Raw genomic sequence first — 72089 nt, 5'->3', positions numbered from 1 at the left:
AATCTTCTATCAGTTAATTAAGTGTGTAGAAGAATTTCCAATTAGATTTCATCAAAAGAATTGCTGTGATGAAATAATGGTATTCTATTTAACACATTTCCTCCAAATTTCTCCCCATACCCCAATCCTACTTCAGATTTCCTAACCCCCCAATCAAAGAGACAAAAAATAAACAAACTAACAAAACAAACTTTATGAGTAGACGGTAGAGCCATAATTTCTTTCTTTTTTTAAATTTAAGTTCAAGTTAGTTAACATATAGTTTATTATTAGTTTCGGGGGTAGAATTTAGTGATCCATAATCTCTTGCCTTACTTCTTTTAGAGCACTAGGGGTCCTTTTTAGAAGGTGGGGTATTGAGCTAGAGAAGCTGTTAAATCCTTTACATATGTGGGTTCACCCCAACTATCAGTGTTAGAATCCTGAAATTCTAAGTGATAAATGACATGAAAGTTGAGCAACTTAACATTTATATTTCTATACATATATACATTATGAGGATGTGTATTTCTATAAATACCATGCTAAGGGGGAAAAGCCATCAGAAAGATCTTATGTAAATCTTATACATATTTTTACCTTCACTGAAATGAAATGAAAGGAGATACCCTTTATAAAGAGACTATTCTGAGATTTTAAACATATTAGATATATAATTACAGTCACTCTGCTATAGTTTATATTTACAATTTCTTCTTTACTAAATACTTCTCAGTATAATAATGGCTAATATCTATTAAGTTATTACTATGCTTTGGGCGCCATATTAAGTGTTTATGTATATTATGGCATTTAATTGTCCCAACAACCCTAGGGATAGCTACTATTATGATCTTTATTTTACCTATTCAGTAATTCAGCATAGAGAGATTAAATGACTTGCCAAGTGGCAAACTCTTATCTCAAACTCCAAAACCCTCATCAACTCCTTTAGTTTTAAGTATGCTTGTAAACTTGTATGGTCTGTTACAGGTAATATGCATAATAAAGACATTTTGTCTCTTTTCAGTGACCACTCATTTTGTGATTTTGTGACTTTTTTTGTGTGTGTGTGTAACTTTGAGTGTCATTCTGGCTAGACCCTGAGTCCCACCTCTCTCAATTTCCCCCATATGTTATTCTTGCCCTGGGTAAAAGTTCTGAAGGTCAATTTTATCTACTCACAACTTTCTGGTGAAAAAAAAGCTCAGTTCCTTCTCCATCATCTATTTTGCTTCTTTTTCCCATCTCCACTAGAAAAAATATCCCCAAAGGAAAGATTCATAACATCTGTACACAAAACAAGAAGAAAGAATGATCTCAATTGTCCAAAAGTATACTGACTCATTCTGAGAGCAGCTGGGATCAGAAAGGATAAAATTTGGGGATCTGAGTTGCACACTGAGTGACTGTACGTGGCCTTCATAAAAAAGAAAGCCTACATACGAACTTGTGCTAGTTCCTATTTTGAGTTAAGCAAACTTTTGAATTCTGTGGACTGGGAAAAATAAATAAATAAATAAAGCCATAAGCAATGAGAGAACCTTTCTTATGAGATGCATCAAAAAGAGTGTAAATCAATAAATCAGTACAATGAGAAGCACCCAGAAATGCAACTACTTCCCAAGGCTTGTTTGAGTGTGATAGATTTCAACTAGATTTGAAAGGTAAAAGCAGGACAGACAACTTTTGCTCTCTGACCATGGTGGACATAAAAATTAGGAGGAATTAACCTCTAACTAATCCTTCCTTAAACACTGTTAAGAGGTAAGCTGAAACATTTTAAAAATTTTAAGAGTTTATTTGAGCAAAAATCTATTGGATTAGGGCAACACCAAAGTGGTTAGGGGCACTCCATAGACAGGAGCTAGGGGGAAAGACTTAAACAGAAAAGGTGCAGAAGAAAAGCAAGGAAATTATTTAATTGCCTACAGCTTAAAGCCTAGTTGACTGTGATTGGTTGTTCTTAAGTTTTGATTTCATAACCTTGAGGCATTTACAGGCTCAGGTTTTGGGTTGCTTACGTCAGCCATCCCAGCACTGGAGCCACCTCAGTGCAATGGCCTCCTTGTTTAATTAACTGAATAGCACAGAGCAGAAATCACATTTTTGGAGAAATATAACACAACTTGCCCACCAAGCAAATAGAGCTAGAAGAATCTGAAGAGAGTGGGAATGGATTTACCTGAGCAACTCCAGCCAAACTGGAAAAAACATTCTGTCGTGTTTCAAAAGATCTCACAAAAAACACTCTTTCATCCATGTTTAAAAACTGTTGCCAACAGTAAATGGTGACTTCTATGCAATTCAAGACCTCCATAGGGTAATTTTCATAGACACTTTATGTTAAAAATTTTTTTTAAGTAAATGAAGACAGAGGACAATACATCTCCATTCTCTTAGTCAAAATTCTTTCTAAAATAGAAGGTTTTAAATTTAATTTTCCTTAATTTTCCTCTCCTTCGAGCTAAAAACCCAAACCCATTTAGTTTTTTGCTCTTGGATCTCTTGCTTTGTGTATTAGAACAAGTACATCTGAAAGCAAAATTTAGATTTAAACGCCTTAGGTTGAAATGCTTTCACTAAAATGTTCTCCATTTCAGAAAACACTTTTGGCTTTTATTTACATTTGAACATCCTTGTAAATTAGGTATTTTTTCCCCCTAAAATGGCTTAAAACTTTTGCATTATAAGATGCAGATCACTTGATTACTCAATCCAATATAACAAAAATGAGCTTCTGACAAAAGCAGCTTTAAAGAAGCTTTCTTAGACTATGACAATAAAAAAGTCCATTTGCCGATTTTGTCTGCCATTGCTGAATTAGGAAAGGATATAAATGTCATTGAAAGACAGATTATTTATTATATTTTCCCATCTGCTTACTACATTGGTTATTTGAGTCTTTTCTAGGTGTAAAATGCTTCATATTAATAAATTCAAATGATGTCTGTTGTCTTGTACAAACACAGATGTCATTTTTGCAGCTTGAACTTGTTTAAGTCCACAAAATAAAATAATAAAAAATAAAAACATGAATTTTGAGTTGACAAAAAAACTGTAGTAAGAACGAAAAGCCCACGTTCAGGTTTTATACATTTGTCTCTTACTCAACAATACAATATTTCACTTTATCCCTAATCCCCACTACATAAATCACTTAAAAATTTTTTGTGTGTGGGATGGTATCAAATGTAATATTGTTTACATTTCCTATCAGTCCTTATAACAATGATTTCCATAGAGGACCAGATTCATAACCACAGTGAAATTTGGTTTTTTTTCCCTCCATTGGTGTTTATGAAACTTGAAACAAACTAGGCCATTGGTATACAGGCCAATTGGTCATCTGTCTAGTCTCAGTCTTCTGTCTCACAATGATCAAAACAACGATTCCATCAGAAAATGAGAAGCTGGGTTGGACCAATCAGCATAAGCCTAAAAGATATTTTGAGGACACGGGTCTCAGCTTTTGTTTTCAAAGCAATATATAGCAATAATACTTCAATATGACTGCAGGGAAGCCTTCATATCAGACACTGGCCTGGCTTAGGAGACTAGCTTGGAGCATTCCTCTACCTGTTTCTGCGAGATTCATATTTGACACATTCTAGCTCATTTTCCAGACCCAAGTCCAGCTGCCAGAAATGGGAAGCATATTGTAAGACTGCACTTCTTTTCTCTGAGTGTGATTTTTGTACATTTAGAACCACAGTGTTATCATTTTTGCCTCCTGGAAGATAAAATTGATGATGATGATGATGATGATGATGCTCATTTATTGAGCACTCACCATATGCCAAGCATTGGACTAAGAACTTTTTATTATTTAATCCATATGACAGTCCTATGAGATAGATATTATTCTTATTATCTCTATTTGGCAGATGAGGAGAAACAGAAGCTAAAAAGCTTCAGCCTTCACTGAGATCCTACCCCTATTAAATGAAAGTCAGAACTACAACCCAGATTTGGCTGAGTCCAGAATGTGCACTCCTAACCACCATGCTGTATTGATTTTAACTATTAAAGGAATACAAACTCATTGGATCTAAAGTTTGAGGACACTTTTGTGTTTGTTTCATTTGAGAGTCCTCTATCACTTCTTGATTCCACTGACAAAAGCACTGGATAAAGTCAAAACCTGTATGGTTGCTGAGCTCTTTGGAGTTATGTGTTTTGAAATTAAAGGAAAGATAAATCCTAGTTGTCTCTTGGGCTTACTATAGAACTTGATAGTCACCAACCTTTCTGCCAGGATATTTATCATCTTGGCAACTCTAGAGGAGGAGATGATTTTGTCTTCGACAAATAAGATTTTCCTCAAAGGTATATATGAGGTAAACACTGAATGCCCCCAGTATCATTGAGATCTATTTCAGCACAGTTGGGCTTATGTAAGGAAGCACAGAAGAGTTCAGACATTATCTTCAACAAGCCCTGAGGCTCTGAACAAAATGGGAGCCCCTTCTCACACCGTCTTCCCAGTTTCCAGGCATCCAAAGCCCATACTCTATACCCAGATGTTCACAACACTCCTCGACTGCAGGCCCTGTAAACACAGAGCACCCTCTACTGTGGCTTTCATCAACTTTGTCACCTTGGCACTATAATTTGTGTTATATCCTCGTAGAGCTCTGCTTAATATTGTTACTGAATTCCAAATTTCAGACACGAATAGAATCATAAGTACATCTCTCCAGTATCTTCTTGTTGCAGATAAAATATCCAAAGTTAAGACACGGGCCCCAAGGCACCCAGTTGGTGAGTGGCAAGAGCGGGGAAAATGTTATCACCTGTCTGTGACTCTCAGTCCCGCGTTCTTTGCCTTACACCACATCACCACCTCCTACATCATGCTTTTAGCCCGTTAACACCCCCCCACCACCACCAATTAATCTGTCACATAGATCCCTGTGAACAGCACTCTCCTTCTTTACAAATACCTTATGCATTTCAGCAGGGGATGGTTTTAGAGACAAGAGTAATGAATAAGTTTAGTGATTGTAGGAGCTCCAGGCCTAGGCAGTTCAGTTAGATAGAGAGCCTTCTGACAAACAACACTTATATTCATTGTTGAGACACATTCATCACACTTTGGCCCAACCAAAACTTTAGAAAGTTCTTGGAAAGCCACAGCTAATCATAGGATGAATTATGAGATAGAAAGCAGGGCCTATGAGAAGAAAGTATACAGAATTTAGGATTATTCAGCCTGAAAAAAGAAGAAAAAAACAACAACAAAGAAAGCTACTTTCAGAATTTCCTTCTGATCAAGGGGATTTATAATACAGAAAAAAAGTGAGTTGTTTTCTATGGTTAGGACACAAAAAAATTGGGCTTAAAGTATAGCAAGATAAATGAGTGGCCCTACTGAGTGTCAATGTGGTCAATTAGGGGGCCTTTAGAGACCTTCTGTAGCCTTTCCTCAAGGGAGGAGCTTGACCTGCACTCTGTAGGAAGCCATCTTATAAGAGGCATTGAAGAGCAGTATATGCCTGTAATGGTCAAGCCAGGCTCTTTGCTGAAGGCAGAGGCATACACAAAGTCTTGAGTTTCCTCACAATCAGATTACCTAGAGGTGATTTTGTTTGCTTTATAACTACTGAGAAATTTTGAGGAATCACCTACCACAGGCAAGCTTCTATCATGTGGGCAATGAACCCTCTATTGTCATTGACAAGGGGATCAAATTTCATCCCGTCTCAAAAAGAGCATTCAATTTTGGACCATACGATGGTTAAAACTGCACTCTGCAAACAGGTTTCCAAATCAGTTTCTTTACTAGCATAATGGGATAAGATCTGCAATTCTCCGTTTTGAATTACTCTGTCTGTACTTTGAGAAGCACAAAGTCAATCTTCATTGCTACCAAAATCTGAAGGTTAAGTTTCCAGGCAAGAAAGGAGGTGGTTCTGGAGCCATGATCCGTCACTGATGTCAACCTGCCAGAAGTAACTTATGACAGCACAGGAATTGGACATTTTAGTTTGAAGCCTTGTTCTTTTCTCACTCCTGAGAATCTTGACATTCAGTCACTTTTTTTTCTTAATTCATTGGAAGAAAGATGCAATAGAAGAGAATTTATGATCTCCAGACTTTAAGATGCTTTCTTTATACCATCATTGTTGATTTCTTGTATACCAGCCCTACCAGTATTTTCTCATGTCCTTTTGAGAACTCATAATTGTTCCAAGGCAAATAGTGAGGGTTGTTGGAAAACATATAAATCACCAATTTATATATTTTTTAAATTGAGAGATAAACTCTATTTTCAAGGTAGGAGAAGGTTCTTTCGTTATTAATTCCAAAAGTGAAATGACCTTTAATTAGTGCTATTTTTATCATCATTTTGATCTTAAAATGAAAGTCATCTTTTCAACACCTGATCCCTTATAGGTGAGTTTCAGGTGGGTGGCAAAGTAAGTTATCCTCTTCGGCAAAGCTTATTGCATATGTGTGGAGGTGAGGGGGTGTAGGCATTTAGATTTAATGGGTCTTGTGTTCAACTATATTCTTTCTTACTAAAAATCTCAAATTAACAAATCTGACCCTTGTTGAGTGAGTTACATTTGCAGTGGAGGAGAGTACAGAGAAAAGGATTGAATAATGAGGGAGATTCCATTTGAAAGATAATCCTAAGTACAAAAGAGGTAAATTCATATTCATCTTTTTGATACAAGTAGTTGTCTTCCACTGAATGTCTCCAATATTTAAGAATAAAACCAGTAGTCTAGTTGATTTTATTCTCCAAAATTTACCTGATTTTTGTGACAGTGTCTTAATCTACTCAGACTGACATTAACAAAATACCATAAACTGGGTGGTTGAAGTAAGAGAAATTTTCTTAGCATTTTGGAAGTTGGAAGTCCCAGATTGGACTGTCGGTAGGTATGGTTGGGTTCTGATGAGAACCTTCTTCCTTGGCTTGCAGACAGCTGCCTTCTGGCGGTGCGCCCACTTGGCCTTTTCTCCATGAGTGCATGAGGGGAAAGAGAGAGAGAGAGAGAGAGCAAACTCTGGTGTTTTTTCTTATAAGGGCACTAATCCTATTATGAGGATCCCACCCTTGTGACCTCATCCATCCCTATTTACCTCCCAAAGCCCCCATCTCAAAATCCCATTACATTGGGGGTTAGGACTACCAACATATGAATTGGGTGGGGAGGGAAACACAAATATTCAGTCCATAACAGACAGTCAAGCTAGAGTTTAACTAAACTGTGCATCATACTCAGTAAAAGCTGTGCCTAGGCACATCTTCCTTTTATACTCCCAGACTCAGGAATCCTCCAGAAATCCACATCCTCCATCCCCAAAGCTGCATCTCCACCAGCCCCTCTCAGCCACGTCTGCATTTGTGGAGAAGGCTCCAGCTTTCTTCCCCTCCTGTCTTCCCCATGGAACTGCCAGTTGTCACCCTAGAGGTCAGAAAAGGGGCCGTGTGCATGATCAAAGGGGTGATAGTACCACATTTTGCAACATTCAGGGGAAATACGCCTCTTTCTTATTCTTGTACATTTCTACCGTTGGTCTTATATATCTCTGATCTACTCTCTCTGGCTCATCAAGGACAAGAATCCACATGGTTCTCTGCCTTAGCAGTTTGAGAACTTTATTATAGTTTACATTGATAAAGTGCCTTATGACTTAAAATGCTTTCATAAACACCAGTTGGCATTATATGCACTTTTATAAGGTGAAGAGACTCACATTACATGGGTTGACCCTTGCCTGAGGACGGAAGTTTAAGTGGTAGATTCAGGACCCAACCCCAGTCTTCTGAGCCACAGGTCCAGGCCCTCCCATGATGCCAGTTATCCATTACAGAACACCGCCACTGTCCCTGCAATTATGGTACAAGAAACATGTCCAATTATTCTGAGATGCTTTTTTAAACATAAAAACTAGTACATTTTAATAAATGAAATTATATAAAGGAATGCATACATACCTACATACATACATATATTTTTTAAAGGATGGAAAACACAAAGTATTCTGTTGACTTCCCACCACCTGCTTCTTTCAATCTTGCTCTTTCTCTCCAGCTGCCCCCCCCCCAAGGAGGGAAGGTTTATTTTTTGAGCTCCGCATAGGTTCCCAGCACCAAGCTGTACCCCACATGGGAATCACAGGCTATTGTTAAAGGAATTCACTTTGAAACTGAACAAACTTTGATCCCAAAACTGATTGTGCCAGTTAGCCATATAAACTTGAGGTTATTAATTTTCTTTTCTGCGGCTCAGCTTCCCCATCTGTTAGGCTGGAATAAAAGCAGTAGCCAGGATGACTGTGGACATTAAATAAGCTAACTCATGTATAGCACTAGGCACGTTATCTGCGATGTAGTAAACATTGCCTATTGTCATTATTATGATTGCTATTTATTGTTCAAAGATAAACAAGACGTAGCTTTCACTTCAGAAGATTCACGATGTAACAGAGAAATGGAACAGGCTTAAATAATGCCAGTATGCGCAGATTCCAGGAAGGGGACGGAGCTCAGAGACACATAGATTTTCCTCCCACAGCTCTCTTCCTACTAATTCCCAAATGTCATGACTCTCTCGCCCTAAGACTTAGCAAAATCCTAACTGATTTAATCTCCAGTACTTTTTTTTTCCCCTGAGAAATAAAAATTCCAATGCATGAAAGTATGTCTGCAGAAATGGTAAGCATATGGAGTAAAAACTCAAAGCAAAAAAAAAAAAAAAGTATAACAGTTTAGAACTCCAGCTTGATGTAGTGTTGCAATTCACAGCCTTGTCAGTCTGTTTTATAACACCATTGCTCAAATTTGTGACAAAGTCCCAGCCCCAGAATCCTAGAATGAAGAAATTTGGCATGGGGTAGACTTGTTTACATTTTCTTCTTCCGAATATTTTCATGTAGAAGTTTCATTTAGAAGTTGGTGTTTCTGGTGTAAGCACCCCTGATTACAGATGGGGAGGTAAAAATATCAAATATCAAGGCCAAGTAGGGCAGAGGTTAACTTGGACCTGAGATGATCTCCCCAAGCCCCTTCCACTTCTCACTCACTTTCAGAGATGTTCACTAACAGAGATGTAAAGTGAGCACAACTGGTCTACCAGGCGGAGGATTTTTCTTTATTTATCAAGTACTTCTTGTGGGCAAGGGAATTGTTTCAGGTGCTTCATAATTAATTAATATAATTTATTAACGCTCATAGAACCCTATGAAGTAGATGCTTTTGTTATTCTCAATTTACTGATACAGAAACAGAGATGCAAAGAACTTAAGCAATTCACCCTAGGGTTGAAAGGCAGGAAAAGATGGAGCTTGGATTATAAACCCAGGTAGGCTCTGGAATCCACCTCTTAACTGCTATGCTAGTATTTATTTGTGGGGTGTGAGAGGTGCTGGCTTTCTACTTTGTGATCATATGCCATCTATGAAAGTGGTGATGGAGGTACCGATATTGACCGTCCATGTGATTTAAGCCTCTTCAGGGCCACCTGCTCATGGAATTTAAAAGCATTAATGTTCCACCTTAAGAGTTAAGCTTAATTCTCGCACACTGGTTTATAAGGATTAGGCCTTTGCTACCAGGATGCTGATAGGTTTATACCTGTAAATTTTGCAAAAACGTAAATTCTAATGAAATAGGTCGTCCTAATTTTTACAATGTTTGTGATTTATGATCTTAAATTATAGTCTTATAGATATGGGAGGGAGCAGGGAGCATCAAATATTGAACATATGGTTCCTTTTTAGAACAATTTAAATTGGACTTTTATGTAATTTTTCATTTCTCAAATCCCTTTTTCACACTCAAAATTGCAGAGCCAAATTCTACTTTAAAACAGATGACAAGTGGACAGAAACTACAGTTTAGTTTTTTTTTTTTTTACATTAGTTAGAGGGGAAAGTGGTCTCTTCATTCAATGCCTTCCTTTTTTTGCTCCCATGAAATACCATGCCTGAATTCAATTCCACAATAAAGAAGCCTGACGTTCTGTTACATACTGGAAAATCTGTCCACTGCCTGGGCAGCGACTACCCCTAGGAGGTACTCAATAAATAGTTGACAATGAAAGGTCCCAGAGATTCAAAGATGAATTTGGTTCTTCCCTGTCTTCCCCTGGTTTATGATCTAATCAGAGTCAGTCCTGCAAGCAACTAACATACAATGTGATAGATTTGGGGGACAATGTACAGACATGAGCACTATATTTGACTACTTGCACTAATAATATTGAAAAGACAAGTCCTTCAGAAAGAACAACTTCAACTGTTATTTTTCTTCCTTAAACTTTATTAGATTTTTTAAATTGTAAAAGTAATATATATGATTTGGTAAAGAAACAATGCACAGATGTATTTATAAAAAGCATGATAATCTCCCCTGTTCCTTATCTTTAATCTCAGCATCCTGAAATATTTTTAAGAATAAAACTTAAATATTCTTTAATAGATAAGATTTATTTTTTCCTAATAATAAAAGTCACAAACATCTTTTTTTTTTGAAGACTTGGAGTTTTATCTTTTATATTTAGATCCATATTTCAAGTTAGTTTTTATGTGTGGTGTGAGGTAAGAGTTGAGTTTTATTTTTTCAATTATATGGTATCCATTTATTACAAAGAAATTTATTGAGACTATCTTTTCTGCACTGAATTGCTAGGGCACTTTTGTCAAAAATCAATTGAATATGTATGTGTGTGTTTATTTCTGGACTCTACTTATGTCCATGCTATACAGTTTTGATTACTGCAGCTTTGTCTTGAATTCAGGTGATATAAGAGGTCCAAATTTGTTCTTCTACAAGATTATCTTTACTATTGTCAGCCCTTTGCACTTCCATCTATTTTGGAACCAATTTCTTCAATTTTATAAAAAAAGTCCACTGGGGGGGCACCCGAGTGGCTCAGTCAGTTAAGGGGCTGCCTTCTGCTCAGGTCATGATCTCAGGGTCCTGGAATGGAGCCCAGCGTCAGGCTCCCTGCTCAGCGGGGAGTCTGCTTCTTCCTTTCCCTTGTGCTCATGCATGCGCTCGCTCTCTCTCTCTCTCAAATAAATAAATAAAATCTTAAAAAAAAAAAAAGTCCACTGGGATTTAATTGGGATCACATTATATCTATAGATCGACTTGAAGAGAATTGACATCCTCGTAGTATTGAGTCTTTCAGTCCATGGGATGCCTCTCTTTTCATTTAGTTCTTTAAATTCTTTTATTTAGCAAGATTTTGTAGTTTTTGGTGTACAAGTCTTGTGCATATTTTGTTAAATGTATCTGAAATTTTATATTGTTTACACTATTATAAATATGTTTAAATTTTAATTTCCAATTACTTGTTGCTTATATAAAAATACACTTGAGTTTTGAATATTAACCTTGTATTATGCAAACATATTAAGCTCATTAGCCCTTTTTTTTGTAGATGCATCAGGATTTTTTATATATAAACCCATATTATATGAAAAAAACAGTGTTACTCTTTCCTTTCTAATCTGTATGCATTTTTTTTCTTGCCTTATTACTGACTAGAACTTCTAATACAATGATGAACAGAAGTAGTGAGTGTGGACATCCTTGCCTTGTAGAGAGAAAGCATTCAGTATTTCATCATTAAGTATGATATTGTCTGTGGGTTTTTTTCATAGATATCTTTTATTAGGTTGAAAAGTTCTTTACAAATCCCTATTTGTTACAATTTTTAGTGAATCGTGAATGGGTGTTGAATTTTGTTAAATGTTTTTCCTACTGTATTAAGATTAAAGCTTTTAAAAACTTTCTTCCTTAAACTGTTAATATAGTGAATTATATTGATTAGCTTCCAAACGTTAAACCAACCTTAAAAATTCTTGGAATAAATCTCAGTTAACCATGATATATGATTTTATATATTTCATATAGTGCTGGATTTGATTATAGTGGTAGTTTTCTTCTCTGGTAATGTCTCTAAGTTTGATAGCAAGATTATATAGCCTCATTAAGTGAATTGAGAACTGTTTCCATCTCTTCTACTTTTTGCAAGAGTGTGCAAAATCGGTATCATTTTTTTCCCTAAATGCTTAACAGAATTCACCAATGAGGCCTTCTAGGCCTGGAGTTTACTTTGTGGGAACATTTTAAATATGAGTATCATTTCTTTAATAGATACTGGGTTATTCTGGTTATCTCTTTTTCTTCTTAGGACAGCTTGGTGGTTTGTCTTTCTCAAGGAATTTGTCTATTTTATGTAAGATCAAATTTATTGGCATGAAGTTCTTCATAATTTTTTGTTTGTTATTCTTTAATATTCATACAATCTGTAGTGATAATCATATTTTAATTTTTGAGGTAATTTGTGTCTTCTCTGTTTTTGTCTGGATTAGTCTAACTAAAGTTTTATCAATTATATTGATTTTTTTCCTAAGAACTAGCTATTGGTTTTACTTATTTTTTCTATTATTTATCTCATTTCCACTTCATTATTTCTGTTATTATTTTCTTTCTTTTGCTTACCTTAGGTTACTTTGTATATGTGTCTGTGTTTTCCAGTTTCTTATGGTAAAACCTGAGATCATTTCTTGAGACCTTAACAATCTTTTCTAATATAAATGTTCCATTTTATAAATTTCACACAAATGTTAATATCTGTGTCCCTGAATTTTGATATTTTGTGTTTTCATTTCCATTTGATTCAAAATATGTTCTACCTTCTCTTGTGATTTTTTTACCAGTTATTTAGAAGTGTGCCATTTAATTTCCAAACATTTAGTGATACTCATGCTATTTTTCTATTGTTGATTTCTAATTTAATTAATTTTTGTCAAAGACTATATTCTATAATTTCAATCCTTTTAAGCTTATTAAAGAGTTGTTTTATGGTCCAGAATGTGATTTTGCTTTTTTTAATAGAATTGATCCTGACATGCAATTGCTATGTCAAAGAGTATGCTTGTTTTTATCTGTAATAGATATTACCTAACCACTTTTTATAAAAACATAACAATTTATACTGTCATTTTCCCATATTGTCCTTATTATAAGATCTTATCAAGCTACTCTATTTTTTCCCATATATTTGGTGAAAAATAGTATTGTTTGTTTTGTATCGCCAGGGCAACAAGTGAGGTTAAGGGATTTCTCATAAGTATGTTGTCCATGTACATTTTTTCTTACATGACTTGCTTGTTAATATTCTTTGTCCAATGCTTAATTTTAAATATATAATTTTCCAAGGATTTTCTTGACTCTTTTGAATTTGGCACTATTGTTTATGGAAATGATACATTTTTACCCTTAATGTTTCTTTTATATAGTGTGGGGGGGTGTGTGTGTACATAATTTACTATTTACAGAATGTCTATAATGGTTCAGGTACTTTACGTATTTTTTTCTTTAATCGTTAAAACAGCCATCAAAAAACAAATACATTTACTTAAATACCATTAGTATGTGCCTGGTACTAGTATTTCAGCTTTCAGATTGCTATTGGGAATATTGAACTAACTGTAGTTACTTGCTGAAGTCTACACAAGAAGTGACTTGGAGAGCTGGATTTGAACCTAGATCCGTCTGTCTCCAAAACCCATGTCCTTATCACTACAACATACAGCTTTCTCTTGAATAAAAAAGAAAGTTCCAAGTGCCAATGCTCTTTTTTGTTGCTACTGAATTGTATGCTGATGGAAAATAATGAGCCATTTATATATAAATTTTGAAGTTATTTCACTAACGGAGTCATGGATTTCTATAGTCAAGAAATAAAGTCATGCAGTCTCAAGTATTCAGAGTCAACTTCTATTCTCCCATCATCAGCCAGAGATCACATCTAGTCTGTCCCATCCATACTGTATGCTTTCTCTTCCTGTAGACTCAATCTTACTAAATCACTATGCCAATTCCTTTCCCTCTCACACTAGCTACAGCTTCAGTGGAAAAATTCCAGAGTTATCTATACAAGGTCAAGGTCCAAGAGCCTGGGCTGATTCATGAAACATTCAATCACAGTTTCCACCACAGGCCATGATCTGTGCCCATTTAGATGAGCCATAGGAGTCAGAGAGTTGAGGAATCCCATTTAGCAGAATGGCAATAAGTAGCCCTTCAAAATGTTTTGCATGCAATCATTTATTATCTTAAAATCTGGAAATAGAGGGAGTGAAAGAGATGCTTTCCCATTATCCTCATTATTTTCATAGAAGCAATTTGTGCTGCTTTGTCATTTCATAACACGATGCATTGCAAATGCATCTAGCCACTGCTATCACTCCTCCATTATATGGTGGTTGCTGACCTCCTCTCATACTGACATCCTTCTACCACATTCTGTCCCTTCATTAACATGGACTTAGGAAGATATACTAACAGCCTGTCTGGATGTTTGGGTCTGTCCAGATAATTCAACCTAGTTAAGAGTTATATCTCTCCCCTCACGTTCTTGTTACCAATAGAAGTATTTAATCGTTTTGACGGAAAAAAACTGGCAACTCCATTATTCTTGGCTCTACAGAGCAAACAAAATAACATGGCTTGGCCCTGTTAAGATCTGTTGAGTGACAGAAACCAGACTCTAAGTGCTTAATTGTAAATCCATGCCAGGCACTGTTCTAGGCTCTAGGACACAGCAGTGATCAAAACAGGAAAAAAAAAAAATCCCTACTCTCATGGAGCTTATATTCTAGAGGGAAATAAATGTGTCCACTAAAAAAATATGGCTCCCAGTTCCATCACCTACAAGCTGTAGTGTTTGTAAATTACTTAAGCTGGACGTTATATCAACTCTCATCTTCCTCAGCAGGGGAGTGATTATAGCTAGGGTAGTTTTGAAGGTAAAAAGATAATATAAGGTGTTTTAGCCACAGGGCCTAGCATATAATAAGCCCTTTGTATAAGTGGGATATTATTATTATTATCATTATTACATTTCTATTCACCCCTCTTTTCAGTGACCTTTTTATATACATTATTTTATTTTTTGTTTTTTATACACATTATTTTAAAAGTGCGTTTTAATACTCTTAACCTAACCAGTCAGATATCCACAGTCTGATTTTCTGCATCATATCTGACAAAATTCTAATCGTATCCCACCATATTATTTCTGTTCAACCACACTGTATTTTCTTTATTTTGTTTAAATCCCTATTAAGTTAAAATGGATCACAGATGTCTTCTCAAGCCCAATTTGTTCAGCCCAAAGTTAACTTCCCTCTGCATATAATTAATGCAGGTCCCACAAGAGAAAGGCGTTAATATCTTGGGTGATTCATGCAGATGGAAGCAGTCATGAGAAACAACAGAGTTGTGGAAGCTCTTGCAGACAAATAGTCATATGCATCACAAGGCAGGATGTTAAGGGACAAATCAGCTCAGAAACATTGACTCTCTGTCACTTCTACTGCTTGGAGGAAATGAATGGCAAAAAAAAAAAGGACGGATAAAAGGTGCTTATTTAAAACACTCTGTGGGTGGAGAGAGGTGGGGGAGATGGCGGGGGGGGGGCGGGGGGGCGTTGGTGAGCGTTCAACTGAAATTAAGAGATCTGGGGTTCTAGTCTTCCCTATGTCCCTAACCTAATGCATAACACTGAAAAAGTCACATTCTCTCTGTGCTTGTTTTCTTATCTGTAAAATCAGGCTAGGCCTATCTTAAGGTACCTGACGGCTTCTCAATTGCTGTGTTGATTTCTGCTGCATAGTTATTTTTGAATGAGAAGCCTATAAGAATAGGACTTTTAAAACATAATTTCCTTTCATCAATCATATGGGGAAAAAAAAGGCCCACCTGACAGGATTGCTATGAAGGTCAAGTCAGAAAATATATGTAGAGCACTTAGCATAATGTCTGGGATGTTCATATTTTACCAATATACAATGTTCTTATATCTTGAAATCTTGAAATCATAGAGTGCGATCCTGACAATGTATAATAGTCAAATAAAAAAATTAAAATGATCTATCTTTTTTTTTTTAAAGATTTTATTTATTTATTTGAAAGAGAGTATATGTGTGCATGTGGTGGGGTGGGGGTGGGGCGAGGAACAGAGGGGGAGGGAGAGGGAGAAGCAGATTCTCTGCAGAGCACAGAACCCTACATGGGCTCAATCCCAGGACCCCAAGATCATGATCTGAGCCGAATCCAAGAGTGCAGCGCTTAACTGACTGAGCTACTCAGGCACCCCAAAATGTTCTATCTTTAAAATAAACTACCAGAGGGGGAGAAAAAAGTAAACAAATGTAGAAGCAAAATTAAAATCTCTGGGTATTGAGAATATGAATATTTTTGGTTCATCCTTTTATTTGAGAGAGAACCTGGCTTTTCCTGATGTCAAATCCTTCTCTGACACCAACTGTGTGACTTTAGACAAGTTTTATAACCTCTCTGTAAATGAAAGTGTTAAAACGCTTCCTCATTAAGAAATGAGTTTATAATTATGAAGCACATATTAAGCACTAAGTATTTGTTAATAAAGGTATTTTCCAAATCTGCAATAATGGACATGTGCAGTCCTACAGTGGGATGGGCTTTCTTTTATAAAGCTAAGATATTACCCCTAATTTAGTAATTTAGTCAGTTTTTACGAAGCACTTTATGCAAACCAACTGACGGTCACAATAACTCTGAGGCATGTACTGTTAGCAGAGGGGACAAGCACTGGAGGGCAACTGTCCCAGTCTCCCCCGATCTCACCAAGGCACAGGGGCGGAAACTTGCCCATCCTTATGGGCCTCTCCTAGTTTTCTGGCCTTGGCAGATGGCACCCCATGAATCCATTTGCCCAGGGGCTGAGGCTGCTCTGGATGAATGGGGATCAAACTAGACTAGTCTCCCCTTCTCTTTTTCTCTTTCTGGCACCTGCTTAAGGATCCAGTCCACGTGCTCCTCTAGCTTGTCCTCTTCTCAAAACTAACTCTCCTTTTAGGTTCTCATGTAGGGCAAAGGGATAGGCTGATGGTCCAAAGACTCCGTTTGAATCCTGGCTTTACTTTAAATTCCATGAAACGTTGCATAAGCTACTTACTTGATTCTTTACAGTTTCAAACTTACATTTAAATCTCAGTCCACTCAGAGTTTCTGAGAATTTTTGTCAAAGTGAGAGAGAAAGACACATTAAGACATTGAATGCATATCATCTGGGAGAAGTTAAAGGAGGAGGATGGTTAAAATTCTGGCATTCACTCTAGACCTTCATGCTGGACATGAAAGAGTCAAGGTCATTTAGAACTTGCCACCTCTCCTCCATCTCCCATCCTGCTCCATGGTGTTCTTATAGACCAATGTAGGGAAATGCACTTCTGAGGGTCAAAAAAAGGTTCTAAAATTCAAGGATAGAGTTTTTGACTCTTCATTTCCCGTAGTTGGATATAATGATTTGCATTAGGCAGAGTCCCCAATGATTTTTCACCCCAATAAAAGCCAGCAGGAGGATTTTTCAGTGTGTTCTGTATATTTTCTACTATCAAGGAATAAGAAGGGAGAAAGAGAAGTCATCTACAGAATAATGTTTGTGTGTTTTCACTTATTCTTATTAGCCAGAATAATCCCAATTTGAAAGTGTTCAGCCAGAGGACTATCAAATGTAATAATAAAATGCTTGCAACGTTTCTTCTTGGCTTTTTCAGAAATTGCCCATTCTGACACTATTTAGAGCAATATTAGTGTTTTCAGGAAAGTGCTACTAGGTGGCATGCATATAATTTGGCCTACCACTTTAAAAATTACTCTTATAGCTTAAGACTGTTAAATTTATGGCATGACTTTTTTTTTGAAAGGAATGAATAAAAAGGCTCACTGGAAAGCTACAAATTTATTTTTACCCTAAGCATTTTAAACTTGAGAAAAAAAAGGAATGCATTTGTTATTTCGACCTTTTACTGACCTATTTGCCTTGCAGGTTGCATTAGTAATTTCTTAACATCTACTGAAATTGCTAGTAGTTATGTGTATGAAGAAACCATTTCTCAGCCATTTATTGTTCCTGATTCTTTATGAAAGAGACATTCTAATTTTCCGGTTCAAAATATTAGCATCAATTGGAGTAACTGTTTTCAGTATCACCAAGTAAATGTCCCGCTCAGTATAAAAAGAAGAATGGCTGCCTTTTATTGAGCAACTCCCCAGTTATTCTAGTGGAAAGAGTTGCATGTATTTTTTGTAAAATCACAACAAATTTGTAATGTAGACATTATTATTATTCCCACTTTACAGATAAGAAAGTGAAGACGCTTGTTTGAGATCACAGAACTAGCAAGTTACAGAGCCTAAATTAAAGAACAAATCGTGTTCTCTCCAACTCACCAGAAGTTACCAATTCATCTTATAATCGAATAGAGATCTCTGCAGACAAATATGATTGATTTGGGAGTTTCTGATTTTTAATTGATTCTGCTTATAAGTTTCTATAGTTAGAGTCAGCAGAGTAGAGAGAAATAGTTTGGGCTTTGAAATCTAGTAGACCTGAGTACAAACCCAGCCCCACCACTTGGCAGGTACAGGGCTTTGAAGAAGTTACTTAATATCTGTAACATCACCTCATTAAGTTGGGAAGATTAAGTGAGGTAAATCTCCTAAATACCGAACGTGTTCCCTGCACCAGGTATGGGCTTAATAAATGGTATATCTCTTCAGTCTATCTTTATTTTTTTATTTTTTTAAAGATTTTATTTATTTATTTGACAGAGAGAGACACAGCGAGAGAAGGAACACAAGCAGGGGGAGCGGGAGAGGGAGAAGCAGGCTTCCCGCCAAGCAGGGAGCCCCATGCAGGGCTCAATCCCAGGACCTTGGGATCATGACCTGAGTTGAAGGCAGACGTTTAACGACTGAGCCACCCAGGTGCCCCACTTCAGTCTATTTTTAAAAAGAATATGCATCTTAAACTGCCTGAAAATATAAATATTCAAAAGTAGTTGTCCCACAACTTGCTAATGCCGCCATTACTGTATTTCTTTTGTTTTGTTCCTTATCGGCAGGGACATAAACCACGTTCTTACAGAGGATTTGCGGGATTTGTAAGAGGAGCTGCTTTCCCTGATGCATGGGCGAGAAGGAGCAATTCTTTTTTACCACCAGAAAAATAAAGGCTACTTTCCTTCCTCAGATGCACAAGGTTTCTATTATGTGAAAGCAAATTGAATGCAGGTCCGACAAGATTTGGCACGGTGTCTAATAGCAAATGGAAAGGAACTGGGATTCAATGTGATTTATCACAGTAATTTTTATACAAATCAAAATGGAAAACTTTTTTGGTGTTGGAATGAAAAGGTGAATTGACTGTCCCACTAAGGATCAGTCAGTACTTTTCATAGGTCTTTTGAACTGAACCAAAGGGATATTAACAGGACTTGAAATGCTGATGTCTGTAGCTGTAAACAAAATCTGACCAACACCCATAAACATAATGGGATTAGGCAGTAGCTGCTTTGAATGGTGGACAAAGTTGCTTTTCTACAAGATCATGGAGAACTGTGTTTAGTGGGTCTGGGAAGAAGTGACAGTTGGTTTAACCCAAGGAGTTCATGAGAGGGAAAACTCCGTAGAGCTGAAGAGCAGGCGGACCAAGACCAAAGTGCTATCTGTAGGGAGGGCTCTCCAAGGAGAAGTCACTGGTCTTACCCTAATGGAAAAGCCCATGGAAAACCTGTCGTGGCAGAATTTTCTTTTTTGTTTTTTTTTCCACTATATTTTCTGGCCCACTTGCAATGCCCCACCGGATGGGGCTTTTAATCTTCTCCATTCCATACCTTTTGTCTTAAATAAGTTTTGTAATAGCATCATTCTCATGTGTATCCCACTGGAATAGTCTTTCACTGGCAGCTGCAGACTTTAAGAAACTTGGTGACATTAGGAAGTGAAATCTATCTGCATTCTATCTAGGCATTTATGTATTTATACAATGTCTCTGAAGTAGTGTAAATACAGTGTTGCTCAGGCCAGCAGCTCTGTCAGAATGATGATGATACATAACTCTTCCAAATGTCTTACAGTTTCTAGAGGATTTTTCATACAAGCGAAGAAGAGGGAGACTGTTTTACAGGGTGCATAAGTTAAGTTGGGTTTATGGTAAGCATTTCATTCGACCCTCACCATTGCCTAGAAGATACTTGCATCCACATTTTTCAGTTGAGAAGACTAAGGTTCAGAGAGGTTCAGCAACTTGTTCAAACCACACAGCTGATAAATGGTAAATTCTGGGCTGGAATCTAGGTCTTTGAACACAGGTTGCTACAGGAAGATAAAGTTAGAAAGGTATGACAAATATACAGGATACTGAAGTCCAGATAAGAAATTTAGACTTCAGTATTTATTTTATAGGTGAAAGAAAATTATTCAAGGCCATGAGGAAGGAAATGTCATGAGTCTTTGTTGTTCTCTCAACCCAACTTTGGGTACCTTTCCTTTTCAGTTATTCTGCTCATCCCTATCTGCACTCCCTGCATTCATTTGTCCTCTTCCATCACATGAGGAAGATTCTCATACTAACTCCATTTAATAGATGAGAACATGGAGGCTCAGAGAGCTAAAGGAGATTGCCCAAGGCCAGAGCCAGGAAGAGATGGGATTAGAACTCAGGTCTCTCTGGACTCACTTTTTTTTTTTTTTTAAGATTTTATTTATTTATTTGAGAGAGAGAGACAGACCGAGATAATGACAGTGAGCACAAGCGAGCAGAGGGAGCAGCAGACTCCCCTGCTGAGCAGGGAGCCCGGTGCAGCGCTCGATCTCAGGACCCTGGGATCATGACCTGAACCAAAGGCAGATTCTTAACTGACTAAGCCACCCAGGCACCCTTTCTGAGCTCACTCCTAATTGCAGTACATAGCTCCATGTATCCACATACATAAATATGTATGGTAATAAATATTTGAATACATAAGGTCATATAAAGTTTCAGCTTCCTGTGATAAAAAAGAGTTCCAAACACTATACATTGAGGGTGGAGAATAAGCAAAACGCCATAATGACCTATATAACATGAGGAAAACAGCAAAAACTAAGGAATACAAATAATCTCTGCAATAACCAAGCTGAAGTCATGGGATGCTAAAGGTTATTGGACTCTCTCACAAATATCTTAAAAGGAGTGCCTCCATGTGGATGCTGACTAGTCATCATTTTTCTAAGCTAATATCATTGCTGCATGGAATGTCATAAAGTTTAGGAACAAAGAAAATAATTCCAGAATCCTCTACAGGAAAAAAAAAGTACATTCAAGGAGAAGTGGATTTTTTTCCTCTTGTTTTTACTTTATCATGGCACATTAACTTGATGAAAATTTCCCTTGTGAATATGAGGAATTGTTTTGACCCTCTGTACTTGTATGTTTATTTTGATGGTTCTAAATTTAGCAAAGCATATTGTCATCATTGATCCTAGAGAATTATTCACCTGTTAGTGAGTCAATAGCTGCATGGGTGTATGGTATCATGAGGGATATTGACTGTCAAGTTTATTTACAGTAATTGATGATTTTTAATTGTTCTCTGTTCCTATTCCTAAAATAACTAAGCAGTGATGATCACTTCAGTGGATAAAGAAAAGGCTCATAAGTCAGAGAGGAAAGAGCTTCAGGTTGTGTGTACTCGAGGAGAAATAGGACATGCCTAGCAAGCCCCTGGAATTATTTAAACCCTGGCAAAAGCCGAGGCAGCCCTCAGGAGCCAAGTAGACTAGCTCTGTCCCATGAGATGTCCCTATCTTTCTTCTGTGAAGTGGTTTCCCCCTCCTCTGTGTCTCCATCCCGACTTACCCTCTACTACATTTCATAACGGATGAACTTCTTCCCCTACCACAGTGTCTGACACACAGTCAGTCACTCAATAAGTATGTCAGATTACCTAATTCATGCATGAGGCTACTTCCGCTGTTATACCATGAGCTCCTTAAGTGTAGGGACGGTGTGTGTTTATGGACTTTGCATTCCCAGAGCCTTGCTTTTGCCTAGACCTTCACATGTGCTCAGAAGAAATTTGCTGAGAGGCAGTATGGGCAATGGTAAGACTTTGAAGATAGTCAGCTTCTGCTCAAATCCTGGCTCCACTATTGACTGGCCCTATAACCTTGGGCAAATTACTAATTTCTCCATGCCTCACTTTCCTCATCTGCAAAATGGGATAGCAGAGAACTTACAAGGTAGTCATGAGAACTAAATGAGTTTCTATATATAAAGTGCTTTGAACAGAGGAATATTAAGGCTATTAGTCATGGTAATTACCAGTAGCTGCAGTAACAAGCAAACCTCAATCTCCGTGGCCCAATAAAACAGAAGATAATGTCTCCAGTGTAGATGGTCCATGCCAGCTGGCTGTTCGCCAGGTAATAATTCTGTGCTCTAAATCTTTCTATCATGTAATGCCATCATCTTTAACTCATGGTATCTAAAATCCCATGGAAGGGGGGGAAAGGGGATAATTATATCTGGAATGGTTTCTTGAGGGCTAGACCTCATAATGACATGCATCACTCTCCCCAGAACCAGCCTTAAGGTCCCACCTAGACCTTGGACTGGCCAACATAGCCTTCGTTATGTGTACTGGCATAGAGTGAACCAGTCTGGTGAATGCATAGCATTCTCTCTGCCACTAGAAAGGGTTAACTAGATGCTAGCCATTATTTAAAAAAATTTAAAGCTCTAAAGTTATACAAATAGATGTATATAGCTAGAGAGTTTAGTTTCATTTGGTTAAGTACCAGTGTTGTAATTTTAAATTCAGTTGTTTTCTGCGTATCTCTCTGCATGATCCTGACACCAGTGTGCATACTTGATGCTATCAGCTCATCTGGGACCTTTAAACCAGGGGTCACAAAGTCCTACTGAGGCAAGACAAGTGACATAAATGGACAGCACAGCAGAGGTGGGGGAGGACCACAGGGCTCTGGCGGGAAGCACCTGCTCTGGTAGACACATGACAGTAGTTAGCAAGAACACCATCCCAGACTTCCCCTGGTCCTCTAATATCTCAAGAAGAGTCAGAAATCAGGACTTTAATGTGAAATCTCTCAAATTTAAAATGTTGGCAACTACTTTCGATGTTTTTAAAATGTTGAATGGACAAAATACAGTTTGCCAATGAAAGGACAGTCTTTTCAAAGAGGTGGGAAGGTAATAGGTTAAACATATTACTTTAAAGTAATCTGTTAAGATGATATGTTGATGACAGTTAAGGGAGATGAAAAGATGCTCAAGAAAGTGGTGTGAGAACAAGGCCAAGAGATGCATGAAGAAAGTAGTCAAAGGATGGAAGCTGTTTTTGTTTTTGTTTTTGCCTGGAAGCTTGTTTTAAGTGACTACTCCCTCACCAGCCCAGAGTATGGGCCTCATTCTGCAAGCCCTGAGTGTGTTCCCCCTAATATTAGGATATAGCCCCTTTGATAGGATGGTGGGTAAGTATATAGACTCTGGAACCAGTCTACCTAGATTTAAAGCCCAATGCTACAACTTAGGCTGTTAACCCAGTTCCCCCATTTGTAAACTGAGGATACTGTTGGTATCCATCTCAAGGCTTATTTGGTGGTTTCCATGAGCTAATAAGTATAAAATACTTAGAACATATCTCATGTGTACTAAGTGTTCAGTAAGTCCTAGCCATTACTTTTCTTATCATTATTACCTCTGGTATGTGGGCTGAATTTGATCTGTGGGCCCCCCAGTTTGCAATTTCTGCTTTAAACCATTGCAACCAAGATTCGAATCAGAAAGCACTTAGCATGTGATAAAAACAAGCATTACAGAATAGCCCCTACTTCGTGGGAAATGCCCAGCACCTCTTGCTTTGCCTTGCCTTACCTTTATTCTTTGCTTCCTACTCCATTTCTGCTTCTACCTGGCTCTTGACCTCTGTGGTTATATCTCCAATTTTCAACCCCATTCTTGCTTTTTGCGTTGACAATGTTATTTTTCTTGGTTTGAACTTAATTTTCCCTAGATAAGGCTTACCACTCACCATGACCTCTCACTCCCTCTGTCTACTACTACTCTTCACTGGCCTTGCCAAGCTAAAACTCCCAGAAGAAACAAAGCTTGGAGAAGTTAAGCAATTCGACCAAACCAGGATCTGAACCAGGTCCTAGGACTATAGCCAGGAATCCCTAAATTTCAGCCATACTGCACTCAATCTTTATTTTGCTGAAGCAGAAATTTGAGTCTCAGGTGATTTTGAAGTTAGCTTATGAGAACAAACCACTTAGCTAGGAAGTCAGCCTAATCCCAGGATTATATCTCAACAGGCCTTTGCTGTTCTCAGCTCATTATTGAGGTATGCAAAATTCCCATGAGGTGATAGAACCTTTGTCTCTTTATGACAAATGGCCATACAGTGAAAGAGCTAATTTTAGTGAAAGCTAAGAATGCAGGTGGTTAGCTATCAACAATAGAAGTTCGTACGTCTCAACAAAATTAAGAGGATATTCATAAAGGTCTGGAGATTTCATTCAACAACACCAAGGGTCTACACACAGATCTCAGGCTCTACACACAGTCACAAAATAATGGTCTGCTAGCTAAATCTGATGATTTGGGGGAGGAGGGAACATATTGTTAAAAGCACTTGGATGCTCTTAAATACAACATGGATTCTCCAGTAGGCCTGAGCTATCAGCACTCTTTTCTGGAGTTAGGGCTCTCTGGCCTATTATATAGAATAAATGAGTATGAAGACTTAAGTTTCTATACATAACATTTTGTATTCCTTCTTAGAGATGCTTATTAATTTTGCTACCCTACAGCTTAAGTAGCACGTAATAGCCATTTGAAATATTCCATCAGAATGCCTCTTTTCCACAAATCTATAAACTCATTTTAAAAAGTCATGACACTGAAAGAATGTTGTCTGAGGATCAATGAAACATCTTATTAGTTCAGATTTAGTCTTACTTCATAGGTTTACCCAGCATATGTCAGACAGTGTTAAGAACTTTCACACACATTTCATTTATTCTTCACAATAATCCAATGTACTTTAATAATACCATTCCCATTTTACAGTCTTGGAAACTTTGGTCCAAAAAGGGTTAGTTATTTGCCCAATATCACACCACTGGGAAATGGTGGATTGGGAATTCAGACTTAAATTCGGTGTTCTTCATCATTTCATGCTGCCTATCACTGGTATGATTCAGCCTTGGAGATAATTTTCAAAAAGAAAAAAGGAGCCTAGAAAAGCATCCATCCATTAAAAATGATTCCATTGTCCCTCTATGTACCTTGCCATGACTGTGATGGAGGAGAGCACCAGTTTTTTGAAATATTCAATAATAATTCCTTGGACGGTAGTTCTAATTTTAGCTTCCTGTGGACCCTGTTTCTTCAGGCAATGAATAATTTGCATGGCAAGTTTACTTCTGGGCAAGACATTAGAGTTGAAACCAAGGACACTTAGAATAGTTTCATAGGAAAGCTGGGTTTCAGCATTAAAACTTGCTAAAAATTCTACATTGATGGCTCACTATTGATTATATACTTAACCTTTTTATAAGTTTTCAAGTGTCTATTAAATCCTACTTCAACATAATAACCATTTATAGTTCCATAATGATAATGGTAAGACAATGACTTTTTAAAACTCATTTGAAACTGTATCTTTATTCCTAGTAATAACCTTTGCCATTCCTTGGCCATTCTCGCCACAAGATTTCTAAGAATATTAAAAAAGTGGGGAAGCAAGGACCCAGGTTTTAATCTTATGTCATCAGACTGTTCAACACACTACTCTCCTTGGTGCAATCAACTAATAACCCTTAGTCCATTTTCCCTAATTTTTTGAGGATTTTCACCCTAATCTCACTATCACTCTCTCCAGTACTAATTTATCACAATTCTTGCACAGTTCTGTAGATCAGGGCCTTGCCAGGTAGTAAATATTTTAGGCTTTGTGGGCCAAGAGACAAAAACAAGAATATTATGTGGGTACTTACATAACAAAGCAGAAAACCCCTGCCCCATTCCACCCACCCCATTTGCCTAAGACTTTCATCATAGTCAGTTTCACCCTCTGCTTCAGTGACCCAGATCTCAGAACACCCCTTCTCCTGGAAAGCCTAGCCATTTTAGTTTGGGCAGCTGGCCAGAGGTGATTCCACCACTTGGTACCCTGAATTTGCCAAGCATAAGTCTTGAGCAGCAATGAAGTATGGCCACCAAGCTGGATGAGTTGGCACTGGGAGTGGAGGTAGGCACAGTGCAGGGATGCACTGGTTCATCTATGTGGTTCACAATGCTAGCCAGATCCAGCTGTGCCAGGGGCCATATGAAACCGTGTGGTGGGCCAGAATGGGCCAGATTGAGCTATGGTTTGCTGACCCCTGATGTAGATTATCATCCCAATATGTTGGTCTCTCAATCTCTGGACCTCTTTTCTTCTGATGACCTTGTCCTCACCCCACCTTTGACATTCATTCCCATGGTAATGCCTTCTAATCACCAAAAGTTACAACCACTCCCCAGAAGTTCAATTATAAGTTTCCCCTCTGTTATGCCACCTCCTATCTTTCCAGCACATTCCCTCTAGTTCTCCACCTGCAACAATCCTTCAACCCATCAACTTGGACAATCCAAAGGTCTGTACCTTCTTTTTCACTGTATTTTAGTATCTTCAGGTTTCTCCAATCTAGCTTAAAATCTCAAGGAATCAGAGCCATTACTCCCTTCCACACAGCTCTAAATCCCTTGCCATGTTCTGACTTCATCATCACACTTGGCACAACCCCAGCCCTGCCTAAGTACCATTTTCTTCTTGCTCCATACTGCACACACACACACAGCTGAACAGAGCTAAAGAAAAACACAATCATACTGGCTGATTTCACTTTAAATTCATAACTTCTCCCCCCAAGTGGCCTTAGGGCTGCCTGGTAGCCCCACATTCTTTCACTTTTCTAGGTTACTATTACATGCCTCTTCCCCTTTCCTGCAAGTTCTAATATCTGCTCATTCTCAGTTGATAAACATGCTTCCTATTTTATTGAAAAAAAAATCAGATGATTCCCAAAAGCTCACACCACTACAACTGTCCACCCACTCACATATGTGCTCAGAAAGTTTCTTTTGTCTCCTGAGTATGCTCTGCCTATGTTTCTCCCTGAGGCCAGACTATCCACTTGTGCATGAAATCTCTTCTACTTTGCCTACTCAAAAACATCACATCCAGAATTAGTTTCTGTCTCTGCTGCATCACCAACTTTTTCTCTCTACTGGGTCATTCTTGCAAATGTACAAGAATGCTGTCATTTTTCTTGGCTTCAAAAAGACCTCTTAACTCCACATGTCCTAAAGCTACTTACCCATTTCTCTGCCCATATTGATTTGTATCGATGCTTATCGGTAGTTTCTGGCTCCAATTTCCTCTCTTTGTATTCTGCCTCCAACCCATTCAAATTAGGCTTCACCTCCTGCACTCCACCAAAACTATTCTAGTCAAGATTATTGGCTTCTGGATTGTTGAAGCCAAAGAGCCCAGTGAATATTACTCACCTTAGTTCCTCATCTTAATTGACCTTTCAGCAGCATTTGGTACAATTGGTCATGCTGTCCTCCTTGAAATTCTTTCTTCACTTATGTTCCAGCAGACCACACCTTCCCAGTTTCCTCCCACCTCACTAATGTGTCTTTCTTAGTCTTTATGGGTTCCTCATCTACCCAATCTTTAAACTCATAAGTGTCCAAGAGTCCTTAGACTATTTCTCCACCTATCCTTACTCTTTTGGGGATCTTATCAGACTTACAACTTTAAATACTATGTTTACACCATCATCCAAAGTTATATCTCTAGTATAGACCTCTTCCTTGACTTTAAACACACAAAGCCAATTTTCTATTCATTGTCTTTTCTTGGGTTTCTAAAAATGTGTCTCAAACTTAGCATGCGCAGTGGACTTTCATTTCTAACAATAGTTATCTGGGGCACCTTGATAAATTCTATTGCTGAAAAATAACTAAAAATCCTGAATTTAAATTTTTTCTTAAAAACAGGGTCAAGGGGCGCCTGGGTAGCCCAGTCAGTTAAGCGTCCCGCTCTTGGTTTTGGCTGAGGTCATGATCTCAGGATCCTGAGATCCAGCCCCACCCCCCAGACTCCACGCTCAGCAGAGTCTGCTTAAGACTCTCCCTCTCCCTCTGCCCCTCCCCCCCACACTCTCTCACACTCTCTCTCTAAAATAAATAAAAAAATAAATAAATTGTTTTTTAAAAGTATCAATAATCAGATAACAAACTAAGTTCAAAGACTGAGAGAAAGCAGGATTTCTGAAAAATTAACAGAGCACTGAAACTTTAATGTTCATGTACTTTGCCCAGAAGAATAACTATGAAGTACAATATCCATAGTTGATACGGTGTATGGAAAAGTTAAAAAACAAAAACAAAAAACGAGGTCTGCCCAAGATGAAAAATCTAATAGGCAATCTTTTCTCCATAAGACTGAAACCCCAAAAGACCACATCATCAGTTTATGGGTGATATATCACCATATATATTAATTTATGGATTATATATAGTATAAATACTCTTTGTTCTTGGCTGTCCTTGAAAATGTCTTTGCATTTCATACAAAGTTTAGGATCCACTTGTCAATTTCTACCCCCCAAAATAACTAACCTGCTGGATTTTAATTGGGATTCCATTGAATCTATAGATCAACTTGAGGACAGTCACATCTTAGAAATACTGTTATCCACAAACATGGTATAATTCTCCGTTTATTTAAGACATCTTTAATGTTTCTCAGCTATATGCTTAATTTTCAAGTTTTCAGTGTAGAAGTTTTAAATCTCTTTTGGTAAATGTATTTTTAAGTATGTGATACTTTTAAAATCTAATGTAAATGATAATTTTAGATTATTTTAATGTTTTTATTGCTCTAATATAAAAATGTAATTGATTTTTGTATATTAATCTTTTATCCAGTAATCTTGCTAAATTCACTAGTTTTTGGAATTTGTTTGAACATTCCTTTGGATATTCTGATCACATTTGCTTTTAACTTTAGTAGTGCTACTAATTTGACATTAGTCCTATGAAGAGTTCATCTCTACTCCAGTTTTTACTTTTGGTTTGCTGGGGAGAAATTCTCATTTAGAATCCACTTTAAGGTTTGAAATCTTCTGGCATATTTAAAAAGAAAGTAGAATGTCCCAATAGCATCTCTGGAAATTATTCTAAAAATCTCTTTCATCTATCTTTTCCCTCTACTGTCTATTATGCTTGCATTCTGAGGACTAGCAGATTAAACCATATCTTCTATCAAACTTTTCTTTCTTTCACAAAATCAGGAATTACCTAGATGGCAATGTGGATATAATAAAAGACAAAAGTTATAAGATGATTTTCAGGTCTCACTGAAGAATAACATAGAGATGTGAAAAGAGTCCAAGCTTTGGCATTCCAAGACTTAGGTTCAAATCCTCTCTCTTCCACTCGCTAGTTGAGTGACCAGGACTAGAATGCCTTTGTAAATCTCATTTTCTGCACCTCATAATGGAGATATTAGTTGCCTCCTCTCAGGGATGCTGTGAAAGTTCAATAAGACAACACATATAAAGCACCTAGCCCAGGGTCTTATGTGCCAGAGACATTCAAAAAGTACTAGTTCTATTGCCAGCCCTACTGTTTCGAGATACATCACACTTAACCTTTCCCAAGAAAACTTGAAATGTGAGTCACTGGAAATTAATTTGAGATCTTATTAAGTATATTTCATTTTTTGCTATTTTTAAACTGTAACCACACCTCAAAATGTTATTAATTTCAGGAGAATTTAAAATTTGAGTAATTTGCTATCACCTCAAAGAAAAGTGGTGATAGCAGCCGCTATAAACTCACATCATTCCCCTTCTGTTAGATCCTGATACTTTACTGCATCCCTAAATAGCTCCTTTCCATTCCTTATAGCAGCTCTTTCATATTGTCTCCATTCTTCTCAAGGCCTTAAGGACATCTCGGTCACATAACTCTCAGCAGATCTGAAAAAATAAAAGCTATCAGCCATGAAACTCCCTTAGAACCCCTCACTCCCCACTTCAATTTATCGCTGGCTCTTTACTTCTTCCAGCTTATTTTCCTTCTCACTGCAAGGATATTTCCCTCCTTCTTTCTAAGAAAATCCCTTCAATTGTATCCTTTACCTCATACTCTTTACCTCTCCACAAACTTATTCAGTCATTTATTTCTTCCATATTTCACACTCTAGATTTCTCCATCGGAACAGGCTCTTCCCCCTGTCTTGCAAAAAGACGGAGAATTTGGTCTTTGCCTCATTTCCCATACTACATTAGCTCCTTGGGATTCTTTCATACTCTAGCCACTCTCCTTTTTTCATAACTCTCAGATTCTCACAGCTCTGGCTATGACTTCATTCATGAGCTCAAGATCAGTATTTCCTACTGCTGCCCACTTGACATTTTTATCCAGCTATTCCACCCTAGTTCAAATTCAAATAGGCCAAAATGGAATGTTATATTCTTCCATCCATCCACCCTCATTTGGGCTTGAGTCTAAGGAACACTAGGCCCTTTGTGCTGGGCTAGTGGAAAAGGGAGGAATTGGAACTGGGAGTCCTAGAGCTATTGGAGTAAACTCAACTATCAGGCCTATCTAAAACTAATATAGTGGGAACAGGGTTTTTTTGTTTTTTGGGGGGTTTTTTGTCTTTGTTTCTTTTTTTTAATTATGTTATGTTAATCACCATACATTGCACCATTAGTTTTTTGATGTAGTGTTCTATGATTCATTGTTTGCATATAACACCCAGTGCTCCATTCAATACATGCCCTCTTTAATACCCATCACCAGGCTAACCCATCGCCCCACCCCCTCCCCTCTAGAACCCTCAGTTTGTTTCTCAGAGTCCATAGTCTCTCATGGGTCATCTCCCCCTCTGATTTCCTCCCCCTTCATTTTTCCCTTCTTGCTATCTTCTTCTTTTTTTTATAACATATAATGTATTATTTGTTTTAGAGGTACAGGTCTGTGATTCAACAGTCTTACACAATCAGCAGGCTAGAACAATGTAAAAGCTAGGCAGGTGGGACTATGTTGCTCCTGAGTCATCCTCCTGGTTGGGAATGCAGTTCCAATCAATGGTTGAGGGTACAAGAGAAGAGCTTGAAATAATAAAAAGCTGGCAAAAACTTATAAATTTCCAGTGCCCAGTTCAACAAACAGGTTGGAGGTCATGGTCATCTTCCTTGATCCAACGATAGAACTGGGTGTAAGCTAAAAAGTAAGGCTGGTCTAGGAATTCCACTTCTGGGTATATCTGAAGGAAATAAAAACACTATCTCAAAGAAATAGCTTTATCTCCATTGCAGCATTATTCACAATAGCCAAGACATGGAAATAACCTTAGTGTCTGATGATAGATGAATGGATATGTGGTATATATTGATATACAATGGAATAATACCCAGCCATTAAAAAGAAGGAAGTACTGACATTTGCAGCAAATGGATGACTCTTGAGGGTATTAGGCCAAGTGAAATAAGTCAGAAAAACAGAAAGGAAATTACTGCATGGTCTCACTTATATGTAGAGTCTAAAAAATTTAATAGAAACAGAGAGTAGAATGGTGGTTGCTAGGGGCTGGGGGTCAGGGAAAATGAGGAGATGTTGGTCAAAGAGTACAAACTTCTAGTTATAGAAGTTCTGGAGTTCTAATGTACAGAATGGTGACTATAGTTAACAATACTGTTTTGTGTATTTGAAATTTACTAAGAGAGTAGATCTTAATTGTTCTCACCACTAAAAAAAAAAAAGTAACTATGGGGTGCCTGGGTGGCTCAGTCATTAAGCGTCTGCCTTCAGCTCAGGTCATGATCCCGGGGTCCTGGGATCAAGCCCCACATCAGGCTCCCTGCTCAGCGGGAAGCCTGTTTCTCCCTCTCCTGCTCCCCCTGCTTGTGTTCCCTCTCTCACTATGTCTCTATCTGTCAAATAAATAAAATCTTTAAAAAAAAAAAAAGTATATGAGATGATGAACGTGTTAACTAACCTCACTGTGGTTATCATTTCACAATACATAAATGTATCAAATCATCATGCCATACACTTTAACCTTCCACAACATTGTCAGTTATATCTCAGTAAAGCTGGGGGGATAAAAAAAGGAAGATTGGGCTTGAATCATAAAGGGAAAAAATACAGCAGCTATATATGAAAATTCCTTGGATGCCAGCCTTATGAAGTCCAGACTAATTGAGCCAAATGTATTCTCTCAACAGATCTTTATTGAGCACTTACTGTGTGCAGAGCAATATAAGCTAGGGACTGGGAACATAATTGTGAATAAAAAGAAATTGACAACACACAGTCCTTTCTCTCATAGGCAGTCTGGAGAAAGTTATAAAATAATAAAGAGCTGATTACAATATGGAGGTGGGGGTAAGATGCCAAGAAGGGGAATGTAGTGCATTGAGGAGCACCAAACCCAGAGTTACAAAATCAGTAAATAAGTGACATATGTGTCATGTGTAATATGTGTCATGTTAGCTGCTAGCCCAGCATCTTTTTTTTTTAAAGATTTTATTTATTTATTTATTTATTTATTTATTTATTTATTTATTTATTTATTATTTGAGAGAGAGAGGGTGAGAGACAGAGAGCACGAGACGGGAGAGGATCAGAGGGAGAAGCAGACCCCCCGTCAAGCAGGGAGCCCGATGCGGGACTCGATCCAGGGACTCCAGGATCATGACCTGAGCTGAAGGCAGTCGCTTAACCAACTGAGCCACCCAGGCGCCCTAGCCCAGCATCTTTGAACGCTTTTTGAATCCTCGGGAAACTTTCAGCCTTATGGACCCTCTCCCCTGAGTTGGGACCCAGAAAACTTGCCACCGCAGCCTCATTTATAACTGGGGCACAGGTGTGTTCCCTGAGCTACACTGATTAGACTCATCTCTGAGAGGTTTTGATTTAGATTTGAGAAAGATGACTACAAAGTCCCCCCCATGGAACCATTTGGCCTTCAAGGATCCCCAGCCTTAGCAGGTATGCTGGTTGGAAAATCAGGTTCCTGAATCAGGTTTTTAGGTTTTTTTAGCATCATTGCTGGCAGTCGCTGCAGCTCTAGTCAGGTCAGGTTCCAAAGTCAAGCCAAAGCTACAAAATTTTATTAGCCATGTAACAACCTTTTCTGCTTAAAGACAGATTTGGTTTCTACCACTTGCAAATAAAAACAAAACAAAACAAACAAAAAACCAACCTTAACAAATATATAAGGCCTCCCAGGGGAAGTGATATCTAAACTGAAATGTGAAAGAACATGAAGTTGCTGTATGATATATATGAAAGTTGTTAAAATAGTAAATCCTAAGAGTTCTCATTTATAAGAAGAAAGCTTTTTTTCCTTTTTTTTAAATTTTATCTTACAAGATGGTCGTGGAGGTTAACTAACCTTATTGTGGTAATCATTTCAGGATATAGGCAAGTCAGACCGTTGTGCTGTACATTTGAAACTCATTCAGTGCTGTCTATCAATTATATCTCAATAAAACTGGAAAACAAGGGGAGTGAGGAGGGAAGGTGCTTGCAGCTGAAGGAAAAAGGCCCCGGGAAGAGAGAAAGAGAACACAGGATATTTAAGGGATTGAAGAAGTTCGGTGTCATGGGAGATGGTGAGTTGTGAGAAATAAGACTGAACAGTTTAGCAGGGACCTGCCCATGGAGGATCTCACACACCAGGTAAAGAAGCCCTTTAGCAAAACTGACCCTGCAAATGAGCAGGATTGAGGTTATGGTTGAAGACCTCACTGGCAAGCACCAAGAGGCTGGGACCGACTTCACCATCCTCCTAGTCCTGTTTGCTGCCTCCAGGAAAGATGTTTTCCCCAAAGTTCCTTAGCCAAGGCTGAGTCTTTTTACCTTCATCTCCAAAGTAGACATTGCAAAAAAGAGAAAATCCAGAACAAGGTATCTATCACAAAATATTTTCCAACATAGAGCAGCAAACCACCTATGAGAATTTCATCCAGCAGAGGTGTCCAGCAGATGGACATTCAACACAGCATGAAAGTGTTGAGAAAAACTTTTAATCATATCATTTCCTCAATATCTGTCTCAGTGCTTTTGCCTAAGGAACCGGATTCATATTTCGTTTACCACACCTGAAGACCCACTGTCTATTCTAAACACAGTGAGCCAGAACAGCACCAATCACAAGTGTCAGTTTGTGAGTTGAATACTAAAGACTGTCACAAATTCAGCCCCAATAACCTCAATGGTACTTGAAGACTTTAGATCAGTGTGTTCTCAGGATATTAATAGATATTCTTATAAAATGGTTCTAACATCAAATAATATTGAGAAACACTTATTGAAGCAGAGTTTACATGCTGAGAGAATGTTTAATGTACACCAAACCCCCCAAGATGGGGAGAGGGTATGCAACATGTTCCAAATTCATTTGATTACTACCTTGCCTGGATCAGGATAAGTGACCCACAGAACCCATCCTTATGTCATTCTTTCTCTTTAATATGACCTGTAAGTCATGTAATGCTGAGTCTCAGAGCAGTCTTTACCCAAAGAGAAAAAAACTAACCAAAAAACATAACTCAGGTCATGTCACTTAACCGGTAGCTTCCTATCTCACTCCAATGTTGTTTTCCTTTTTATGAGAAAGACCTAATTCCACCTATCTAATATTTTCCTTTTCCCTGTGGTTTTTTGATCTCCTTTGTTTTTATTAGTTACTTCTTCCCTGTGGTGTTGGTCTCCCTCTGTCTTGGGGAAAAAGTTCCTTCGTTAAGTTCACCTAGAAAATCTACACTTTCCAGGATCCAATCAGATTTTCCACATTCTAATTTGGGTCTCCCACATTTTCCGATTAAGATACACACACTCAAATATAAACAAAGCCAGGATCTTGAGGAGGCAGGGGAAGTTTCTTAATGAGGTCATCTGTTTTAAAAGGCAGATACTATGAATCAAAAATAAAGCTTGAGGACCAAAGATCCATTATAAATCAATGTGGGGTAGGCAGTAAAGAGAAAAATCTCAGACCCTGTCTATGCTTCAGATCCACAGCTTGAATAAAAAATCTACTTCCTGATTCTGGCTGTCCCAGCATAAGGAAAGGAATCAGATTGACCTTGTTGCCTGAGATTGTCAGACCCTAAACAAACATAAGGACGTTGCAGGGCCTTCCACAATTGCCTAGCCCAGCAGTTCTCGGACTTCAGCATCACAATCCCCCTGGGACCCAAATTGCTGGGTCCTACCCCAAGAGTTTCAGATTCAGTAGCTCAAGCATTTCTATCATATCTCTAGGTGATCCTGACAATGAGGACCATGCTTTGAAAACCAGTTCTAGACAGTGGGAGCAAATCCCCTGCTGACAAGGCATTTGTTCTTTTTCTCTTCCCTTTACTTTAAATAGGTGAAAGGCTTGATAGCAAATGCTAGAGAGTGGACATTTGGGTCAGAGAGACACTGGCTTCATTCCCAGATGTGCCATTCATCATCTGAGCTCCTGAAACCATTTATTTATCCTAGGTACCCCAATTGTTCCATGTGCACAATAAGGTAAGAGTAGCCCCCACCACATAAACTGTTGTGAAGACTGAGGAGGACAAAGCTCTCAACAGAGACTCTGGCTCACAGTAAAGCACTCGATAAATGGCGACCACACGAGTATTGTTTTGTTGATCTTCAAAAAACCCTGGTGATATCCCTCACCTAAACTCTAAGTACTAAGCAAAGAGAGTCTGGGTGTTTTAGCATTTATCAAAAATCCAATGGACATATGAAATCACCAGTCCTGCAGGCTGCAAACCAAGAATTATTACAGAAATCATCCCCAAATAACTGAGGTGGTGGTGGTGGTTGTTGTTGTTGTTGTTTTCATATTCTTTTTTGACAGAGGAATATTTTCTCCAATCGCTTTTGCCTTCAGATGGTTCCCACCAACAGAAAGAGTTGGAATTTGAGGTCTCCAGTCAAAAAATTCCAGAAGGGTTTCCTTACCCTTTACTAATTGTAAAACAAGTAATGAGTCCTATATTTCTTAGGCATCTTCAGGTCCCAGTATAAATATAGATCTTCAGATTCCTTCTCCCTGGTCTACTCCATTCCCTCAGCAGGCTTTGTTAGAACTCCCTGCTGTGTGCATACACGGAGCCTAGCATGCTTACCTCTTGATATTTTACACATTCGTAATCATTTCATGCATTATTTGTAATAAGTTGCTTAAAGTTTGTTTGCTCTCATCTAACACACTTTTCAAGAGAGAATTATGTCTACCAAGTTCCCCACTGTACCCCCTAGAATAGAACCTGGCAGGTAGAAAGCCCATAGTCAATATTTGATGAGGGTCAGACCAATAACCAAATTCCCAAGAAGTATTAACAGCAGAGTGAGAAAGGCAATTTATTTTGTGTGTGTGTGCCTATTCTAATCAGCATACTTCAGGAATATATTTGACAAAGAAAAATAAGATATAACTCTTCCAACATGTTTTTGATGATTGGGTATTAGAAATTCCCACTAAATTAAGGATTCTACTAATCCAGTTTATAGCCCAAATCAAGAGCTTCTAATACAGGAATTTCTCCTTAATAAGAAAGAATTGGGCTTTTGGGTTTTATATACATTAGAAAGTCAAATAGTGGTAAGGCATCCACATAGTACTTGGCAAATTCATTCAACTCAGTTTTGGTTGTTGTTTTGTTTTTTTTTTCTGTTGAAAACAGTGGCCTTTTTCTTTATTGCTTTGCTTGGTATATTCCTTCCAATATGGATATAAATGTAAATGCATTTCTTGGCCCTTGCTTTTCTTTTCTCATTTTAAATTACCTCTCCACTTCACCATAAATTGTATATTTGGAGTTCCATTTGTGGCCAAAATGCAATTGTTTAATTGTGCAATATGTGATTTGTAATATAATTATGCTGGCCAAATTATTTCCTGGGCTGCTCAATTACTGTGATTACGTTTGTTAAGTTTACAAGCCACATGCTGTTATTCTCCTTTCCCTCTGGCTGGTAAATAGTTTTATTTCGCTTCTAGTTCTTGGGTGCAGGGCTTCAAGTGGGTGTCATAAGGGGGAGCGAAATTTGATATCTTGTTTTCTACCATTTCAGCCCCACTTGTGTTAATGAAGATGGAAGCTGAAGCTGAAAACCACAAACGACTTTTACTGTTATGCATCCACTCAACACTTAGAAAGAGAGATTGATGATAGCACATTTCAAATTCATCTTCCAGAACATTCCATCTCGTATGAGGAAAATGGCTAACATTTACTGAGTGCTTTCTAGGCGCCAGGCACTAGACTAAACACTTTACATACATTTAAATGTTCATCTTTGGAACAAACCTGTGAGGTCAATGCCATAATTCTCACTGTGTCTTAGCCTGGGTTCCCCAAAAAGCAGAACCGATGATGAGGGCTGATGTGCAGGCAGTTTAAGTTGGGAAGTGAACAAGGAAAAAGAGAGGATTAGGGAGAATGAAACAGGGGAGTATGGGAAGCCAACCCAGTGTTGTATTATCTGGATGATTTACTCGGTGGGTAAAGGGGGTTCTAACCAGTGAGGGAGGCTCGGAGGAGCTGTGCAGAAAATGTCCTAGAGTTATCTCTCTGAGACTCTGTGGAGAGAAATATTTTCTTCCTGGATTCTGTCCTTCTGGGTCAAGAGTTGTCCTGTAGGGTATTGGCATCCTAACACTTCCAGGGCTGCATGGCCTGAGAGTAATGAGTCCTGCAGAAGCACCATGTGGCTGCAGCAGAGAAGCTCTGGAGCAAAATCTAAGCTCTGCCTGGGGCAGCCCAGGCATTTGCATCTCGAGTAAGATGGTAGGCAGTACGATGTTTTTCTTTCTTCCTTTTTAAACTTTTTTAAAGATTTATGTATTTATTTTTAGAGAGAGAGAGCATGAGCGGAGGGGATGGGCAGAGGCGAGAGAGAGAATCCCAAGCAGACTTCCCACTGAGCATGGAGCCTGACATGGGGCTTGATCCCATGACCCTGAGATCGTGACCTGGGCGGAAATCAAGAGTCGGAGGCTTAACTGACTGAACCACCCAGGGGCCCCTCTTTCTTTCTTTTTTTTTGCATATTTCAAAAATCTTTCATTAATATTTCTATAATTCACCAACACTTTTTTAGAGTTTTTTTTGAGGAGTAACTAATTCACAAAAAGAAAGGACTCGTATTTAATGTATACAATTTGAGGACTTTGGATACATGCATGCCCCCATGATATCATCACCACATTCAATATAATAAACATAGCCATCACTTCCAAAGTTTCCCTTGTGTCCCTTTGCTTTTCTGTTTTTGTTTTTGTATAAGAACACTTAAGATCTATCCTCTTTTTTATCGTTATGTTAATCACCATACATTACATCATTAGTTTTTGATGTAGTGTTCCATGATTCATTGTGCATAACACCCAGTGCTCCATGCAGAACGTGCCCTCCCCAATACCCATCACCAGGCTAACCCTCTTAACAAATTTTTGAGTGCACAACATCATAGACACCATGTTGCACAGCAGATCTCTGAACTTATTCATCTTGTTTAACTGTAACTTTATACCCATTGAATAACTCCCCACTCCACCCCATCTCTGTCTTATGGCAACCACCATTCTATTTTCTGCTTTTATCATTTTGACTCTTATAGATACCTCACATAACTAGAATCATGGAGTATTTGTCTTTCTGTAACTGACTTATTTCACTTAGCACATCTTCAATATCCATTCATGTTGTTGCAAATGAACCATTCTTGCATCTTAGGGATAAATCCCACTTGATCATGGTGTATGATCCTTTTAATATGCTGTTGAATTCAATTTGCATGTATTTTGTTGAGGAGTTTTGCATCTATGTTCATCAGGGAAATTGGTCTGTAATTTTCTTTTCCTGTACTGTTTTTGCCTGCCTTTGGTGTCATACTCTTTTTCAAATAAAAAAACTGAGGCCTTGGAGAAGTTGCTCAAGGATATAGATACAGCTAGTATCTGGCAGACCTCATGGTCTCATACTCAAGACTTCAGCCTGTTTAGATTCCTAGGGCTTCTGTATTAGATTCCTAGGGCTTCTGTAACAAATCATCACAAACCAGGTGGTTTAAAACAAAAGAAATTTATTCTCTCACAGTTCTTAAGGATTAAAGTCTGAAATCAAGGTTCCAGCATGGACATGCTTCCTCTGAAGACTCTAGGGAAGAATTCCCTAGTAGTTTATAGTAACTGTTGTACTCCTTGGCATCCCGTGGTTTGTGGAAGCTTCATTCCAATTTCTGCCTCCATCTTCACATGATCATCTTCCCCTTATGTCTGTGTGTCTGTGTCCAAATTCCTGTCTTCCTGTAAAGACACCAGTCTCATTAGATCTAGAAACTACCCTAATCCAGTATGACCTCACCTTAAGTTGATGACACCTGCTTAGACATTGATTAAATTATTTGGAACGATTTCCAAAGAATTCCTGTTTTTAGATTCCAGGTAGACATATCCTTTTAGGGGGATACTATTCAACCCAGTACACAAACCCAGCTCCTTTCCTTTGAAATGTTCTTTTTAAACTTTTTAAAATATTTTTAAAACATATTTTTCAATAATTGAACATGGGAAATGTCTGAATACCCATTTCCTAGAGGAGTCAGGTGTTTATTGTGCTCTTTTAAAGAAGGCTTTGTGTTTTATCTGCCTCCAAATTTCTCAGATATCTCTCCAAAAAGATGAGTCTACCAGCTGATCAGAAATCTTTGTAACAGACCATGTTTTAGTGTTCATCCAGTCCCAGCCAGAGTTCACCTTGAACCCACAGCTGTTGCAAGGGTGGTTGAAGCCATTACCTAGGACAGATGGGCAGGCATTGGAGAAATGCCCAGACCTTTACATTGGATTCATCAATTTGAGAAAATTATTTTTTGTCAGGTTCTGGTAAGTTTTTCTGCTTTAAGAAATTGACAGGAGTTCTTCTAGCATTGTTAGTCATGTCGGATTTGATCATGTTGAGCTTGACCAAGTTTCTATCCTGGTTAAATGAAATAGATCAGCATAAAGGTATTTTATGCAGCTATGATTATACCTTGTCCCTTGGCCCTTGCATACATTGTATTTAATATACTCCTATTGAGATAGTATGGACAATACCCCTGTTGAGACATTCCAATCATATCAGGAAACTAAAACTTCAAAAGGACAAGACATGTATACAAGGTCACAGCCAATAAGTGGTAAATCTGAGGATTTAAAACCAGGTTCTTACGGCTCCAGAACCTGGAATGTTCTCCAATATCAAGCTGCTTTTGACTTGATCCACAGTCATTAAATGTCTTCAATCATGTCATCTAGGGACCACTATTTCTTACTTTTAAAACATTTATATAAAAATATATAGAAAATTATGAACCAATATAATGCCATCCATCAACCATCTCTGAGTCTCCCTCTATGTTCCAAGCACCTTATACAAATGAGGTTGAAAATAGTTTCCCGGGTGTAATGAAATTTAAAGTCAGGGAGTTTACATATGTGGAATTTAAGAAACAAAACAGAGAATAGGGGAAGGGAGGGAAAAATAAAACAATACGAAATCAGAGAGGGAAACAAACCATAAGAGACTCTTAGCCATAGGAAACAAATGGAGGGTTGCTGGAGGGGAGGTGGATGGAGAGGATGGGGTAACTTGGTGATCACATTAAGGAGGACACTTGAAGTAATGAGCATTGAGTGTTGTATGCAACTGATGAATCACTAAATTCTACCTCTGAAACTAATAATACAGTATATGTTAACTAAATTGAATTTAAATAAAAAATTTTTTAAAAAGTCAGTGAGCTTAAATTACTCCCCAAGGAGATCACAAAAGTGACAAATACTAGATAAGAATTCATCTCAACTCTTGGGGCACCTGGGTGGCTCAGTCGGTCAAGCATCAGCATTCGGCTCAGGTCATGATCTCAGGGTCCTGGGATCGAGCCCCACATCAGGCTCCCTGCTCAGAGGGAGAGCCTACTTCTCCCTCTCTATCTGCTGCTCCCCCTGCTTATGCACGTGCTCTCTCTCTCTCTCTCTCTTTCTCTTGATCTCTGTCAAATAAATTTTAAAAATCTTAAAAAAAAAAAAAGAATTCAACTCAGCTCCTACTCTAAAACCTGTTCTCTCAACTACTTCATACATTGCTTCTCAATAACAAAGCTTTAAACAAACAATATAGAAGCTCTAAGTTAGGGTTTATTTTGAGTAGGGGAATTGGAGAAGACTTTATGCAGAGCTGACATTGGAGATAAGTCTCAAAGCACAGGGAGGGTCCTGTTAGCCACTGAACGGCGAGATGAGTCTGAATACTCACTCACTTATCCATTCATTCAATATGTATTTTATGGACCATATGGTCTGGATCAGGCACCACGATGGTGACTAAATGAACATGGTAGTCATACTCTCCACCCTTGTGATGCTTAAAGCCCATTGGGGGAGTAGACAATAGTTGAGAACAAACACACCAATAACTGAACTCATGGAAAATTCTGGAAGCACTATGTAGGACACAAAATCTATTGTGGAAAGAGAACAAGAGGGGATCTCACTTAAGGAGGGTCAGGGAAGGCTTCTCTGGGGAAGTGACATCAAAACTGACCCCTATATTTGGGGAGGAATCAACCCTCCAGAGAAGCAGAAAGACGGTTCCAATCAGAGGAGTCCGCAGAGCTCTGAGATGAAGAAAGAAACTCAGTGTGAAGGAGCCTGGCATGTGATGGGGAAAGAAGCATGACAGGAGCTGGGAGACAGTTGGGAGCTTGACCACATAGGGCCTCTTAGGCCATGCTAGGGAATTTCAATTTCATTCAAAGGACAGTGGGAAGCCATCAAAATGTTTCACCAGAGGAGTGAAATTTTCCAGTTTATGTTGCTATGTCTATCTGGCCACTCTGTGGAGAACAGATCTGGGAAGACCAATTAAGAAGCTACAGCTGTAACCCAAGCAAGAGCTACTGGTGGGTGGTCACGGTGGTGGCTGTGGAAATGGCAAGGAGGGGAGAGAGAGAACATGAAGATAGAGTCTAGAGTTTGTGCTGACAGATTGGATATGGCAGGAGGAGACAAAGAGAAGGGAACGCAATCAAGGATGACTTCAGCTTTCTGGCTTATAAAACTGAGTGTGAGTGTGTGTGTGGGGGGGTGCTATTTACTAAGATGGGGAAGACTGCCATGGGGATGGGGCTGATAAATGTGTGTGGCAAATGCATGCTGAGGGGTGAGGAGAATGAAGAGATCTGTTACTTCTGATGAACAATTTATCTGGTTATAAAATGACATTCTACCCCTAAGCTGTAAGCCAATGAATTTTAGTAAAGGAAGACAGGTCGTAACAGTATTTATCAAATGAGAAAAATAGCTGAGAGATTCATATCTTGCACCTACTACCCATTCCACTTCCAAGTCAACCTCACCAAGCTCAGGCGTCCATTCAGCATGCTTTCCTTGAGTGTCCACTGAGGACGAGGCTGGAATCAATTCTGCAGATAAAAAGCAAAGCAAATAATAATGCAATGAATTCAAATCCTGTGTGGTAGATGAACATGTTTGACAGTCAAGAGAGAAAACCAGAAGAAGCAGGAGTACCTTCCAAAGGGAGACGAGAATAATGAAAGAAAGCTTTCTACAGGCAGTGACCTATGTACTGGCCTTGAAAATGAGTCAGAGGGCACCTGGGTGGCTCAGTTGGTTAAGCGACTGCCTTTGGCTCAGGTCATGATCCTGGAGTCCCTGGATCGAGTCCCGCATCGGGCTCCCTGCTCAGCAGGGAGTCTGCTTCTCCCTCTGGCCCTCCCCCCTCTCATGTGCTCTCTCTCTCATTCTCTCTGTCAAATAAAATAAATAAAATCTTTAAAAAAAAAAAAGGAAAATGAGTCAGAATTGACCACAGAGAGAGGACATGGATCAGCATTCCAGGCAAAGGGAAGATAAGGACAAAAGATGGAGACACAGCAGTGCCTGGCAAATTTAGGGAACAGTACATGTGGTTCTAAGAGCTAAGGGAGGGAGGATTCGGGGTGAAAAGGTATTGTGTTTAGGGTGAGGTTTTAAGAAACTATTGAGTGCCATACTATTCATACTACCTGTAACTAACACAGGGCACCAGGGCACATGCGCATACACACACGTATATCCTATCATTCTCTCTCTCTCTTTCTGTCTCTGTCTGTCTCCCTTTCACACACACATACACACACACACGCACACACAGAGTCCTGTAATGCTGTTTCCCTTTTTAATGTTGCATATTCCTCCATATCTGTACCTGGAGACAAGAAAAGTAAGGGAAAGAAAGGTTTTGTGGGTAAATTGTTCCTGAATGCAGCTAAAGATAGTTCTGAACAGGTGGATCTCAGTGACAGCAGCATTTGCAATTCAGAGCACAATTTCTTTCCCATTTTCATCAAAACCACACAGCCAACATTCTTTACCCCTTCAAATCATCCTAACATCGTTGCCAGATTCATCTTCTGGGGAAAATCAAGTGTATATCACATCATTCCGCTGTTACGAATCTTTCCTAGTTTTCTAAGCCCATCAAGGAGCTCCTGCTGTTCTCAATAACTACAGAGCCCAACAGAGGGTAAATTGCTATAAGGGGGGAAATCCCTCTTAAAATTTTAAGAGACAATAGAAATATACAAGGAAGGGAATGGTGTAAAAATGTTCACCTGGGTATGACTCACGCGGCATTCATAGATAAGAACGTGTTTGATAGTTTCTGTCCTAGTGAGTTGGGATGTCGTCTTGGAAGAGAATTGTCTATCAATACTATCATTTAATATGTTTGTTGTTTGGGAAGATGGTATGTGGGAGGCAGCCTGAAACAGGTGGTTGTACTATATTTACACCTTTCTGCTGTTGTTCCTTCATAATCAAAAGCGACACTACCAGTGTTACCTGCTATCTTCTGGTGCAGGTGTGAGTGAAAAGACAGATTTGAAGCCAACAGTCCCCATGCATGCCACTTGTCCATAAAAATGAAACTGTGAGCTGTGACTCTTTCAGCAACACTGTCCAGTAGAACTTTCTGCAACAACAGAAATGTGCCGTATCTGCACTGTCCCCTTGGATAACCATGAGCCACATGTAGCAACTGGCACTTGAATTGTGACTAGTGCAACTGAGGAACTGAATTGTTTATTTCATTTAATGTTAACAAAGTTAAATTTGAATAACACACTTCCGGACCTACCCATGTCCCCTTTTGTAATCCTGGGTCTCCTCTTTGCGTGGGTGCTTTGGTGGGTGGTTGTATTTGTTACCCAAGACTGCTCTCACAAATCACTATAAACTGGGCAGCATAAAACAACAAAAATTTATTCTCCTACTGTTATAGAGGCCAGAAGTCCAAAATCAAGTTGTCAGGATTGGTTCCTTCTGGGGACTCAGAAAGAAAATCTGTTCCAGGCCTGTTTCCTAGCTTCTGGTGGCTGGCAGGAGTCCTTAATGTTCCTTGGCTTGTAGCTGCATCCCTCCAATCTCTGCTTCTGCTTTACATCACCACCTTCTCTGTTTCAAATCCCCCTCTCCTTTCTCTCCTAAGGGCTGGTGTTGGATTTAGGGTCCATCCTAAATCCACAACGATTTCAGCTCAAGATCTTTAATTATGTGTGCAGACTCTATTTTCAAATAAGGTCACATTCACAGAAACCAGGGTTAGAATTTAGACATGACTTTTCGGGGGGTCACAATCCAAACCACAACAGCAGTATTCCAGCACTTTCTTCTGTAGGCAGGTCCGTGCGCAGCATTCTTTCACTGGGACACAAATCACCTTCCCAAACAGCAATTTGCATGCTTACTTTCATGACACCCAAAGCCACCTACATGCCTCTTTCCCCCAACCCAGCCCCTCTTCCTGTCACAGCTTTTGTACCCTGAGCCATTTGACTCCTTTACATTCAGTAAGTTACTAACATTTTTAGGTGCTTTCCAATATTACGGGTGATTCCTTCCTTGGAGCCAGACCAACCTTTGTTCTTTAAAAAGCAACAGAACAGAAGTCTCAGGACACTATGAGAGGCTTCAAAGGATTTCTCTACTGCCCTTTTTGGATTTTTTACTTAAAAAAAATTAATACACAGCTTTGTTTCAGCCATCTGCAGATGAGATTTCCTCTTTTCTCAGGTGTCTGAGGACATATGGATACTTCCTGCCACTTTTTGAGGGGAAGAACAGCTACAGAAACTGAGAAACTATCTGGCTCCAGGGAAGACGGTGCCCTGACCTCATTCCCATGTCCCTTGGGGTAGAAGTGATTGGTGGGGGAAGATCCAGGATAACCCCATCATTTCATTTGAGGTGGGTTTAACAGGCCAATTGGCTCTGATCTCCATAACAACTCTATATTTAGCAAGCTGGCACAATTTTTAGACAGAGATTTCTCACAAGAACTTGGCAAACATTCCATGTTTCCTTTGCTGCAATATGTAGAATTGATATTTCTGACAAAATTGCTCACATATCTTAGTGTAACCTGTTTAGTAGTTGTACGTTGTTAATTTTATTTTACTTTTTCCCTAAGGAAAAGAAAAAACTGATTTATGATATGGTACTGGAGGCTGGGGAGGGAAATTTGACCACAGGACTCCTGGAAAACCAACACCTGTCAGGTCTTCCTCCATGAGGCTTCTCATGCCCACACCTTCCCCTCCAGCCTCCTACCCAGGTTTGAATCACAACCACATTACCTACCAGTAATACAGGCACTGAGATACCCTGACTAACCTCCTGCCCAGAGGTTCCACCTTTTGATTCATTCTGCACCACGCTACCAACTTCATCTTCTCAAACACAAAGACATTTAAATATTAGCCTCAAGGTGAGAGGGAGGTCCTCAGTGAAAACTGATATTTTTTCTGTACTTTGCGTTATACCTGCAATACTTGAGTATTTTAAAATTAAATTGATAAATATTACAATGAGTCTCAAATATAAATTTTAGAAACTAAAGCCACTCCCTCACACATAATTAAAAGATCAAATTGATTTTTTCAAACCTATTTATTGAAAATAATTAAAAAAAAAACATAGTTCCCCCAAATTCCAAACTTTTTACTGCACATCATTTTCCTAGTCTGTGAAATATTGAATTGTGGATTTTTTCTAATGTCTCATATCAGATTAAGATGACTAACATGAAACTAAATTTAATACTTTAAACATGTAAATATAATTTAATTACTAAGAAAGGAGAGCTAAGAAAAAAAATATATACCAACATAAAGGGGTCCCCTGGTAAAAAATAATAAACTATGTTGTAGTTTAAAACAAAAGATCCTGTAGTCTCATTTCCTGCTTCCATTATAACTTCATCTCTCATTTCTGCCCTATACAAATATTATTCTGTGTTATTATCAAAACCAGCTACCATTTGTTGAGTGTCAATGGCTTTATATATATTATTTACTCTTCAAAACCATTCTATGAGGTGAGTGGTATTTTTCCCATTTTACAGATAAGAAAACTGAGGCTCAGAAATGTAGAGAGGTTTTTTTCCCCAAAATCACACAATTGCCAAGTAGCAGGGTAGGGTTGGGAATCCATATTTTTTTTACCTCAAAATCCACATTCTTAACCAAAGCACAATGCCTGGCACAATCATAATGTTCAAAATCCAGTAGATATTATAAGGTGCAATCAAGTATAATCACTGTCTTCTCCTGCTTCCCCGCTTTGGAAGGTCCTCTCTTGAGAATTTTATGAACGTTGAATAAACTGTACTCCCTTGAAAGCCAATGGCCAGGGTTCCATTTGCTGTTACTCCAAAACAAATTACAGGCATCCCTCACTTTCCCAAAATTTACATTATGCCACTTTGCTTTTACAGAAGACCTACATTAGTTTGGCAAAGTCTTTTTTTTTGTAAAAGTGAAAATCCCCTTCAGATTTCTTTCAGTTAGCAAAAACCAAGTACTAATGTAGGTCTTTCATGAAAGTGAAATGGCATAATGCAAACTTGGCTTTGCGCCATTTTGGTTTACCAAAGTTTTCAGAGGAATGCTCTCCTTTGAGGTAGCAGGGAAAATCTGTACTCCAAACCTACCAGCTTGAAACCACCATATTAATATGCTCAGAAATTCTGTGTCAGAGATTCAGACAGAACACAAAAGGCATGGCTTATCTCTGCTCCATGGCTTGTCTCTGCTCCAGGATATTTAGGCCTCAGCTGGAAAGACTCAAAAGCTGTGGGAATGACTCTATGGCTGGGGGATAGAATCACCTGAAAGTGCAACTAGATTTTCAGAATGGCTTACTAACAAGGCTGCCCATGCTCTGTCAGTTGGGGACTTAGCTGGGACTATTGGCTGGAGCCCCTACTCATGGCCTCTTCAGCATGGCTGTCTCTGAGTAGTGGAACTTCTTACATGAAGACTGGCCTCCCCTAGAATGAACATCTCAAGAGAATCAGGCAGAACCTGCATGGTCTTCTCTAACCTAGCCTCTGATGTCACAGAGTGTCGCCTTCCACTGCATTCTGTTGGTTAATAGGTAGTCGCCTACGCCAGCTCAATTCAAGGAGAGAAAACATAGACACCCCCTCTTGACTGAAGGGGTGTCACAGAATTTGCTGGCATGTTTTGAAATCACTGCATCAGTGTTATGCATAATGAAAGGACTATTTCAGTGAGAGCTGAACACCTATTCCTGGAACTCAAGTATTGGAAAGGACATCTATATAGTTGTTGAAGTCACCATGATGATGATAGTATTTGGAGAAAAAGGAAGCCTGTGAACCAGTTGCCAGAGGCTTCAGAAGAGGAACATGAACAAGTTCCTGGGTTGAGGGGTGGGGTAGGGGGAGTGTATATGGCAATGACATGCAGGGGTAGAGGATGTCTTAGCCAGATGGTAGTTATTATCAGGCATAATCAGGTATAATCACAATCTGTTTCCTCTTGCCTCCTCAAAAGAGGAGGGTTTTTTCTCATTATAGCAGAGCATTAATGGTCTCCCAAGAAATGGGCATCTAAGATAATGGCATCCATACCACTGATCCCTGTGATATTTGGAGAATGGAGATGACAGTTCTCTCAAAGAGTGGCAACAGACTCAGTGCCCCCTGGGGAGAGCCAGGGTTCCAATTAGGCAGACAGACAATGGAATCCAGGTTCCAGAGGTTCTAATAACATGAGTGAGGAGGAAAGACAGCAGCAGAAGAGTTACTGAAGATAAAATTTCACAAGTTTATGGCTGCAGATAAAAGCAAAACACCCATAGAATTAAACCAAAGGGACATTTATTGCTATCTAACAAGAAGTTTAGACAGAGGTTGGTCCTGACTTTGATTCTACCAATCTGCCATCTACCATGTGTAGCAATGTCTCCCTCATGGTACAAATATGTCTATCCCAACCCCAAGTGTCACATCCTTAGATATTAGCATTTACACTTGAAGCAAAGTAGAAAGGAGCAAAAAAAACCTTCTTCTCACCTGGCTATTTTTTTAATGAAAAAGAGAAGCTTTTTCAGAAACCTTCAGCTGATTTCCCTTAAATCCCATTGTCACACTTTCATCCCTATATCAATCATTGGCATAGAGGAAGGATAGTCATGACTGTAACCAATCATGATTCATCTTTTAGACTGGGCACACTACTACCTAAACAACAAAATCATGTCTGCAAGGAGAAGACAATGGCTGCTGGGAAGGCAAGCTATAAAAGTCATCATGTTAAGGGATAGAGCTTCAAGTATTGTGGACGTAGGAGTGTCAAAACAGCAGGAGACTTGGGAAGACTTCAGTTTACCCAAGTGTAAAAAGAAGAGTATGAATTCCCTAATCTCCAAGGTCCTCCCCAAAGCTGTGAGACCAATATTCTACCCACAACATTTATCACACTCATACCTTTTCTCTTATTATGGCTATTTTCTCATATTTTATCTTCCCAATTAAATTACTGGCCCATTGATATCAGGGATCTTATTTGCTTTGTCTTTATGTTCCACATGGTCAGTAAATATTTGAGAATGGAAGCAATGCCCAGCACTCCTCAAAGCTATGTGGCTTTCTTTGTGAGGCCAATCTGGTTTCTCTCAGTAGTGCCCCAAAGTGAGAGATGAAAAGAAAAGGCAATCATCATTTCCCTATTTATTGAACACCCACCATGTGCTTCCTGCTATTGCGGAATCTGAGAAAATTATAAGAGCCATTGGCATAAATAACTCTTGAGGAGAACAGGCAAGCACATGGAAGCCCATGCTGCATCTTTAAATAGGAGCAGCTGTGCTTCCTTCACTGTATTCCAGAGAGATGTATCCAGACAATGGTCTGGACACTTTGGAACAGAGATTGTTCTCTCTGTGAATTGAGCTGTAAAGAGCTAGTGGAAAACTAAGAGAAGGTGATTGACAGAGGGAGCAACAATGGAAGAGGGTGGGAGACAGGGGAAGCTGGAATGTTTTTTTTTTTTCTTTTGAGGTATAAAACAAATCACAATTTTTTTTTAAAGATTTTTTATTTATTCATTTGAGACACAGATATACAGAGATAGAGAGAGAGCATGAGCAGGGGGAGAGACAGAGGGAGAGGGAGAAGCAGGCTCCCCACCGAGCCAGGAGCCCGATGTGGGGCTCGATCCCAGGACCCTGGGATCATGACCCGAGCCGAAGGCAGACACCCAACCATCTGAGCCACCCAGGTGCCCAACAAATCACAAATTTAATTATCATTTGGACTTAGCTAAACTGTCATTATTCAAGAAATTTTTCAGATATGGATTCATGATTTTAAAAATTGTTGGAGTTTTTTTCCACCTGGCTGGTTTCCTATGAGATTCAAGTAGTCAGAAATGATCAGACAGAGTAGATGGTTGTTACAGGAAAGAATACATGTACTTTTAAATTTGACTCAGAGTATTCGAGACTTAATATTACAGTTTCTACATAGTATGAGCACAGTAGGAGAGAGAGATTATAGAATTCTCTAGTCTCAAAGTCAGAAAGGGCCTTAAAGATCCTTGATTCCCACCACCCCTCCCAGTGTTGTGCTCCTTCTTCGAGCAACCTTGCCACACCATCATCCAATGGAACTTGTGCATCTCCAACGACGCAAAGCTCCTATCTCTCAAGGCAACCCATCTATCTGTGGGGACCCATAACACCAAAAAAGTCTTCTTCATATTAAATATATGACTCTACAAAGCTGCCACCCAGTTGATTTGGTAAACTCCTGAGCAAGTGTAATCTTTCTTCCTCATGATAGTCCTTCAGTATGGGAAAATAGGAACGTGATCCTTCTGAATCCTTCTACTATCATGGTCACTTGATGTAAAGGGTTCCTTTCTGTGTTCCTCTTAGTGTACAGTGCCTGTAAAGGCTCAAAATTCTTCTGTGAGTAAATAAAACCAGATTTTATTCTCTTGCATCTGAAATACTCCATGCTTGTAGTTGGTGTATTGGCAAGATACAATTTGCAGCATTATCAAATGAAACATTATTTTGTTTCCTACCTTCCCTTTAAAATGTAATCAGATATGGTAAAGAAAAGTATGATATTTTTCTTACTCTTAAGTAACAGAGATTCCTAAGACCACTTTAAGTAATAAACATAGACTCCATTCAGTAATTAAAATGCCCGCTTAACCAAAATCATCAGTTTGATCTAACCATTATATCTTTTCTACTTCTTTAGCTTGGGTCAACTTCAGGCTGGAAGCCTGCATGCAGTGGGAAAAGGGAGGGGATTTCATATGCTTGTGATGGGTGGTGGGTGGTGGGTGGCTTCTTATCTGTTTCTGCACCTGCTAGCTAATGTCTGCCCTTTCCAGAGTTAGAGTGAGTAAGATAAAAGAAAAGGTCTTGAATCATAAAACTGGCTTTGCTCTCTCTATGTCCGGCAGATGTTGAAAGCTTTCTCTTTTCTTTTGTGGGTGTTTTTTGAGTACTTCGGATGAGAATTCCATCCCCAGAAACTATTTTCCTGAAAATCTCTGGACCTTCCTACAAATATTTCTACTTCAGCTTATTGTCTCAATGATGGTTGTTCGAGCCACTTCCTAGAAACCAGCATTCTCCTCCATGTTCTTCTTGCTGAGGTCCTTCCTCTCTTCCAGGCAGACAATTAAACAGGATTCAAGAGAGGCTCACATCAGTTCTTTTTTCTGTATTGCCCACCTATGGTCCACTCCTCATCTCAACAAATTTTAGATGCATCAGCAAGTCTCGGGCAGCCACCTCTAGCCTCAGGGATGAGTTGGTCCCAACCTCCCCCCACCCCCCGACTAACAGTTGCAATGAGTGTACACTGAAGCTCTCCAAACAGCTTCGTGGAAGCTCCCCTCGGCAGGCTGGAGGTAAAGGTTATAGCTTGCACCAAAAAATTTCCTGCCCACATTTACCCCCACTCCACATTCTGATCCAGTCTGTAGCTATTTCCTTTGCAATTCTGCATACATTGACTTGTCTAGCCCTCACTTCAGTCTCAAATATCTATTGTTTTTGAAATCCAAGATGGAACTGAGGCAAGAAGAGTCTCATTCTAACCTCCTATTTCAAATTCATAAACATGTAGCATGAGCTCTTCTTAGCCATCTTACTCTTTCAAGCCACATTGAATATATTCTTCACTATCATCCCTGTGACAGACCGCCAGTGTTTTCTAAAAGCTGTTCTTCTTTCCTTCTTGGTAAAGAGTTTTAGCTTGCCCATTACCTTAAGCTGGAGGATGCTTCTTCCTGCCACTCTTGACACTAGGTGGGTGTGGTCCTGGTATTAAGTTCTTACCAATAGAGTGTGAGTTGGAGTGAAGTGTGTCCTGTCATTCCATGCATTTTAAGAGGAAATCAGAAGATTCAGTTCTGGTTAGGATGGAGTAAGCATACCCCACACCATCTCTCCACTTACTAAGTCTAAAATGCTTGGGTAAAATACATAAAGCAACTCTTAGAGGACTCTAAAAAGTGAGTAAGAACAGGAGGACTGAATAGGAAGTTCAGGGCTCCAAAGCAACCCAGTAGTGTTGTTGTTGTTTTTGCTTTGTTTGTTTGTGACTCTAATATATGATGGCTTGACCTCTGGAGCATCCCAAAAATGGAATCGCAAAGAGGAAACACCAAGAGAAGTCCATGATCTCTACTCAGAGAACCAAAAGGGGTGGTTACAAAAATCTATCTATCAATCTATCTATCTATCTATCTATCTATCTATCTATCATCTATCTATCTATCTATCTTAAAACTCATAGGATGACACACCCCCAAAAAGGAATTTTACTACATGTAAATTAAAAATAACTTAAAAAAAGGGAATCACTTTCCCAAGATATCCTTCTTCCCACAGTTTAGGACATTGACATAAAATGGAGCCATTTTGCTCATACAGGTTAAGGACAACATCCTCTAAGGATGGCAGAGCCATGGCACATGGAAGCTGCCCCAGTGGTCTGGACTACCCTCTGTGGTACCCACTTTTTGTAGCAACTTCACTTCCACCCTTACCTTATCAAACCTCTAATGCTTTTCACATGGGCTACCCCTAAGCTATGTCTGCTCCATACATCACAGGTGCAGGCAACTTGTTTAAGCTTGGCAGGACCCTGCATACTCAGTCTTGTTAGGGGCAGGTCAGTCTAGGCTGGCTTGGATCCATGTTCTGTCATCCAATGTATCTGCCATTCCTTCCAAGTGAGTCAAATCTGAAAACTTAATATTGATAAAGGCACTGGTAAGTATGTTGATTAGGACTAGAGAGAGAGCCACAGGACACTGCTGATCTCTACTTCAAGGAGAAAAGGAGAGCTGGAGTATGCTTACCAAAATATGGAGAACTGATTAAAATTTTTGGGTGGAATTTCTTTCCAGGCTGATAGCAATCACTTTATTGTCAAATAAATTATTAACCTATCTAGTTATGTCAGGTCTAGCTTATTTTTCCCCATTTTAGCCACACACACAAAAAAGGGAGAATTTTCATTAGTGACTTGCTAAAATGCAAATATACTCTATCTCTTATACTTCTCCAGCATTCTAGTTTTCAACAGGGAAATAAGAAATTAATTTAGCCAACATGACTTGGTCTTGGTATACTCTTATTTGGTCTTGGTGGCAAACTTCCTCTGGTGGCTAGGCAAAGACTATAATGATCAATTCCAAAATCAGGTTCAGGAGTAAGTGTACCAGTCTGAGGCCTGTTTAATCTATGCTTTACCCTGTTTTGAAAATAAGAATACTTTTCTCTTATTGTCCATAGTTCTCTTGCACATTCTTTTTTATTCCTCAGCAATAATCAAGAGCAGTTCAGTGACCTGACTTGCAAGTTCTCCACAGCTGTGAGAAATAATTAATATGAATTCATGTGCAAAATATATATATATATATATATTATTTGCAGTACCTGAGTTATCTGTCTTTCAAACTCTTTGTCCAACTGAGGTTTCAGTTCCTTCATATCAGAGTTCATTTATTCATACCTCATTCATCCATTCAGCACATATCTACTGAGAGCCTCCTCTGTGCCTGGCATTAATGGAAATGCTGAAGATTCAGCAGAGAACCAAACAGACCAAAATCCCTCAAGGAGTTTACATTTAATCAAATAAAGGTATAAAATTATAGAGTGTCAGATAGGGACCAGTTGTATGGAAATAAATATTTTAGGGAAGAGGTGGCCGTCATGAGTGTGAAATTAAAATTTTTAAAAGGATGGTCAAGAAAAAAGTTGCCAAGAAAGATTCATTTAAGCAAAAGACTGGAGGAGGTAAAGGAGTAAGTCATGCAGATCTTCAGGGTAGAGAGTTCCAACCAAAGGAAGCAACAAGTACTAAATCTCCAAGTCAGGAACGTACCCAACACATTTGAGAAACAGTACGAAGGACAGTGTTGCTGGAGAAGAATGAATGAGTGGGAGAGAAGTAGGAAACAGGACAGAAAGGCGATGGACAAAAGATAACAAAGGGGAGAATCAGTTGCCAAGAAATTCTACATGTACTTTACCCTTATGGGGAGTTTCTGAGCAAATTTAAGCTATTATTGCCATATAGTATTACTCTGCCTCCTTTCTGAGGAGCCTATTTTTTAATTTACTGAATTATTAAATATTAATTAAGTACCTACTATGTGCCAGGTGCCATTGTATGAAGGCAATGTATGAAGCTTCAAGGAACCTTACTGTCTATTGGGAAGTTAGCTTTTACTCTGAGCAAGAAGGCAAACACTGCTCTGAACAGAGTACTGACTTTGGATGACTTAGGTTTTAAAAGGATCTTTCAGACTGCCATGCTAAAAATAGATTCTAATAGGACAGAAAGGAAACACAAAAAACAATTAGGAGGATATTGAAATAATTCAGGAAATATGATGCTTCAACCAGGATAGTAATAGAGAGATACTGTCAGATTCTGGGTTCATTTTAAAAGTAGCGGCTCCAGGATGGAGGAAGGAGTTGTTCAGTATGGATCCAAGGTTCCAAGTCTCTGTGTCCCCCTCTGGGGACCCATAAAGAGTTACCATTTACTGAGCTGGAAACAACAGAGGAGGAGGAGATTTGAGTGAAAAAAGAATCAGGGGTTTTGTTTCGGTCATTTTAATATTGTGGGATTTATTATATTTGTAAGTGGAGATGATGAATAGGCAAGACTTGAGAAATGCTGGGTTAGAGATAGAAATCTGGGGGTCATAAGCATATAAATAGAAGTTGAAAATGTGAAGTTCTATGAAGTCACCAAGGAAGTGAGTAAAGATAAAAAAAGAAGCTGCCCAGGCTCTGAGTCCTGGGGCACTTGAATACTTAGAGTTGAGGGAGATGAGGAGACACCAGCAAAGGAGACCGAGAGGAAGCTGTCAGGGAAGAGAAAAGCAGCCAAGAGAATGAAGTGTATGGAAGTCAAGTGAAAATTCAAGGACAGAGTGAGAGTTACTGATAGGAAAATTCAGGCATGGACTAGAGCCTACTTATGTGGAGGTCATCTGTGGCCACACACATCTTGGGAGTATGCTGGCTGTGGAAGTCTGATTGGAGGGAGTTCCAAAAAGAATCAGAAGAGAAGGATTGGAGCAGGAAGACTAGGCATCCCTTTCTGTAAACTCTGTGCTAACAGGGAGCAGAGAAATAGGCAGAGGAAGATAAGGAGTCAAGTTGGGTTTTTGGTTTGTTTCTTTGCTTTTTATTTTTTTTTAGGAAAGGAAAAATCACATCTTTGCATGATGGTGGAAATGATCCAATAGAACACCAAAAAAAAAAAAAAAGACTGTGATTTTATATAGAAAAAGAGAAATTTCTGGAATATTGTCCTTGCATAGTTAAGGAGAGGGATCTAGTGGGCACATGGAAAGCTTGACTTTAGATGGAGCTTCCAGCTCTCATTCTAAGTAAATCACGGGGTCCCTCCTCTTGTAGTTTTATTATTCTCACATGTCAGACATGCTGCTGCTCTCCCTAAACAAGCTTCAGGTTTTAACTCCTCCCACTGATCAGACGCCTGGATAATTTTGTATTTATTCATACTCTTTGAGCCTCTTCATTGTTCCAGGACCATCGTAAGCATCTGAGATGCAGCAAACAGTACAGAAAAGGCCCCTGCACTCCCAGAGCCTGCACTAACAGTAGGTGGAGATGGCCAGTGTCCAGTAGGATACGCACATGAAGAAGATGAGTCCAGATAGTGGTGAGTGCAGAGACAGAACCATCCTGGAGTAAAGGGGGTGAGAGCTTGTTTAGAATGAGCTGAGCATTCAGGGAAGTCCTCCAACACAACATGTTAGCTGCATCCTGAATTTTGAGAAAAAAACCTATTGTTGGTGGGGGTCAGGGGTGGAAGTTGGGGGGAAAAATGCAGGGGAAACTAATGGAAAGAACAAAAGAAGGCTAGTGTAATTAGAGTGTAGTGAGCAAGGGATAGGATGTGCAGAGGAGGTGGAGTGGGGAAAGCCTTGGGATTTGTACTTCATGGGAAGGTGACTTAGCCTGAATGTTTGTGTCCCCCCCAAAAAATGTATATGTTGAAATTTTAATTCCTGGTGTGATGGTGTTAGGAAGTGGAGCTTTTGGGGGTGATTAGATCATGAATCCTCATGAATGGGATTAGTGCCCTGATAAAGAGACCTAGGGATCTTCCACACCCCTTCTGCCATATGAAGACACATTAAGAAGACAGCTATCTATGAACCAGGAAGTGGGCTCTCACCAGACACCGAATCTGCCAGTACCTTGATCTTGGACTTCCAGCCTCCAGAACTGTTTGTTCCTCATGCCACCTCATCTACAGTAGTTTTGTTACAACAGCCCAAATGGACTAGAACAGAGGGAGACTGAATTTTGTGCTAAGTCATTGGTGAGTCATAAGCTTGACCCCTATACACATTTTAAAGAGATCCTTCTGGATGCTGTGTAGAGAATGGATCATAATGGAAGACTGGAAGCAAAAAGACTAGGTAAAAGGTTTCTGCAGTCCTCCAGGCAAGAGACAGGGGGAAGCTTGTTCAGGAAGAGTGGCAGTGAGATGGAAGGGGTGGACGGATTTGTTTTCTATTTCAGAGGTTTAACTGGAACAACTTGCTGATGAATTGGATGTGAAGAGTAAGAGAAAAAGTGGAATCCACAATGGTTCCTAAGGATTTGGCCTGAGTCACTGGGTCAAGCTGCTATTACAGAGATGGAAAAACAACACAAGGGAGATTGGTTTGGGGGAACAGTAAAACCTGCAATTCCATTTTGGACTTAATTTAGAAATACGTATCAAACATCCAAGTGGAAATAGTTAGTAGGCAATTAGCTATAATAAATAAAGAGAGCTGACACTTCTACAGGTGTTTACTATGAACTAGGCATGGCTCTTATCACTTTACAAACATTAAATCAGCATAAATTGCATTTACATAGCCAAGACTGGGTGAGTTCATCTAGGGAGAAAAGACAGATGAAGAAGGAAGCTCAGGAATAAGCCCTGAATACACCAGCATTTAGAGGTCAGTTAGATGCCCATCTTCCCCAGATCCTCAGGTAAAAGTCGCTGGTTATGGGCTTTTGCATAATAGATCAGAATTCCAAATCCTATTTGTTGACAACATCTGCCCAGACAGCTGCTTCCCTCCTATCTCTTGGTCTGTCTTCCAAAGTCCCAGGCATCAGTGGGAGGAATTCATGTAAATACCAGCTGTATACATAAGCCTTTCTGTTTTCTGTCTAAAAAATGATTGTCTCTAAGGATGCTTCCCTGGTCTTAGATTGCTGTTTATCTCTATTTGAACTTCCCCCCACCTCCCAAATGTACTTCAGTGGGGAAACGTATTAAGTTTCAGCAGGCTCTCCACCACATGTTGGCTACACACTTCAGGTTGTGCATCTAAATTGGCCTTTTGGGGGAAAAATTCAGCTGCCTTCATCACCAAATGTATAGCTAATTTCTTCTCCCCAGGATAAGTTTTCACCTCCATCAAAACTCTACTGTCTAGTAAGTAACCTGCTTAACTGAGTGCTAGCACTAATATATATAATTCATGTTTCCTCCACTTGAAGAGTAAGGTTGTCAATTTCCCTTTAGAGGAAAAACCATACCCAACAGCATTAGTCTCAAGGGAAACTGGGTTAGGGAGGTTTAGTGGTCAGCTCAGTGGATGCCAGCACCATTCTTGGGAAAGCAACCATAAAGAGTTTCCCTATTACTACTCCTTAATCAGCAGTTGCTTCCTTACAGAAAAACAGTTCCTACTATACAAATTCCAATGCATTGCATTCTTAGGACTAATTTAATGGCACTTACTTGAACCACACTTAATGATGTGGTCCAAATGCTTAAATGGTAGGGTGCATTATCTTTTTTTCCACTTTTATTATTTGAGAAGATCAGACTTGGCTTCTATTTATGATCAGCTCCAAGAGACTTAAAAGGGGCTTTGATTCCAAAGTATATACATAAATCGTGTAGGGTTTTTTTTCTCTTGGAGATGATGAAAGGCCAATATTTTTCTTTTATGTTTCAACACTAAACAGAAGCCCTTCTGAAATTTTTTAAACAGCAGTTCTTATTAATTACAAGTGAAGGCTTAAAGAGGGTTTAAATAAGAGGAACCAAAATGATCATGTTAGTGGCAGTACTCCATGTATTATTTCTTATATTGTTCTTCCTTGCATGAAAATTCTCTCTCCATATAGAAATAGATATAGATGATATAGATATATAGCGCTCTCTTTTTTTCTCTCTCTCTCTCACTCCCTTCCTCCCTTTCTCATTGTTTCCAATTTTTAGTCCTTGTCCCATGATATTTCTCTTTCTGATAGCATCTTTCTGACCTCTTCCCTGGAGTTTTCCTGCTGGCTTCTCACCATGGCATCCAGGACGTATCCAACAGGGAAATCATACTGAAAATGAATCTGAAAGCAAGGCTTTGGTTCATCAAGGAGATAATACAAGTCAGAAAATGTCTCATCTAATTCTCTGGATTCTGCCTATAATCTGCTATAAAATATTGAACCCCTGATTTTAAATCAGAACCTGAAATGGATCCAGGATGTACATATTTAAATGGAAATCTCTAGGGGTTTTCTTCTCCCATATAAGTTAATATCTTGATTTTCTGCCAGTTTGGTATATGGATTTCAGATGTTCTGATGAATTGATTTAAAAAAAAAAAAAGGACTACAGAAATAATCTACTATGGTATGTCTTTATTTGGAGAAACAACGTCTAATTAGAAAACTGCTTCATTATTATTTATAGCATGTGATAAATTAGGTTTGTGCTATGTCTCTTAGCCTAAATATTTTACAAATCTTCTGTGTATTTTTAGGTGGAAATTTAATATGCAGAGCTACATTTTATGGGGAAACAACTGATCCTCTTGGGTTAAGTATTTTAACATCTTAAGTAAATGTAAATTTTTCAAACAGATCTAGGATGATAAACTGGCATAGTTGTATGTTGGAAGAAAGCCCTCAAGGGTATAAAGCCTGTGTTTTGAAGGAACAATCTAGGATTTGGGAACAGCTAGGGGCAAAAGGCCTCTAATGGATGTACACAGTGTCTCTTCACCAATCCCCAAACTTATGAGGATAGGGCAGCTAGAGTAGACTGGATGAAATTTCACATGAACGGAGGGAGGATGGGTATTTCCAAAGCAGAAGGAAACTCCTGTGGAGAAAACTACTAAGAACCTTTATTATATGGGCCCCTGGGTGACTCAGTCAGCTAAGCTTCTGACTCTTGATTTCGGCTCAGGTCATGATCTCAGGGTCATGAGATTGAGCCCTGTGTCAGGCTCCATGCTGGGCATGGAACCTGCTTAAGATTCTCCTTTCTCCCTCTCCCTCTCTCTCTCCAAAAGAAAAAAAAAAAAAAAAGAAACTTTATCATATGTTCATACTTAACCTACTTCATTAACTCAATTTTCCTAATGGTCTCTCATATGATTTTTAAAACCCATAAATTGTTTTGTTCTTTTTGTTTTTAATAAGAAAGTTAGCATAAAAATAACTCTGAAAGTCTGTTCTGGATCTTCTCAAAAAAATACTAACATCCCTCCCCTTCAGGCTTCCAGGAAAGAGGAAGAGAATTCTTCTGACCCAAGAGGCCTTCCTGGCCCCCTACCACTGCCAAGGTTAGAGCTCGCCTGTTATCAACTTCACTAGCTCTCTTGACTTCCTCTTTATCACACTTGCAATTAATTCATCATTTGGCACGTTTTGTACAATGTATCTTCCCCACTGAACTATTCCAGAAACTCGGGAACCATGTCTGTCTGGTTTACTTGTCTTAGGTGAGACTCTATATGGCACAGAACATCCTCTTGTATAGACATAGATCCCAAGGAAGTTGGAAAGTTGAGAAGGGAGCCACATAAGAAGGGTAAAACAGTAACGTCGTCATCAAAGATGACAACACAGTCACCTCCTATTAACTGCTCACTCTGAGCATTATTGGCTAATGATTAAGAACACAGGCTCTCAAGTTCATCTGCTTGGGTTTGAAACCTATTGCTACTATCTCCTGGCTATGTGACAGCAAGCATGTTATTTAAGCACCCTCTCTCTCTCTCTCTCTCTCTCTCTGACCCACTTTTCCTATCTATAAAATGAGGACTTTAATGTTATTTTACCTCTTAGGGCCATTGTGAATGTTAACTGAAGTAACCTTAGGAAGGGGTTAGCACAGCATCAAGCCCTCAGTGAGGAGCGTGCATTAAGCACTGGGCTGGAGCTCAGTGAGCTCTTTACAGGAATATTGTAGCACAGGTGTGCCTATCCCCACTTTGCAGAGAACAGAACCCTGTCTCTTGCCCTAGGTCATCCAGTGGTAAATCATAGAGCTAGGATTATACCAGAGCATGCCTGCTATAACCCATGGTATGATCTTTGCCTTAGTTTCACTGACTCAGAGAAAGTTACTCACCAACTAACTACTAACTACTACCATAGCTCAGAAATGATACCCTGGCTGATAAGAGTGAGATATGGCCAGCCACACAGCAAGAACTGAGTTTTATGTTGAAAGACAAAAATCTGGCAAGGAGCTCCAGCTCACTGGCCTACAGAGGGCAAGATGGTAGAATCCCTAGTCTGCTGCTGAGGTGGTCAGCAGGAGCATTCCCACCCAGCCACAGAGCACACTTCCAAAAGATTTCACCCATCTCACCCCAGTCTTTAGAACTGGCTAGGGACCAATGAACTATATACTACCAACAAGATGCCAATTAATTAATAAGTCACTTAAGGTATCAACAAACTTGGGTAGGATTAAATGAAACAGGAGCAGAAAATCTAAAAGGCAGCTATCTCCCACTCAGTTAGGAAAAGGCTGGGGTAAATTAGTGAAGTATATGTGCAGTTGAATCATTAAGCAAAATGGCTAATGGTTCAAACTAAGCTAGAGTGCCATTTCTTTCTTGTCATCAGTGTGATATTTTTCTTCCATTTGAGTCACTGTCTCTTCTGATTGTGCTGGGCCAAAGATATAAGTGTTGGTTCTTAATGATTCCTCATGTGTAGGCCTAGCTCTGTGTTAATCAGGAAGAAGATAATGTTTCTTGTGGAAATACAGAGTTATGGAGATAGCCAGCCAGGAATGGGTTTGCATTTTAATTCTGCATTCACTAGCTTAGAAGAAGGCCCTCAATCTTTCTGAGCCTCAGTTCCCAATAAAATGAGTATGTTACTTCATGGTGATATGATAGAGATTAAATAGATAGCATATATAATTGTTAGTACAAAGAAACAAGCATCCCCTGACAATGTTCCCAGCATTTGCAATCACCTTGTCTACCACTTATTTTATGTAACCATTACAGTGACCCAATATGGTCATGAGTAGCTTAGCAGCATTCCTGACCTGTACCTGTGATATACCAATAGCATGCCCTTCTCCAGTTCTCCAGTTCCATGATCCAAAATGTCTCCAGACTGCAGAAGGCATGAACAGACATTTCTCCAAAGAAGACATACAGATGGCCGACAGACACATGAAAAGCTGCTCAGCATCACTCATCATCAGGGAAATGCAACTCAAAACTACAATGAGATATCACCTCACACTTGTCAAAATGGCTAAAATCAAAAAACAAAAAACAACAAATGTTGGCAAAGTTGTGGAGAAAGGGGAACCCTCTTGCACTGTTGGTGGGAATGCAAACTGGTGCAGCCACTGTGAAAAACATATGGAGTTCCCTCAAAAAGTTAAGAAGAGAGCTACCCTATGATCCAGTAATCACACTACTGGGTATTTACCCAAAGAATACGAAAACACTGATTCAAAAAAATATGTGTGCCCCTATGTTTATTGCAGCATTATTTACAATAGCCAAGAAGCAGCCCAAGTGTCCACTGATAGGTGAATGGATAAAGAAGCTGTGGTCTACATATACAATATTATTATTCAACCATAAAAAAGAATGAGATCTTGCCATTTGCAACAACATGGACTGAGTCAGTCAGCGAAAGACAAATATCATATGATTTCACTCATATGTGGAATTTAACAAACAAAACATACAAAAAAGAAAAAAGAGACAAACCAAAAAATAAACTCTTAATTATAGAGAACAAATTGATGGTTACCAGAGGGGCAGTGGCGGGGGGTGGGAGGGGGGAAATGGGTGAAATAGGTGAAGGGGATTAGGAGTACATTTATCTTGAAGAGCACTGAATAATATATAGAATTGTTGAACAACTACATTATACACTTGAAACTAATATAATGCTGTATGTTAACTGTACTGGAACTAAAATTTAAAAACAAGTCTCCAGACATTGCAAGTATCCACTGAGGGAGTAAAATCAACCTTGGCTAAGAACCACTACTGTAGGAAAATAAGTGTTTAAGTAGATTAAGAAAATGTAGTAAGGACAATGAGCAGCATTAAGGATCTGCTTGATGCTTATGGATTTATATTATGATTGTGTGTTTTCTCCAGTCATATTCAACTATACAGGTGCAGGCATGGAGCAGAGAGTAGGATTTGGCCAGAACTGGGCATTTCCAGTTGAATGTGGTAGAGAAATATATGGGCTCAGAGCTAAACTATAAAAGGGAATGTGCTAAATGTCCTACAATGTTCAGGACAGCCCCCCAAAATAAATAATTATCTGGTCCAAAATGGCAAGAGTACCAAGATTAAGAAACCTTATCCGAGAGACTTGCTGTTCAAAGAGTGGTCCGTGAACCCCTGGCATCTGCATCACCTGAGATCTTATTTGAAATGCAGAATTTCAGGCCCCACTCTAGACTTACTGAATCAGAATCTGCATTTTAACCAGATCCCTGGGTGAGCTCCATGCACATTGAAGTTTGAGAAGCCCCTTTCAAGCCATCTTGGCTCCTCTCATACACACAGCACCTCCTCCCTTCCTTCACTCTCACCTGTGCCTTCTTTGCTACTGAGAACACTGAGGCATTCAGAAGATATCTAATACATGCTTCCACCAACAAAGTGCCCCACTCAACGATATCTGTCTATCTAGGAAAGATTTCAGGGAGGTGTATAGTGATGAACTGTAGTAAAGAGGAATGTTAGAACATGAGAGGGTGAGGAATACTGAGAATATGATGAGGTTAACCTAATATAGGTTATTAGGGGGTTTAAAGTAGTGTTGGAGTTGAGACACTAAAGGAGAGAGCTAGAGAGATGGTGGACAGCAATCAAAGATGAAAGATAGAGATGAAGATTATGGAGTACATGTAATTATTGATAATGAAAGATCTGGGCATGACCCTGGTAACTGAGATATGTTCAAAGACATAACCACCAGAGAAGAAGTCAAAGAGCTAAGAGGCCAGAATTTAGGAACTATCATCTATGTGAATTTTGATGTTTCCAAGAATTTTGTCAGGAGGGCCATTAAGGAGTATGAAATGGAGTGATGAGTTAAAACCTTCAAGGAACAAAGTGAGAGTGTTCTGGGGGGCATCCATTGATCACAACAATAAGGGAGAGGAGAAAGTGGTATAGTGGGATGACATGAGTTGGGTCAAAAGTGGGTGTTCCTAGGAAGAAGAGAAAGGTAGTTGTCTGAAGGCTGCAATGTGGAGTAAGAAGGACACCACCCCACCCCACCGCACCCCCGCCAGGCCCAAATGAGAAGCAGAATCCTCGGAAGAGAGTCAAATTTCAGTTAGAACAGGAGGTTGAAAAGAACATGCAGGAAAAAAAAAAATTAGACGCAGGAGATCATGAGCTTCAGATAACACAAAGGACAGATTTTGGATGTTGAGAAAGGATGGAAAATGGGATCAAATATAGAGTATATGAGGGAAAGAATCCATGAGAAAGGCAGTAACCTGGGAGTCCTAAGTTTCTTACAATGCCTGATATGTAAACATGGATAAATGAGGTGGTTATGCAAATTATCACCCAAACTGGGACATTCTGAGGAGTCAGAGAGAGTGATCATACTAGGCAAACCAGGACATATTTATTCCCTCTTGGTTAAAGGTCATGATAGGATTATGACAATGTCTTTGGCAAATTGTGATGGTAAGAATGTGAGTGTTGACAGTTGAAATGGGGTGTTCCAGAAACACAAAGTTTCTGCAACCCTAAATGTACTTCTTCAAGTACAGAAGGAGGCTAGAAGAGGACTCAGTATTGCTGCGGGCCCCTGAGCTCCAAGGGGCCAGTTTCACCTACAAATTAGAAATGCCAACGGAAGAGACTTTTATTTTTTTATTGCTTACTGTTTTCAGTGTAAAACTACCCGACGATAATAAAAATATTTTCAAAACATTTTCAGCAAAATAGTTAAAATGTTTTCATAGGTCACACACCCCAGAAGCAGCTGGGGCCCACTGAATGTTTGTAGTTCTTACCTACGATTTGAGTGCCTTTCAAGGGGGAAAAAAACAATGAGGCCCTCTAGTGGCCAGAATATTTCCAGGTAGTCAGTTAAAACATCACAGAAGGAGCTGAAAAAAATATGGGCCATCATCTGGTCAAGACACTTGCCTCTAGTTAAGTAAACGTGTGCACAAGGATCAGGACTATACATACCATAGGGGCTCTATGAAGGCTGGAATTAACTCTAAGCCTAGAGGTTGATTCTTAGCCAACAGACACTCTTGCTATGGACCCTGCCACTGGAGACCACTCCACCACACACACACACACACACACACACACACACACACACACTATCACATATCCTCACCCCCAACCCCGGATACAGAGTTTCGAGAGGACTATCTAGGGGTCAGACCATTTAAAACCTTGTAGGCTAGATTTAAGGTCTCCATCTTTTTCTAAGTGCAATGGAAAGCCACTGAAATATTCCAAGCTGGGAGATGTTGGGGGTGGGGGTAGTGTCATGTTCAAGTTTGCATTTCAGAAAGTTTCCTCTGGCTTCAGGGTGAAGAACAGTCTGGGGAGTGGGGGTGCAGAGTAGATTCAGTGATCGCAGTAATGTGGTTTTTATAGTAGTGAAGGTGAGGGGTAGGATTAGAATGGGTTAGGCTAGTGGAGGTGAAGAGATGGAAGGAAGTAAACAGGTTCAAGAGACGTTAAGGAGTAAACACAGCAGGACTTGGAGGTGTATTTCATATGAAGGATGAAAGAGTGGGAAGGGTAAGGATGACACCAGATTTGGAATATGCGATGTTCACAGAGACGGGTGACACTGAGAGAAGACACAGTCTGGAGGTAGGGCTGGAGCAGAACATGAGTTTGATTCTGGATAGAATCTGTTGACATTGCTTTGGCTCAGACATACTGTCAGTACTGAGTAGGCACATAACTATATTGGCTAGCAGCAACGAAGAGAGGACTGGGCTGGAGACAGCATAGAGTGAGTCATCTGCATATGACTCTATTCTTTTAATCTTTCCATGGGGAATATTATGTTTATTTGCTTCCTTAATTGATGAATAATGGGTTGATTGGTTGATTGATTTTGATTGATTTTGGGCTGTTTATAATAAAAACCCCTTCCTAATTGCATCCTGATCCCTTTTTGAGACTGTGTGGAGGGTTCCACCATGGAGATCAAAGGGCTTGGCCAAAGTTCCCCTCAGCTCAACACCGCTGTGGGATGGGCTGTGACTTAGTCTCAGCCAGTGGGATACTCTTTGCCAGAGCTCGCCTATGACCCAAGGCTGTGGGGCCACGGGGAGGTCACTCACCAGCCTGACAATAACCCAAATGGCTTTGAGTCCAGTCTTTTTCTACTTCACAGCCCTCACTCTGGTTCCTAATGTCCAGCCCTTGATTCCTGCCCATTATCCAAATCTCCCATTGGCTCTACAAGCCTCTCATATCTTCACATAATTGTTCTGTTTCTGTTTTTGTTTAAAATGAACAGTTGCCTGAAATTAAGAACTCCCAACTGATACCTCTCCTATTTTTGTTTCTTTCTTTCTCTTTCTCCAATTTTTCTAAATTGTTTTCTATACTGAGTCCTTGTTTCTGACTTGCTATCTCCCTACTCCCAACATCCTTTCTACACTCATTCTCTTTACCTTTCCCTCTATGGACCTCTGCTCTCCTGCCCTATCTGGTCACCATATCAAACTAGGGATTCAAGGTTGAGAAGTAGAGTGAACACACTGACTACATAACATCAAGATTTAAAACTTCTGACAAGTTGGAAAGAGAAGCTGAAATTAATGCGATGAAATTTAATTGAGATAAATGTAAATTCCTGAGCTTAGCTTCTAAAATATAGAAGATGAACAAGCATTGGTTCCACAGCCAATTCTATTAAAAAATAAAACACTGGTAAGTGGGATTGCCAGATAAAATATGTGAGGCATACTTATACTAAATAATTACTCATTGTTTGTCTGAAATTTAAATTTAACTGGTGTTGTGTGTTTTATTAGTAAATCTGGAAGCCTTACTCTTGAGGTTTTAATTGATTGAAAGCTCAGTATAGTCCTTCAGACATGGGTGCCTTGGAAAGTAAATCAATTTTGCAGTATGACTGGAAGAATGATAACTTGATGAAAGAATCCCAGGATTCAGGCACCTGGGTGGCTCAGTCGGTTGGTATCTGCCTTTGGCTTGGGTCATGACCTCAGGGTCCTGGGACCGAGCATCGGGTTCCCTGATCAGCAGGGAGCCTGCTTTTCTCTCTGCCTCTGCTGCTCCCCCTGCTTGTGTTCTCTCTCTCGACTAAATAAATAAATAAAATTAAAGAAAAAAGAATCCCAGGATTCCCTGAGCTCAGGAGAGCACATGCTGAGTGCGCTGGGCCTTTCCAGGCCCCACTGTTGGAGAGAGGCTGATGAACTGATGGGCAGGGAGAATGGGAATCACATCTTTGGTGGGATAGCTGAAAGAATGTGGGAATGGAAGACCTAAGTGGGTCATGCCACCAACACCTCCAGAAAGACCCGGACTCCTGCCTTTTCTTCTACGCCTGGTTCTCCAACTTCTCTTCAATTCTGTGAGCAGCCTAATGGCTCACCAAGAAATTTATCTTCTTTTTAGGTTTGCCAGAGTCAATTTCTGCTTCTGGAAACTAAAGATCTTAAAGGATATAATAGTTTGGGGTTTTCCCCCCCAATATCTAAAGGGATCTTTTCCGAAGAGAAATTGGCCATATTTAGAGAGCAAAACTAGAACCTGAGGGTGAAATCAGGTAAGTCAACATGGAAAAGAACTTTCTAGTCATCTGAACAATGCTGAATTGTAAAGGTCTATGGGTTGGTGAGAGCCCGTTATCTGCAGAGGTTCAAGAAGAGGCAGGATGACCGACAGACAGGGACAAGATTCCTGAACTAACCGGGAAAACAGACCGGATCACAGATGCCTTCCAATGCATGTTTTGTCTTGTTTTAACTTAGAGGATTTTGCTCAGATAAAATGGCAAACAGAACAAAATATGCAAAAGCTGAGCAACTATAGTGATTGCAGATGGAAACCAAATTTTCCCTGCTTATCCTTCCCTTAAACTTATAGGTGTTCCAGAATGAGACTTGTAGAACCTTAGACCTGACGCATAGTTTGAAAATCATGGGTTAAAATTGCTAATATTTAGGGGCACCTGGGTGGCTCAGTTGGTTAAGCGACTGCCTTCAGCTCAGGTCATGATCCTGGAGTCCTGGGATCGAGTCCCACATCGGGCTCCCTGCTCAGCTGGGAGTCTGCTTCTCCCTCTGACCCTCCTCCCTCTCATGCTCTCTGTCTCTCATTCTGTCTCAAATAAATAAATAAAATCTTTTAAAAAGTTGCTAATATTTAGGGAGCATTTTCCATATCTCCAGCACACTGTTAAGTACTTTTAATGTATTATCTCATTTAACCCTCCTCAAAATTATGTGAACTGAGTACTATAATTAGCCCCATTTTACAGATGAGGGACTGGAAGCACAGAAAGGGTAATTAACTTCTCCAAGGTCACACGGCTAGAAGACAGGAGACCTAAAATTCAAACACAGGTGGTCTGACTACTGAGGCCGGACTCTGTACGGCTACGCTATTTTGCTTTTAAGATCTTATGATTGAATGAAGTTTGATTTTCAGTGCTTATCATTCCTTTTGAGTTCTGTGTTCCTTTCATTCATTTATCATCAGATTAATTTAAGCCTTTCTAGGCTTCTCCAAAATAGCACCAACTCAGATGAATTTAATTTGTTTTTCATGACCCTCAGTTCACAGTTTTCCCTGTAGCTGGTTTTCCTTAATTAGTATTTTTTTTTTAACGATTTCACATACCTCTCGAAATTAGGTGCTTTAAGGTATCAGCTCTTAGGGTCGACTGGGAAAGACCATGTTGCCTACCAGGGTCAGCCTTCATTCCATCAGTTTGGATGTTCCCCATGCCTTCTTTATCTTTTCACAGCAAAACAAAGTGGGGGAGAGAGGCTTGGTTTGTTTGCCAGGCTTCATTTGACCAAATGAGGATGGAGGTCTCTCTGGTGATCACAGCCCGGAGAGTAAGGCAGGCAGTGAAAAAAGCAATGGCGCCCACTAATTGTCCTGGTGTTCGCCACGACCTCTGGTCCCCCTGTCACAGAGCATCGGACAGGTAGGTTTGAGGCATCAGGAGCACCCTGACCTCATCAAACACTAGGAAAGCCGACAGCTGCGGCTCACAGGGGTCAGCGGCCTGTGTGAGCCGTGTGGCTGTCCCCCGTTCTCGACTCAGCGGGATCCTTGACTCTTTCATGCTGTCAACAGCATCCTCCCATGCTCTGTTCCCATGCGAGAAAGCACATGCCTAAAGGCACTAGGACCAGGCTGTAAGGTGAAGGCCCAGGCTCAGGAGAAGGGACCTCCCCTCCCTCCTGCGTCTGTGTCCCCCTTCACACAGGTGGGCACACTGTCACCCTGAAGCGCCCCACCCCCATCCCATTACTCACCACCACTAACAGGCTGTCAGGGGCCCGGATTTCTCTTTGTGAGGTGCTCTCCAATACTGTTTGCCTAACATCACCTGTGGACCCCTGAGGCATGGACCGTTACTTCATATTTTATAAGGGACGGTGTAAGTTCAGCACTCCATAAATATAAAATGGTGAATAGCAAATTTCCCCCATACCGAAGCCATTTCATTTTCTCCAGCAAAACGGTTCCTTTTATTTCCATGCAGAAAGCCCAAAGAGGGAAATTTCTTCATTGCTCAGACAGCTACAAAATATGATCACATTTTTTCCCCACAGCTAATGTGCTCTTATGTATAAAATTTAAATTTGAAAGTCTGAGCAGATGGCCTATAAAGTTCTTGTTTTCCCTTTGAATTTAATTTCTTCCTGCTTATAGTGGGATTTTTAAAAATCCTTTGAAAAGGAACAATAAAATGTTTCTATAAATTGTAATAATTATTATCTTGATGATTGTGCTCTCCCAAAGATATCCCAGAGGAAAAACTGGATGCTTGACTTTGGGTCTGGAATCTTACCTGGTTGGTCACGTGCTCAGACACTAATCAGCACCATAAAACTCTGCCAGTCGGGCCCTGCTCATCTTGGGATTTGGTCATCATTCTCACTCGCACAAGGCACAAGTTCACCTTATCTTAGAAAACAAAAGGTCAGGGATGAAATGACCTAAGCGAATAAGCTATATACAAAAATACAGATGAAATGTTTAGTCTCTTTTAGAAAATATTGTTTTCAAGTGCTTTAAGAGCCATTTTATTTCATTCAGAGCCATTAATGAGCTAATTATCTTTTTACTAAAGGAGATCGTAGGACTTCAACTTTGCAGTATTTAGTTGGTCATCAGTTTGGGTGATTATATGTAACAAAGTTGTATTGTGTTTCCAGCTACTCTGTCATTCAGGTTCTTCCCTAACTTTCCAATATTGAAAGAAGTGGGATTGACTCGATGTGGTTTCAGGTTCATATAAGGAAAGTATCCCTAGTAAAATATGCATAGAGTGGGGGTCTTTTACCTTTGTTTCTCTGTTATTTGCTACATTCAAAGGTACCTATCTATAGGAAGGTTAAATAAGTTGATAAAATGTAGGGATTGACATCACCTTTCCATCCGAATACTATTCCGTGAGTTGAATTCATTGACATGAGCCTGCCCTAAAAATTTGCAGGGCTCAGGAGTGAGAATACGAATGGAAGAATGGAAGCCTACGACTCTATGTCCATATATTTAAAAGTTATAAATCAAGCTAACACATGTGAAATAAAGTACATTCTATCTGTCTGCTTTGAAAAATATACCTTGTCATACAGTCCTATCTTAGTATGAAAAATTGAAGGCCAGCTTCAGATTTAAACTCTTGAATCACCACGAGCTGCACCAGAACATGGCAGCATGGGGAGCGTTAGCTCCCGCCTCCTATTCACCACCCTCACCTCCAGGCGCCAACTCCACTTGCACTCGCCTCCTGGGGCACATTTCCAGGCTCCAGCTCTACCTTTTTCCACCCCTCCCTGCAAACACCTGCCCCTTTGGCTACCCTCCAGGCCTAAGGATACAAACACTAAGATAGTCTTCCCTTCGGAGAACTGGGAAGACGGTCACCTTGGAAGAGGCCAATGCAGGTTCTGGAAGTGGGCTCAGAGCCGTTGGCATAAGAAATTCAAGAGTCACGTGTATGAAGAATTTGGTCTAGCAGGTGTGGAAAAGGGAGGTGTCCAGGTAGAATCTTACCTAACATCACGTCATGTTCACAGTTATCTATTGAGATAATAAAACCTTGGGCTCTTTACCCCAATAGTAGGGTTATAGGCACAGGAGAGTCAGGGCAGGGGTCCCTCTAACTGCCTCTTGTCATAGCATTATGAACCGGCCAGAAGTACTTGTTTCATAAACATTTACGAGGCACTGAGAAGTACCATTGACAAGAGATCCTATTACATGCCACAAGGAAGACAGACATATGAGATTTGGTCTCTGTCCTCAAAGAACTGATAGACTAGTTGGGAAGATCTCAAACACAGAAATAATTGTGCTACAGAGATGAAAATCCTAAGGGCCAAACAAGAGGTCCGAGCCAAGTCAATGGTTTGTTCTTCCCCAAAGGTAGTTAGGGACAAAGAAGCATTAAGTAAATCTGTCTTCTTTAACCACTTAGATAAAATGTTCTAGCTTCCTAAATCAGCCTTCATGACACTTCTTGAAAGAAGCTCAGTATTATCCTATGGAACACTCTGGAAATGAACAGGTTAAGATTTGGCTTCCATTCCTGAGCAAATCTGATGCAGGCAGGATTAGAAGTAGAAAGATTTAGCTCCCAGTTCAGCACATTGTGTGCCAACCCATCTGCCCACATCAATGTCTATTTAAAAGTGAAGCCAATCAGACTAGCCCCATCTTCACCTGTCCTACTGATCGCCCATAGCAAGGGAGGAACAGAAAGCCCACAAGTTGGTCTGGAAAATTGAGTCTCTGTGCAATTTCCAGTCATGTCTCTGCTTAGAGGCACAGAGCCAACAAAGCCATCAATCTGGCAGTTTTTTAACACTGACCCAGTATATATTTGCTAGGCCATTTGCGCCATCTGCCATGCAAATGTCAGTTAAGGAAATAGCATAGAGTTGTGGGAATACCAGGGTTAAAATGCCATTTAGCAGGAATGCACCAGTTCCAGCAGCAATTGCCCATAGGAGAACAAAGAGCTGGGAGAGCCAAGGGCAATAAAAAGAGAACAGAGGTGTAACAGACCAAGGCTCTCAGCCTTGCTTTCTCTCCGCTCCCGGATCATTTCATTACGACACTTTCAGAAACATGGGCCTTCGTTACTGCAAAGATGCTCCGTGTGATTCCATCGAATTAAAATGCTCATATAGCAATTGTATATGTGTGTGTGTGTATTGGTATGTGTGTGTGTATGTGCATATATATATAATTTATAAAATGTATGTATAGATATGTATTATATATATAAATATTTAAATATTTTTGTGTGTGTATATACATATACATTATATATGTAACAGTTTATATTCTCTGCATATATAAAAATTTCTAAGGGGCACAAGAACACTCATGGTTTCAAGTCTCTAAAATAGTTCCCCTACCCTCCTGAATATGGTCCACATGTTAGCAATACTTATAACCATCTATTGAGCCCTTACTATAATATGCAATGTGCTATATTAGCTGCCAATTATATGTTTCTCTAATGTTTACACCACCACTAAAAAGTTGATTTTTCTACAATTTTATAGATGTAACAAACAAGGCTCAGCGAAGTATTTTTTTAAAACCCAAGGAACAGGGCACCTGGGTGGCTCAGTTGGTTGGGCGACTGCCTTCGGCTCAGGTCATAATCCTGGAGTCCCTGGATCGAGTCCCGCATCGGGCTCCCTGCTTGGCGGGGAGTCTGCTTCTCCCTCTAACCCTACCCCC

At 39.4% G+C, this 72089-nt stretch overlaps 1 long non-coding RNA gene across 1 annotated transcript; it reads right to left on the bottom strand.

Moving 5' to 3' along the window:
* Nucleotides 1-39012: 39012 nt before the first annotated feature.
* Nucleotides 39013-56265, bottom strand: LOC135364321 (uncharacterized). The gene is made up of 3 exons (XR_010411200.1): nt 56064-56265; nt 42333-42398; nt 39013-39237 (listed from the first exon to the last, which is right to left on the bottom strand). It is a non-coding gene; the product is annotated as an uncharacterized LOC135364321 (long non-coding RNA).
* Between the last annotated feature and the right edge of the window lie 15824 nt (nt 56266-72089).

Source organism: Mirounga angustirostris, unplaced genomic scaffold, assembly GCF_029215605.1.
Source record: "Mirounga angustirostris isolate CCGP_5_RB_7025 unplaced genomic scaffold, mMirAng1.0.hap1 SCAF_5, whole genome shotgun sequence".
NCBI lineage: Eukaryota > Metazoa > Chordata > Mammalia > Carnivora > Phocidae > Mirounga > Mirounga angustirostris.
Note: the sequence above shows the minus strand (reverse complement) of the source record. Positions and strands in the feature narration are given on the sequence as shown.